The 72,089-nt window shown below is 29.6% G+C and overlaps 1 protein-coding gene and 1 long non-coding RNA gene across 3 annotated transcripts; both read right to left on the bottom strand.

The window, feature by feature from the left end:
* Positions 1-13,737: 13,737 nt before the first annotated feature.
* Positions 13,738-27,097, bottom strand: LOC129959315 (symplekin-like; the record flags this gene model as incomplete). The annotated part of the gene is made up of 2 exons (XM_056072134.1): positions 13,738-20,883; positions 25,696-27,097. Coding segments are annotated over 2 exons (4,893 nt in total), but the record flags the coding sequence as incomplete, so codon positions are not given.
* Positions 27,098-27,101: 4 nt separating this feature from the next.
* Positions 27,102-59,334, bottom strand: LOC129958477 (uncharacterized). Of its 2 annotated transcripts, XR_008783225.1 has the most exons (5): positions 59,249-59,314; positions 53,783-53,889; positions 52,993-53,117; positions 49,902-50,007; positions 27,102-27,446 (listed from the first exon to the last, which is right to left on the bottom strand). It is a non-coding gene; the product is annotated as an uncharacterized LOC129958477 (long non-coding RNA). The 2 variants fall into 2 exon arrangements; XR_008783226.1 differs by lacking the exons at positions 52,993-53,117; positions 53,783-53,889 and having other exon boundaries at positions 59,249-59,334.
* Between the last annotated feature and the right edge of the window lie 12,755 nt (positions 59,335-72,089).

Raw genomic sequence — 72,089 nt, 5'->3', positions numbered from 1 at the left:
GACATTCCAATCCACTGCAGGTTTTAAAATAATGGTATAGAAATCTTTTAAACACTAAAATATGTTACATTAACAAAAAAATAAGCTTTTAGAAATGACGTTTCAGATTCATTGATGTAATAATATTAAATAATTTTTTGAATCCTTATTGAGTTTTATAATAAATTAAACTGGTCGACTAAATTTCTGCCTTTTGTGTTGTTTGGCCCATTTCTAAAAAATTCCTGTCTGTAAGATGGAAGGGAAATGTAGATTCCTTTACATTTAAGTTACTATTTGGCAACATAAATTAATGATACTACAAACATTCAAAATTTGGGCGTGAGAATCCCTTTTCAGCCTGAACTTCTAAGATACTGCAATTTGAAAAACTTTAAATACAAAACTTGTTTGTCTTAATGAGGCGCTGGTTTGGTTAATTGAATTTATTTTTCTATCTGCCGGCGTCCTGGCATAGGGGTAGCGCGTCTTTCCCGTGACCTAGGTGTACTGGGTTCGAGTCCAGGTTCGGGCATGGTTGTTCTTCATCTGTTCTATCTGTGAGATGTGAATGTGCCCCCCTGTAAAAAGGGGTTGTGCAAGCGAATGTGATGCGTGAGTAGCTAAGACGTACTCTTGGCCCTAGTTGGCGCTACTAAAACAAGAGACGTTCCCTTGGTTTAAAATCGATGACTTCGTCAGCGAGCTTGTCCATGGCAAGTGCCATTATAAACAACAACAATTTTTCTGACATATTAAGAAAATTATATTGAAATTAAAAGTTCAATCTTTCCCCACCTTATCCACCCCCTTTGAGCTAGTTGGCCCGTTTACGAACCCTTCTGAGATTTTTACCTTTCTAATAACATATTTCAAGCCAGTTAAAATCTAAATGAAATTACTCTAATTATAATGTTCATAAGATAACATGGAAAAATCGTTATATACATATATAGTATAATTTATGAGCTAAAGGTGGTTTTGGGTTCTAGGAACCTTGATCGGAGAACTGAAGAAATTTTTCTGAAGTCTTGTCATGAGAACCATTGCAATAGGTAGTCTTCCTATTGGAATTTATTTTTAAAAAATTGGGTCTGACTAATTTGGACCCAGAAAAATAAATAAATGTCTTTCCCAGCACTTAACTGCTATGAATAATAGTACGGAATAGAATCAATTTTTCGAAATAGAATAAATAAAATTTCTATGAATTAGAATAATTGATTCTGTTGCAAATTCCAATGATGTATTTGCATCCATCCAAGACAATTTTACAAGCAAACAATTACTCTCCATCTGTAAAGGAACGCGAGTTACTTTTCGGCCATAAAAGCTCCCGCGTTAATACAAACTGTCTAGAGTTCGAATGAATAAAGCTATTATGTGAAGAATTTTCGGTAGAATGATTGATTCTGCAACAAATTCCAATGATTGATTTGTATTTATCTGAGGCAATTTTACAAGCAAACAATTACTCTCCACCTGTAACGGAATGCGAGTTACTTTTCGGCCATAAAGGCTCCCGCTTTAATACAAACTGTCTAGAGTTCGAGCGAATAAAGTTAAGCTATTATGTGAAGAATTTTCGGTAGAAATTCTGTCTGTGTTTCGCTGCTTACATCAGTGTATGGCTCCTCATAAATTCCACTTTCCATTGTTGATAGGACAATGCTCGCAATCTTCATACTCCTCAAGTGCCTTTACCAGTGTCACAATTTCCAAGATGCTGGCAAATTAACGCCGACTTTTTTCAATTGTTTGGAGCTTAATTTATTGCACATCGTTCTTTCCCTGTTTTCTTTTTCTTTTTTATCATCTCGGCTTGTCTGTTGCATGTTGGGAAGAAAATAAAAGGAAAGTAGGAAGGAGACGAATGTGAGGAAATAACAGTTCTTTTCATGTGTATCGCCTAACTCTTAGAAACATTTGTCTTGAAATGTGATAACTTACTGAAGGAAAAAAGAAAAAAAAATCTCTTAATTTTACGCTTATTTTATGGTCGGGACATATGAACCCTTACTGGGGTTCTTCAAAGTCATTCTAAAATAAAGAGAGCATTAAAAACTCGAATCCTCCACAATCAAGAGGTATTAAATGATAAAGAAAACACTTCTTTGCATGTACTGTTTTTATTCGAGTGTCAAAACGAGATATTTGTCCCTTTTATTGTTTAACTTTCGTGAATAAATGTATTCGTGTTTTATTTAAAGTTGAAAAGTTACGTTTAACAGAAGATTAAAACATGAGACCATATTTGTATGGGATAAAAGGAGAAATCTAAATTTTTCTTCAGTAGGATTTGATAATAGTAACCAAAGAACTATATATGAATTACCCTAAATTGCACAAGACAACAAATTTCGATGAAACTTGTTCTCTAAAATTAAGATTGTAATTTATTGCTAATATTGGTTTTCTACATAAAGAATATAATATAAAAAATTTTGAAATTGGCTTTAATTTCTGATATATAATTTGATGTTGACAAATGCATGTACTTGTTTACTCCATGTTATCGAGTCGGTTCGGCTATATTTAATGAATTATCTTAAAGTCAATATTGAAAATTACCCAACAGTAGTCTGCCAGCATTACAGAAGAGTAGCTTTCCAGACATCTTTTCTCTGTTTTTGTTATGTCATGATGAAAACGCTCATCAGGTTCCCAGTTCGCTTGGCCACAATTCTGAAAGGAAAGCTCAAATATTGCCGGAAATATATTTTTAGAGGCATGGAGCAATTAGGCTTTCTGTAAGTAAATAAATATCCATCGCTAATTTCTTGTGGTCATTTGACTTCACATTTCCTGACACACACGAAAAACATTCCATATTTTTTTGTGTTGCTGGAGAATACTATCGAAATTTGCATTCTTAAAGAAGCTATGCATAGCAAATTGCATCGAGATCCTTAAGTCTTGAACAGATATAGGTGTCTAACAAGGTTATTCAATTCTTCTGGAATAGAATGTGTGTTACATTATCATTATATTCATCACTAGATGTAGAAGACTGTAGAGCATGACATCATCATTTTTGATCTTCTGGATCAATGAGAAATTGTTTTCAGTTTATGCAATAGGAAATTCTTAATCATGGGGAATTGGTTGATGATGTATTTGGGTCCACTTTATTCCCTCGTGATTCCTTCACGAAGAGGTTCGTCCATGCAGAAATAGCAATCATTTCCGTGATTACTTTGTTCCCTCCAAATCAGAGAAATAGTATTACCATGTTTGTTTATTTCTTATTTTTTGCACCGCAGCCATATGAGAAGTTTTATTGAAAGAGAATTACAGCATATAGCACCCAGAACTGCTATAGATCTCAAAGTCTGCTTCCGAAATAAGGGTGATATGGCTTTTTCACTAAAAGATGGGATATTTTGGGCTTCACACACCAATTCTTCAAACATTTATCATCAGATTAAAGCACATAAGAAGAATAACAGTTCTAAAAAATATAATATAATGATGAGTGAAAAGCAAAATCAATTATTTCCTACCCAAAGCGTCGTTTACAACAGTTTTTTAAAGATCTACGGTAAGAGAACGTGCCGACAGCCAGACTATTGAGTAAATACTTCTAATTGTTAATTTTTACTAGATGGTATTAATAAAGTTTTTTATAATTAATATTCAAAAGCATATTTCTAATTCTTACTTTTTTAGATTTTAGATACATGTTTGCTTATTTCACACATATTCAATATATGAGACATATTTTTAATATATATCCTTTTATAAAACTTGCCATATAGTTTATAAATTATTAAACTTTGTAAACTGTATAAATTTACATATTCCCATATTTTCACAAATATTTTAAGGAAATTTATGAAGTCGAGTACTTTCGTACACCTTAAAAAGAACAAATCATCGATTTTTACTATCAATTTGTGCCCTAAAATTAGTAAGGAACGATTTTTTTTCATATTTAAGAAAATTTTTTAGCTGAGCATTGTTATTAATTGGATGCTCTAAGAACAAATAAAACATATTTATTATATAGAATAATATGATCTAATGCTCAGTAAAATACGACAGCTCTAGCTTTTGTTTCTCACTAATAAAATTTAATTATACTGTAAGAAATGCTGCTTTTTTGCCACATATATAATAAATTACAGCTCATTCTGAAATGCAAAAGAATCATATAACCATACCAAGTCAGACTTAAATGAACAATGAATAACAAAGTATGCATTTACATCGAATTCTTTCACGAATATCAAAATAAAACCAGAAATATCAATGCATTCATACAAAAGCACGGTAGTTAAGCACCTACTATAATAGTTAATCTTCCGGTATAGTTGTTCTCATATAGCGAGTGATGAGAATGGTAAAATTTTGTACCAACCTTATCTTTTAGTGCTGTATGAAGCCCTTTAAGTCTGCGGATAAAAAATAAAAAGTATAAGACATTTTAAATAGGAAATATGATTTTTTAAACTTTGTTCCAGCCTTACCTTTTAGTGCTGTATGAGTCCTTTCAAATACGGAGACAAAGAATATAAGAATTTTAAATAGGAAATATGATTTGTAATACTTTATTCCAACCTTACATTTTAGTGCTGCATGAGCACATTGAAGAATGCAGACTAACAGTATAAGACATTTTAAATAGGAAATAGGATTTGTTTTTCATAAATTTAAAAATTAGTGTGGATATTCTAAATTGCTTTTAACAATATGTCAGCCTATTAGGACCCGCCATACGAACTGGGAGAATTAAGGTGACTTGACCTCCAGGTAGATTTTTCAAAATGTGAGACAATTAATAATTTATCTATTTGTATGATTGCCTTTGCACGGTTACATTAACAACCTTTTGACTTGATTGTTGATGTAATTGCTAGTGTGTTAGTCCTTTATAATCTCTGTTTGACCTCTGGTTATATGATGTATTATAAAAGATTTCGATTTGACTCTGAAAAGCCATAGTGATGGTGAATATCTTGGATGTTCCAAAATAAAAGTTTGATTTTTCATTCTTATGTAGGCTTGAACTTTACAATTGATGATGAATTGATATCTAGATTTTCAGCATACTGCGAGCCTTTAATTTGATAAACGATGGTTGCAATATCTAAATTCTAAGTGATTTACTTCTTAGGTTAGATAGAAAGAATCAAATTGGAGAGTGAGGACTTAGGCCTATATATTTAGGAAAACTTTACCAAAAAAAAGCTTCATGAAATAAAACTGATACACGCACTTTTTATTGTATACTTCAACTTCGATGCTCGTAGCTTCTTAAAGTACGGTATGTTGTTGAAATCAATTTTTTGGTACGATGGATTTATTGCCAATATGGCAACCCAGAAAATCAAGCTGTATGGTTACACTAACAGTTCTTTGACTTGATTGTTGATGCAATTGCTCCTATGTTAGTAGTTTAGTCTCAGATAAGAATAATTATTTTAAAATTATCTTACTTATTTAATGAATAAAATTTCTATTCTGGTTATTTAATCTCTTTAATTTCTATTTATAAATAATCAATCTAGGCTCAAATCTCTCTTGCATAGTCTTCCAAGGAAGAATTAACTTTAGATGATTTCATAAAATAGTATACTTCCTTTTTTCTTAAATGTAATCATTGTAACTAATTACATTTCTCATTTTTAAATACTTAATATTTTATTACTTAGTAATGACAAATTATCTGAGGAAAATTAGAAAAAAATTCAAAAAGGGTCAAACCTCCGTAGTGTCCCTTAAATATTTTAAATGAATCCATTAAAAAAATTTTAAAAATTTGAAGGTAAATCCAATTTTTATTAAATATACAACTTTAGAAGAAAACTTTTAACTTAGTTTAAATAAAAACCTTAATTTTCATATTGAATGAATTGGGAGACTTTCCCAAAAATAATGTATGGGTATATAATTTTAAATTTCAAAGTTCCTCACTATTAATTATGAAAAGAATTAGCAAATCTTTTCTTAATTAATTAATAGACTAAATAATTTCAATTTACAGAGTAACCTTTAGAAAGATCTAAACCAAAAGGTGAAAAAAGTTTTTGAAACATTCATAGTAAAACCTTTACTACCAAATATTAATTGTTTTTAAATATTTTTCAAATGTCAAACTCATATATACTTGTTGAAAGTAAGTACTATGCTATTCTTTTATATACTAACTTTTATATACTTTTATATTCTATTTATATACTAATTTCAGATATTTTTCTTGCTAGCATACAGACCTACAGTGGGTTAAATTTTGGTGGAATCGGTGGCCCCTTGGATCTATTTTCAATTAGAATTTCCATAAATACCAGTAAATTGCCTTGTTTTTTCAGAAATTTGTGTCAAAGAAATAGTATATGTGCCCATATTATGAAAACTACAGTTTTCTACCACAAATAAAAAAATATATATATAATTATTAAATAATACTTTATTTAAAAATAACTGTTTTTTCATTAATCCCTTTGTTTGCTTATTAATACCTAATTTGATGCAAATTCGAAGATCATATGTATTGCCAAAAGATTCAATCTTTACAACACTTTGTGATTTAGAACGCCATCTGTTATTTACAATGTGAACTAATGCTGTATTAAAAAAATATATCGACTTAAATTTAAAATGAAACGTGATATTTCAGCCTTTAGCATAACTATGTTTACTTTCACAGCTGAAATTAAATCTTAATTATTTTTTGTTACGAGAAATTGTGCCAGAATTTATTTGATAAGAATTTTCATTATAAAATTAATTTATTTATTCTCTGTTTATTACATTCACAATATTAACAGCGTTGACAAGATTAAGAAAGATTTCAACTTATCGCTCCCGATTATAAAAATTTGGCAAATTAAGATCATTAATATTTATAAAAACATTTATATTTAAGTTAATTTCAAAAAAACATTTCGTACAGGTTCAAACTGATATATTAAGTAATCTCAAATGATGTTGATGAAAATATTATTTTAGAAAAGTATCAGGTTAAATGTTTCAATTATCTTTCAACACAATAATATTTGTAATTTTAGTGCATGAAAAGGCATCTGTTTGTTTAGAAATGTGAAGTGTTTCAAATTTAAAAAAAATATATATAGGATATTTATTTTGAAATTGCTCGAATTTAATAGCTTTAGAAATCTAAAAAAATTGTTAAATCAAGGAATGAAAAAACTGATATATATATATATATATATATATATATATATATACTACACATCTCTTCATTGCCTTTAACATCCATAAATGTTTTCGCTTTTAACTTCCGTAAAAGAAAAGAAAAAAAATGAAAAACGAGATTGCAATTAAAGATTATTCAGTTCAGCATTATTAAGCTTATTTTTCACTTAATCTATATTTCGATTACTGCATCCATCCCAAATAGCGTATGATGAATTTTCTTCGATTCCTTTCTATATTATCTCAAATAATGTAGATGATTGTTATTGTCGAAAAGGTTACATAGCAATTCTTCATAAAGCTCCCACAATCGTTAAAACTTATAAAGAAAATAACGAGCCCATGAAAAATAATTTAACAAGGAAATATGATATAAGGAGGAGGGAGAGAGAGAACGCTACATAGAAAAATCGACTAACAGCTCAAATGCTCAAACTAAGCTTTCTAGAGTTTTAGTATTAAAAAGTTATTTTTATTTGTTGAAGAAGGTCTGTTTTGGATCATTTTGCTATAGTAGTGCCTTGTTTCTAAAAAGTCTAACATGATTTGTTCGTTTGACCTTTCATCAAATATTTGGTGCTGCAAATCTAATTAATCTGACAGTGAATTTCAGATGTATTATATCCTAGTAGTCAGAAGAAATGAAAAACATCCTAGGCATTTGATATCTGGAAGGGAATCAAATGCCTAGAATCAAGCCGTCCATGCTAACATCCTTTCTAATTGACAATTATAGATAATAAAAAAACTTTTTAAATTTAAATTAAATTAAATTCTCTTTAAAAGTTTATTTTATGACCATTGGGGCCTTTCTTGATCCCTTAACTACTGTACCCATGCGTCATACAGGCATCGAGTTATCCTCCTCAAACTTAATAAGCTGAAATTAGATCTTTTAACGCGATAATTAGAGATACTTTAGATCTTAAACGCGATAATTAGAGATACAAAAAGACGCTATAATTAGAGATACAAAATAAACTACAAACACCTCAAGTATTCTATGGATGCTCAGTTGAATCAGTAGAACAGCTCATTGCAAAATGGGGCGCGTTATCTAATTAGATAATAAAAAATCAAAACAGTTAAGGGGTTAATTCTTTTTAAGTTTCCTTTCGCCCGAAGGCAGAGTGAAGAGTCTTGTCTTCATGCCCAAATATTCTCGATACGAGTACATGGAATATCCATTGTGTATAACGTGATGTACGTGGTCTGCTAAAGAATAAACGATCTACCTCTTGCGGGAAATGGAAACTAAGAGACAGGAGTGCCGGCTCAAGTGTTGTGCTCATAATCTGGTCATGATTCAGAAATATGAGATCCTCTACAAAATAGACCTTATGTAACTTCTAAATGGGAAGTTAATGTAACAAAACTCCTTCTGTTCCAAAAACTATTATGGGCCTTCTTTCTTATTCAAAAACGTTTATATATATATATATATAATCTAAGCATTGAGAATTCCATTTGGAAAGTTTCAAATTTTATCACTGTAACCGTAACTGTTAGAGTTTAACTGTTGTTCATATGATTCTTGAGCGCATACCTCAAAATACCTTGAACCAAAATTTTATCCCTTTCTTGTAAATTCTATTATAGTTATGGTCTCGTATATCGAGATAGTTTTTTTTATATATATAATCAACCTGTATATAGACAGAGAATCAGGGAAAAGTATAGCACAATGAAAAGAACGGTGCCATGTACGCTTCGAAAGAGTATAAGTTATATGTCTTATCAAAATTTGAAGTTTGAAAATATTTTGCTGAGGAAGCCTTTAAAACCAAGTTACACAAATTACTTAATTAAAATTTGTATCAACCATAAATACTAGCAAACCAACTATTTAATGGCGACTAGTTCCAAATAAAATAAAAACCAATAATTTAATATTATCAGAAGGTAGCATTAAAAATAATTTTATTATTTGTGATGTATTTCCTCCTTCCAGTGCAGAAAATAGATGCGTTGTAAAAAAAACTTAAAATTCAGGTAACAATAAAAGCTCTAAAAGAGCTAAAATTTACTGTTTAAACATTTTTAGTTTGTATTCAGTTTTCAGTTAACGCTAGAGCTTAATGATTATTAAATAAGTATTATATAACAATTAAACATATACTAATTGATATATGCAATACTAATTGATTTTATACGCAATATACCAATTGATATAAGCAATAATTAAATTATATTAGTCGATATTTTAAGCAATAATTTAATTTAATTTTATGCTGTTATGAGCGCTTTTTAATTCAATTTTTAAATGCATTTGAATTTGAAATCCCATCAGAATAAATTATTAACATATCCCTTCAATCGTCTTGTCCCTTCGTCGAACAGCCACAATGATAAAAGGGTTAAACGGACGGGGAAAGGGATATTTTTAAATCTATAAAATGAAACTAAATCATTCAAAGACGCTAAAATTCGATACAAAATCACACATAATCCATTAACACCTCAAGTATTCTATAGATTCTTAACTGAATCAGTAAGAAGAATATTCCCAAAATGTTAAGTGTAATCTTATAAGATAATAAAAAAGCAAAACAATTAAAAGGTTAAATCACGCGAAATGCAGCAACTTGTATGCACTAATATACGCATCTTATTATTTTTAGGCGAAATTAACACTTTAACACACCTCGAAATATAAAAAAAAAAGAAAATCATAATCTCATCTTAAATAAAAAGCAGAGAAATTCTATAATTTATCTATATATTATTATTTTGTCAAACATAAACGTGCAAAAGTAAAAATAACCAAATAGAAAAACGTAAAATATAAAAATAATAGCTTCAAAAGGTCAAATGATCAGTATGAAAATATTTTCTTCTCGTCTAAGTGTACACTTTTGAAGCTCAGCCATTTAAGAAATGGCCTTTAAAAAAACAATTGTTCTTTTTTTTTATTATTTATAATCATTTTATTTAATATTTAAAAGTCATGTAAATCAAACACAGACTCTGTATTATTGGGGGAAAAAAAAAAAGGAACGGACAGCAACCGTTAGAGACAAAACTTAAGCTTTTATAACGTGGAGATAATAAAAAAGCTATACATTTTTTGATGGTTTTTCATAAAAATATCTGTGTTGTTTCCTCGACCGTAGGAAATAAATGTAAATCAAACTTTAACAAAGGGGGGTTCTTCGCGCGACTTTTTGCCATTTTTATAAGAATGATTTCAAATAAATCTAAGAAACATACATAAAAACGTTTATATTCACTGGCTGGAACTAGATAAATTCCGTATTTATTTCTTATTCAGAGAGAGATAATATTAACTTTTAAAATCATTTTGTAATTTACGAGTCGATATCAATATTTCGGTAAATATAATTTTCAAACTTTACAAAACTAAACTTATTTCTAATGGGTAGAAATATCCAGTTCATATTCAATACACAAATTGAAGGGAAAAAAAAAGGAGTCTAAAGTAGTAATGATTTCTAAGATTTTTTTTATTGCTTAAAATTTATCTGCTTTTTAAAAATACAGATGTTTGTCTAACAAGAAGCAGAACACATGCAGAAATTAGTCTTCAAAATTATATTCTTCGTTTAAATTCTCAATGAAATGACGGAATAAAATAATTTTAAAGATTCCACAATTTTTGAATAATAATAATAATAAAGCTGAAGGTATTTTCCATATTACCAGATACAGTTGCTCTTAAACTAGAAATCTAAATGTAAATCAAAATTAGGTGCCCTTTCTTAGGAGGTCCAAAGCTAGAAAATAATTAGTTAAACGATTAACTCATCAAAAGAGGATAGAGCTATCATACCTAATCTAAAATGCCATTATCCTACAGAAGAAAACCCTCATTTACAGAGATTCTAATGAAAAGATTTATTTTTTGAAGATTATTTATCTTATTTTTGCCATACATTGAATAATAAGAATGTTAGAAGTGATTTCATTTTAAATTCCAAATCCATAGAATAATAGTAATTGATACGATAATGTTTTTGAATCGATATATGTTACAAACAAATATCGGCTGATTTTCCAGCCTGTTTGAAGGATTCACTAATTACTTTAGAAAATAGTGTTAATTATTTAACGCTAAAAATCTAGGCAACATTAAATGTTCGTTTTTAAAAACTTAAAATTATTTTATTTGCAATCACACAGAATGAATCGAATCAGTAGAGGTAAAAAAAAAAAAAGTCACAACATAAATCAAATGCGATAAAATCCATCATATCCTACTTATCTACAAAAGACTATTTTTCTGAATTATCGTTAAAAATTTGTTAAGTTACAATAAACAAGAGATAACTTGCATATGTACATTTAAAATATTGCCTAAAATTCTTTTCAGGTTGCTACAGGTACAAAAATGTTTCACACACAGTTCTTCAATCATAAAACACTCATTTACCTCAAAATTAATATACAAATATGTTGTTTTAACTTCACAAAATCAATAAAGGACCACTGAAAAATATCAACGCATAAATCAAATGCGATAAAATTCATCATATCCTACTTATCTACAAAAGACTATTTTTCTGAATTATCGTTAACAATTTGTTAAGTCACAATAAACAACAGATAACTTGCATATGTGCATTTAAAATATTTGCCTAAAATCTTTTCAGATTGTTACAGGTGCAAAAATGTTTTTAAATGTTTCTCACACAATTCTATAATCATGAAACACTCATCTACTCCAAAATGAATGTATAAGTATGTTGTTTTAACTACACTAAATCAATAAAGGGTCACTGCACAAATAATACTTAACAAAGGTTCTCATGAAAGGCTCATATTCTGGATATCAGTTTATACTACAACTGTGTGGTTTATGAAAGCTGGTAGCCACATTAGCCCATATAAATGCATGCTTCAGACAAATTAAGACACCCGCTGCTAATAATAAAAGGCGTTATTCGTGAAGATTATAAAACAACTAGCTGCCTTTGGCGATCAGTTCGTTCGCCCAGTTTATCGACTTTTTAGGTTGTTAAATGATTCATTTGATACGACTGAAAAACATGAATACAATCAGTATACTGCAAATTAAAAACGTATATATATTACGAAATAAAAACGGGAGTGAAAATCCTGCTACTGAGTTACTGACTGGTAAAAGCACACAATTGAATGCTTTGATGTATAGTTTGAATTCCTTCTCAGCATTTAAAAACATTTTTTCAGATATGATATTAAATTGAATTAAAAATATTATTTCTTTTAAAGAGGAAATTGCGCAGAAATGAAATTGATACCATTAAAAAGATAATTTTTTAAGATAAAACAAAGATCATATTTTGTAAGACAATTGTTTCAGAAAATATGAATATCAGTATTCATAGGGAAGTCATAACGATATGGCTAGACTTAAAATTAATGTTCTATCGCCAAAATTGAAAATTTTTGAGGCGATTTGTAACCAATTTTTTTTCAGTCTCTTAAAGCAACTTGTTACCATTTCTGATACCCATCCAGAATAACAGCCTTTAGGCGAGTTTTTTGGACGAGTTTCACGATTTTGATGGGTTTGTCGAGAAATCGTTAATGGATCTGAAACTTTACCATGATTACTTAAATCGAGATGGTTAAGCCTATTTTTTGAGTTCGATTAAACTTTTTGTTTAATAGAGAAGTCTATTTCTTTGTCTCATTTATATCTTCTTCCCTCTGACTGAATGTACTTTCTGGTGAGATGGCGAAACATCTCTAGAATATTTCTAATATTTTGCAGCTCAATTAATTAGCTGAGCGAAGCGTTGGATTTAATGCACCTGTAAAAATATTCAATGAATGAGGCAGTCTAAAATTCATATTTTTTTGTTGTTGTTGATATTTGAATGTAGCCATTCTACAGAAGTAATAAGCGAGATTTCTGTGCCACGTACGTTTGCGTTTTATATTTATAGATGAGATGAAAAAATGTAGCTATCTTCATTTGAAAAACAAAAACAACTTGTATTACTTTGGGCATTTACACATTATACAATCAAAAACTACATAGACTAATTCTTAGTAATTTTGGCTGAAATGCACTAATATTGGATTTATTTTCAAACTAAATATATCTTAAGACTTGAAAACTGCAATTCGTTATTTAATAAAATTCATATTAATATGAAATGCTAATCAAGAGTGATTAACAAGATGGAAATATTCCACCAGAATAAAATTCCTTTCAGAATTCTGAAAACTTGCATAAAAGTACAATCTAAGTACACAAAGAATAACAGAAATATTACTTTACATTTTGTAAAATGTAATGAAGTATTAACGTCTTTCAGTAAATTATTATGCATACATATACATGTGTACAAATGTAGATGTGTTTCTGTCCGGTTTTAAAATTATTAAAAAAAAATAAATAGCCAAATACATTTAATGGCATAATGATTTATTAAAAACTTCCGATTTTATACATAATTACAAAAAAATTATGAAATTCGAATTCCAATGTAAATAAAAAAAATTACAAGTGCATGTAATTTATACATATGAAATTATATACAAACTAAAACATATAAATGTTGAAGTGATTTTTTTTAAAAACATCAATATATACAATAATGAGACAAATGATGAAATTCATGAATAAATAAATAAATAAAACATGCAATTTCTAATAACATATGAAACCATTCAATACTAAAAAAAAATTCTAATCATGTTGAGCCATTACATAATGATTATTCCTCCACTAAAAGCAATGTCTCTGAAAATGCAAAGATAGAATAGATTCAACTGAAAGAATATTAGTAATATATGGAAATTTAATAACAAAATGTCTCAAAGCTTCGACGTAAATTTCTAGGAACTTTTACAATGCTTGTGTCCTACATATGCTTCGAAAGTGGCATGTCATTCACCCATATGTTGCTGTTGGTCCACTGAACCAAGATATTCGTGTCAAAATGACACACTTGCTTCACCCACATGTTTGACGAAAATACGGCTACATGCAACAAATGTCAAGTTCATTTTATTATTCTTCATATTTAAATAGAATGTCCTGCTTTTAATTCTTATTGTGTTTTTTTTAATTCGTGTCCTTTAACATTATAAGACGAGGAAGGAATACGAGTTATCATTAAAAATATTTGGATGAAAAATGCCACCCAAATATTTTTAAATTCTTAAAAGTGATTGGCTCTTTCTTGCACTGAGCACTTCTTTCCTGTTAGTATTTAACGTTTCTCTTTTTTATATTTCTACATTGCATCAGATTTTCGAATTTGTATGAATCATAAAATGTTGAAGTCACCTTTTATTTTCATTATCACAGCTTATGAGATTTTATCTTGATACCCTTGCTTTTATATTTTAATAAATGTGTGTGTGTGTTTTTTTTAAAAATATATTCTACTTTTACGATTTGACTGGTGCAGTACGGATAAATGTGGTTATTGCACCAGTGAACCATACACAACCAACCGGCAACATATTTGAGGAAACTGCTTTACATATCTTGTAACAGAATTTCACACTACATGATGAACCAACTGAAACAGTATTGCACAACGACTGTATAGTGGCAACCCAGTAGTGCAATAAACTGACTGCTGAAATGTTATACCAAGCTATTTTTCCAATGTAACTTTCTGCCTACGGAGTAGAAACATGACATTTTTTTTTTTTTTTTGTATATTAGATAAGTAGAAATATTTCTAATCGAATAAAAATAAAATTTATGTAAATAATAAAATAAATTTCAGAATTTGGAAATATAAATCAAAAGAGAATATTCATATTTTACTTTAATTTTTCGTATTTTGACAAATTGTCAAAATAAGCCTGTACAATCAAACAGAAATTATTTGAAATTTGAATAAAACATTTCTTGTCTTGATTAGAACATCAAAAGTAGGTCCATTCAGAGCTGCGGAATAGGATTGCAAAATTTGCAGCAAAGGCTTAATACACACAACAACATGCAAGAGAGGCTAAAATACTAAGTGGATGATGGTTACATTGTATGAACTCTTTCTTGCATATTTCCAGGAAATCATATTAATATTACACCAATCAACAAAGTTTCTTTGTAGCAATATGTTTAAAAGCTAATTACAATATTATGGCTACTTTAAAAGTTACATTATTAAATTAGTTTACAATGTACAATGCAGCAAACAAGATAACCATATGAAATAAAAATTAATAAAATTTCATCATTTGACTCAATTTTTAAAAAAATTAAGTTTGCAAAGTAAAGCCAATAAGTTTTACTTATTGCAATTAATAAAACAATTAAAATATTACAAAAGAGAAAATAAATATTATGATCATTAATAAACATGACATTTAGCAATTTTTTTTTTTTTACTAAAACCCATATGTTTATCAAATTATAATACAGATGAGACATTGCACAGATTCTTTCCCTCATTCAATTTTGAATGTGATTAAGACAAAATTTCTTTTCTTCATAAAAATACGATATTTTGATGAATTCCTAATTTAGTTCATTAAATAAACTTGATGGAACAACTAAAAGCATTCATGTACAATTTTAAGTAAAACATCCAACCACTTTTTTTACTAGACTCAGCATTAACATTTTCTCTCAATCAAGAAAGAGAGGAAACTTTTTCCCCCTTTTATTTGGTAGCAGGTAATCTCAAGTCTTACTTTTTTAATAAACAATTTTAGCTTTATTCCAATTGAGAAATATTTCTCCAGTTTCACAATTTTTCCACTAGACATGGATAAAAATTCAAAAATTAAAAACAGATGAATATGGTTTTATACACATTTTATGACAACACTGCATTAATACATCTTATCACATAAAGTATTAATATTTCTACATGTTTCAATTCAACTAATGACACAGTGTACATTTAAAAGAGAAAAACAGTGCAAATCTACAATACACAGCAATACTACATCAAATATTTCCCATAAAAAAAAGATAAACATCAAATAACAAATAAGCAGTTGTTTCACAGCCGTATTTGCTTTTTGTGATGCTTGAAATACAATTTAAAGTCATGTGATAAAATCTAGAGGCATATTCTAACACAGATGCATGAATATTCAATATTTTATAAAGCATTATATTCAACTCTCTTACAGCATCAAATGAATAGAATATTAAAAAAACTACATGAAATATAAAATTAACCAAGGCCTTTTAATTATGCCAAGTGAATGTTATATATAGTGGGAAAAAACTCAGAATCAAATTGTAAATTAAAACTCAGTTTAATGCAGTTGTTTGAAATGCTTCAAATTTGTTTTTGAAAAGTATTGTTTCCCATAAAAATTTTTAAAAAGGACAAATTGACTCATTTTCTGTAATTTGCCATTGTAGTTTAGGAAACTGCATAATACATACGAGCTCAAATAGTTATCAAATCAAAAACAATTATATTGAAAAGAACAGCTTTAAATATGGAATGAATTTTATGTTTCTGAATAGTTAAAAAGTTAAAAGTGGAAAATTATTACTACAACAAAATTTCGGATATCTTAATGGTAAGTACCAAAGGTAGGAAAAAACTAGAAGGGAAAAAAAATTGATTCAAATTAAGAGAGGTATAACACATATTCATAAGAGAAACATAGTATTCAAATTAAGAGATGTATAGAGATATAACTAATTACATCACACAGACACAAAAGAACAACTTCGCTAAATTGAGCATTATTTGTAAATTATCACCCTACAAATACTATCCATTAAAAACCTTCAAAATATTTTCTGCTTATCAAAATTAATGCATTTTTGATTTTAACTAATAATGGTCACTTTCTGAAAATGATGCATATTGAATGAATTAATAACTTTAAATAACAAACTGAAATTTTTGCACCAGTTATTCCATTTAAAAGAGGAAAAAATTAAGTCTCAAACATGGCTTATAATACAAAGAAAATAATTTTTAACAGGACAATGTAGTAAAAAAGGAAATCCATTTATTTCAGATTTGAAAATGCAAGTTTTTCAAGAGAACAGGACAGAAAACATGACTTTTCTATAAATGGTAGAAATCTTAATAAGACACAAAACAACAATAATAACAACAAAAAATACCCTAAAAATAGAGAATTCTACTCAAGAGAATAAATTAAAACATGAAAATGCGAGAGGTAAGTAGTAGATAAAGAAAATACTCAGTTTAATGAATTTTGTATGACGAGATATTAATCTCTTAATCAATACTTATATAACTTCATATCTGCCAAGTTTCAAATTAAATATAAGCATTATGACTTCACTATATTACAGATAATGGAATATATTTACAGAACATTTTGAATTCATGAGAATTAACTATATGTGCTCCTCTCCAGGTGGCATAATTTCCTCTCCAGGTGGCATAAGCTCCTCACCAGGTGGCATAAGCTCCTCTTCAGGAGACATAATTTCTCCAGGTGACAAAATCTCTCCAGGCGACAAAAGTTCCTCTCCAGGTGGCACAGGCTCATCTAGATGTGGCATAAGTTCCTCTCCAGGTGGCATAGGCTCACCTGGTGATTCATCATCGTCAGAATTCTTATCTGAAATGGAATCTGACTCATCTTTTAGACCCATTTCAATTCTGAAACCTTCAAGAACTGCTCGCACTTCTTTGGTAACATGACTTTTCTGGTGATCAGTGAAAGATCGCACAAAGTGACATAGCGGATCACGTAAATCAGGGCAAGAATCAAGAGCTTCTTGTAATTGTGGACCAGGTAATTGCAAAAGTACTTGAAATGATTGTGGTTTAGTACGTTGGCAGCATTTAATGAAACCTTCCCATATTCTCCTTTCATTCCAAACTTGCTTTAAAATAAGACGCTGCAAGATATTAGTCACGAAACCTAAAAGATGTGGATGATTTGTAAGAGACTGTATAACTGTCCTCATAAACAATATAGGAAGCGGATTTATCTCCATTAGCTCTTGCAGAACCATGGCAAGAACAACTTGAGTGTATACTTGCTTTTCTTCCAAACACAATGAAGTAGCTTTAATTACTATTTTTAAATTACATTTCTCTGGTTCAATTTTATGCAGGGCGACCAAAAGTTCAGAAGGGGTGACAGGACTAGGAAAACTACTTCCCAAAAGGCGATGGAAAACTTCCTTCACAACAGTTGGATTCAATTTTATTAGTTCAGGTAATGCTGCTATAACTTCCGCTTTTGTAAGTCCATTAATGATTGGAATGAGAAAACGCACATCAGGTACTCGTTTCCGATATAAATCACGAACACGAGAAACAAGTTCAGCAGAAGGAGGAGCCTTATCAGTTAGAATATGAATTATTCTTGTTACTATTGTCTCTGCCCCTTTTGGACATTTCTCAACAAAACGAAGAAGCTCTGGAGATTCCATACTCATTCCTTTAAATGGAGTTTCCAAGGCTCGAAGAATCGTTCGTTTAATATCAGCTGAAGTCTCTACATAAACAGTTCCAAGATCATGAATTAACTTATGATTCATAGGGAGTACAGCTAAATATAATTGTAAGCATAATTTTGTTAATTCTTCAGACCATGCACGAGGGGGTTGAGTAAAATATATGAATTGTGAGGGTGATGGAGCGTCATGAAGCAAAAACTTTAAACTCCTTAATGCAAAAGCTTCAATGAATGATCTCATGCTCCCATTTTCGTAGACTTCAACAGCTGCAGATACAGCTTTGGAGCGAATATGAACTTTTTCATGAAGAGTGAGATCACATATTACTCCTAAAAACAATAGTTTTTTTGTTGGTCTTCTAATAGTCATGTTTTTAGCTAGCTGAATCCCAATTTCTGTAACTGCTTCATCGATACATATTTTCTTAAGACATTCCGCCATACCTGAAGTAATAAAAGGAGGTTCGACAAAAAATCGACTAAATGCAAGTCGATTTGGATCGTCGGTTTTCAATATTCCACCTACAAGTTTATCTATTGTCTCTTCATAAAACTCGACGGGTCTTTCCGTAGAACTTTCAAATCCTTTATAAGAAGAATACTCTTGATAAATCCAACTGAAAGCTAATTCTAAGCGACTACGAGGGTTTTCTAAAATATGATTCTTCAAATCCGTAGCGAAATCACCTCTGAACTGAGTAGCTAAAGAAGTCAGAATTTTTGTTCGCATACACGCAGTACCTCTCTTTGCAATGGCTTTTTCAGCATTTAAAATTCGATTGAAAGCTGCGCGACTTAACCTGTCAGATTCTTCGTCTGTAAATGGCTTAGCCACAGATGCGAAGTCCAACTTTTTTGAATATTTATTACTTTTGGTAGGAGGTCCACCACTAGGCATCAAAACAAGACCCTGCTTCTTAGGCCTGGGATCTACAGTCTGACCAACAACTGTTTGAATTTGTTTAGATGCAAATTCATCATCGTCATCGCTCAAATCCAATTTTGCATTATGAGCTTGCATTTTCATTTCTTCTGCACCTTTGCCAAGACCAGCAATGGTCAGCTGTGTAGCTAAAAGGCGTGATAAATGCTTAACTTGCGGTTCAGTACCAGCAGCAGCAATAGGAGTATAGGTTGACCGAAAGTGAGTAGGAAGATGAGGTGTCAGACTTAACATACTTACAAGAACCAAATCGGCAACATTTATGGGTGTAAGTTTTGGCACTAAATCTTGAGCAGTTATATCAATTGCCGTATCTTTAGCTTTGTTTTTCATAGATCCAGATCTAGATGAAGAACCAGATGCTTTTGTATTAAAGAATTCATCGCCAAGTTTAGATCTTTTAACCCAATCTCGATCAAAATCTCTCGAAAAAGCACGTTTCTTAGTATTCTCGACAGAAGGAAAACATTTATTGATTTGTTGTGGTGATGCGCCCAAATCAGATAACATAATTGAAATACGAGAGTGAAATTCTACAGCTCCAGGATGTTTCACTAGAATAAATAACTGCAATTTTAAACTTTTGCGCACACTACTTACTTGAGACTGACTCAGAGTAGGTGGTAAATTTGCATGCAACGATTCAAATGCTTGCAAAACTTTTGGAAAAAATTCAAACCTTTTTCTTGTAATGGTAGTTAAAACTTGCATGCAAGTCATTAAGTTAAAACTTGAAACATGCGAAGCGCAATGAAGATCTACAATACGTTGAAAAATGACCTTTGCTTCTTCTTCCATTTTCCGAGGTCTAAAAATGTTGAGTATGACAGGAATCTTATCTAACGATAATTCATCTTGGGAATATTGGTCTCTGAAAGTTTGAATGATAACTATGCGTTCCATGAATTTCACAACCAAAGCGCGAATTCCTTCATTGTCAGATTCAAGTAGAGCAAATATATTACGTTTCAGTTGAGCCATGCATGCCCATGTTGCTTCCATAACTTCGTCAACACTTTTGGCTGAACAAAACCATTTAATGGTAAGGATGTATAATTTAGCTGTTGTTTGGATAACTTTTTTCTTAACAAATATCGTGGTATCATCTAGCAAAATTTTCATGTTCCCCACTATTTTAGGAAGAATTTGAATATCAAATTTACAAGCATCTTCAATGAATTTCAGAACAAATATACGAATTTCAGGACTTTTATCATGCTGAAAACTAACAACCTCATCTAAAAAATTATCAAGAAGTTTGGGTTCTTTTTGTATAATTAATTTCTGTACAAGTTGCAAAGTTTTTAGTTTACTTTGCACATCTACATCTAACGATGCATTTCTTAAAAGTTTGGCAATTCTTTCGGTAGTCACTGTTTCTTCCACTGTCTCCTCTTCCTCAAAAAATTGAGCAGCCGTACTGAGGCGAATATCTATCACCTTCTTTCTTGGTTTATGACTAGTATCATCACCTGAAAAATAGAATTTAGTCTTATCATCACCTGAAAAATAGTCTCATCATCACTAAAAAATAGAATTTAGTCTTATCATCACCTGAAAAATAGAATTTAGAGATTTCAACTTTCAATCAAAATACTGATTAACTTTATCATAAACAGTGCTAAATAACAACTTCCATTTCAACCATAACCATTAAAAAAACATCGATAGCAATTAAGTTCAACTTCATTCATAAGCTTTCTTCATAATTCAAGCGATTGTCAATAAGTAACATGGACATTAAATCGCTAAAAGAGATTTAGAAATGCCATTAGAAAAAGATTTAGAGTTCTAAACAGATTGCTTTACAGTCTTAATTCAATTGTTACTGATATCTGAAAAGAATACATTTTAATCAAGCATCTTAACAACAAGATGACTCAAAACTCTGCCTTAAATTATTATATCTAATAAAAATTATGGAATCTAAAACGAATGACACCAACAGTTTGACAGCATAATGCTGTTTAAACAAAAATAGAAATTTTATGACACAAAAAGATTTACTTTCTTTAACCCTTTAAAGGGCCATTTTTTTCTAGTCATATTATGTTAAAATATTTTCAGACTTAAAATTAGAATAAAAAAAGTGATTAGGGGAAAGGGACTTATTAGACAAATTTAATTGGATTAATTAATTTGGTTAATTAATAATTAAGTAACAAACCAAGACACATCACATCATTTTGATTGAGATAAAGAACTGAAGCATCTAAATTTCTGTCTTTCTAAAAAAATTTGTCAGAAATGCCAATCTACAAAATTTCATACAAAGATTGATAAATTTGGTGGGAAGCATACTTCCCACGGCCCTAGAAAGGGTTAAACTGCAAATAAACTGTGAAATTCTTAACATTTTATAGTCAAGGGTGTTAGCAAGCTAACAGCAGTTTGTTAAATCTTCTTGGCCATAAAGTGGACATTCGATTAAAAAAATTCAAAATCAACTTTCAAACTGAAAATATAGATAATAAGTATTTTTTTTTTTAATCTAAATCTCTGAACTTCCAAAAATCTGATGGCCAAAGCATAGTTAAACGATGTATAGCTTACGTTTAGTTTAATGGCTTTATGTCAATGAATATGATAAAACTTTAAACACTTCATAATCTTCATACTTTTCTATTAGCAATTAAACTACTAAAATAAAATTTTACATAAAATATTAAGAATTTTATTGGATTAAATCCCTCATAATGTGATTTTATTTATAAGACAAGGTCTATGTTTTTCTTTTATTATTAATGTTGTAACCATGTATATAAATGGACGAACTTCCTACCTGGATACAAATAGTTATGAAGCGTTAAAATTGATGTACTTTTCTTTATACAATTAAACTTCATATAATCAACAAAAACAGAATTTTAATATAACACTGCATATAAATTTTGTACACATTGTCGTTATAAATAATGAATGTAAGTGCCCTTTTGTATCATGGAAAGGCAACCCTGATCAACATATTATTTCACAAAATGTTTGTTTCATTAAATATCAAGTAGAAATTTAGTCTAGGAATAGCAACAGGGTATTTTTTACTTAGATTTTTTCATTGTTTATAGGATTTAAACAATTATTTGCTACTTATCTAATGAGAATGAAGTCCAAAAAAGTAAGTTTGAATACATACACATTTGTATTAAATTTTACTTTTTCCATTTTTTTTTTTTTTTTGAATTTATACAACAAAACAATCAAAGTTTAATTATTTTTACTAAAAAAACATTAGTATGACAGATTTTTATTGATTTTTGATTATAGCTTTAACACTTGCGCTGACAATAATAACATTTCGCTAAAAAATAACAAAACTAGATTCTTTGCATTAAATTTTGATGCAATCATTTGCAAGATCATTCAACACAAAACTCAAGTTAAAAATATTTTATCATGAATTAAGTGAAATCATGCTTTAAATACACATTCATTTGACAGTAAATCCCATGTAATCATAAACGGAAATTAAAACATTTTTAGTTTTCATAAACCCTTTCAGGGTTGCCAGTATTTCTGCTGTTTGAATTTCCCTGCCTTTCCCCTGACATTTCCAGGTTTTTTTTAAAAAATGTCCCGGACATTTTTCGGATGTTTCTAATATCCTGAGAACGATGTCGCTTTACTTCATTATTTTTAAATGTTGCACAATATGTTCTAATCTTTTAACTAAAATTAATGAAAATAAAATTTAATTCTTAGGGAAAAAAAAGCATCATTTTCACTTATTGAATTTCAGATAAGCTTCAGTTAAGTAAAACACTAGAAGGTAACATGGTCATCTAGAGAGACTTTTAGCCAACCAGTCAACATTTAAAAATATCTCAATCATATCTCAAAAGTGTTTGTCAAATTTATTCAAGAAAAATGCAGTACAAAAATATATGCATATTGGTGGAAGGCTTAATAATGAAATTATTGGTTTCCTTCCAGTGGGGTCTCCCCATATCCATACTGTTCCTCAACACTCCAATCAGAACCGAACAGTAATTTTACTAATGAAAAAATATTCATTTACAACTACAAAATGAAATCTCTGCATCAAAAATCTTTTAATGAAATCAAAAATGCATTGACTTTCAGCTCACCAATTATAATTTTTTTAAAAAATCCACTGGCTCCATGCTCAACCAGTAAAATAGAAAAAAATGGAAAATTGGTCCTTATCGATTTTTTTCTTTATTGCATAAGAAAAATGTTTTAGAGGTATAAATTTCAAAAAAAGATAGTATGAACTGTGGAAATATAAGTTTTTGTGGCAAACAGTTTCATACACAACAAACCGTATAAGAAAAATTCTGTCTTTGTCTTAAAAAAAAATTTTTTTTTTGAAAAAATTACAACAAACATGTTTACCTATAATGTATCAAACAAATTAATTTCTCATATTTAATATTATGTTTAAATTATAGGGCATTTTGTTGAATGTATGGGGGATTTTAAACGAACACAAAATTTTAAAAAAATGTTAAAAGAAAATTTTAGCAGTAATGTGCATTTCATGACTTTCACCGCATCCATTCATATCAAGAATTTAATAATCCGTGTTCATAATGTTTAAAAATAAACAAAGAAAATGTTTTAAGGAAATAATAGGAATAATGTCCGTTACTTCATAATTCAACAAAAAGATCTCCGAGAAGAAGGAAAAAATAATTATTGTAAAATACTTTTTTTTAAATAAATTGTTTTGGAATTATAATAATGGATCAATATTTTATAACCAGTTTAGAATATTAATACCAAAAGTACATGCTTCCGCTTTCGTGCACGTGGTATAATCGATTTGGCGTTCGAGGGAAGAAAGGAGGAGTATAGCTCCATATGACTTTTTAAATCAAAGAGACCCATTAAAGTTTAAAATCATAACAGTAACAGGAGCTGAGCTTTAGTTAGGCTGCCTTTTTCCATAACATACAAAACTATTTTCGTTAATTATGCAGATAACTTGCAGTTTTGACAAAAGAAGAAAACAAAACTTCCGGCGAAAATATTATGTATTTATACATATATGCAATAAATTGGATATGGTGATTAATCTTTCTCTTCTATAGTCTGTTTTAGACTTTTACTGAAAGTTTGATTTTCTTTAGTTGCCAATGATGTTTCATTCCAGTTATGAAAAATTACCAGGAAATTATCATGTTCGATAAAAATTACCGATTTATAAAAAAAATTTCCATAATATATAATAATTTTCCCCTGATTTTTCCCGAGCTCCCGGAATTCTCGATCGGCTGGCCACCCTGCCTTTCCACTATACAGTAATATCTTGACTTACATGAAATGCAAATTTCAAAATCGAAACAAAAAAAAAAAAATCTATTTTAAAGATAAGACCGAAACAGGGACATACACTGATATTGTTAAGCAGCTGACAACCCTTCTAGACAATTACATCTGGAAGTTAATGGTGATGATATCTACGGAATACTAGTTATTACCACTGCTACTTTTGTAGTAACTTAATACTTCGATGCAGCGCGATAAGTTGGATGAATTAAAAATTCTCTAATGTTTTACTTTGCATATGAATCATGCAAGCATTAGTTTATTAGTAGAGACAAGTGCGATTGGATCCTCTAAGTAAAGAGTTAGATTATTGAAATGCGTGAGCAAATTGCTACAATAAAAGGAGGCACTTCAGACACGCATCCGTCAGAAAACAAATTATAACTAGAAGAATGACAGATGGTCAAAGCTTACTTTAAAAAAAGGCAAGAAATTTTTAAATCAGTACACTCTAATGGAGATATACATTCTACTCATAAAGCAAAAGATTAAAAACATTAGTTTCCTACAGAGAAATTACACATTAAAAAGAAAAGAAGGGCGACACTGAGTCATCAAACGAGCTCATTATATATTAAAGAGCAATTGACAACGAAATAATTCTACTTTGTGAGTTATTTTATTAATTTATTTTTTAATTTAATATTTTTTGTATGAATATATATGAAAACTAGATTCTTTATGGTACTTGCCCCCAATAAACTAAAATTTGCATGCCGAGTTAGATACTGATTTGAGAATTTTCTATTGGACCCATTAATCATGACACTTCGGGGTATTATAGAATTAAATTATTACAAAAGTAGCAATGACAAATAACTAACTATATCTACAAAAGAAAGAAGCACTTTATCTGGATTACTATCTCAATCATTAATGATAAATGTATGATACGAATTTTATCAACTCTTCAATAAGCAAATATTTAGGAAACTTGAAGCAAATTTAAATAAACAAAAATTCCAAAATTTGGGAAAATAATATTTTCAACTAACTTTCTGCTCTTTTTTTCAGAAAATATTGCAGATCCAGTGCATAATCTGCACTTGTTCTAGATCGAGATGTTGAAGGTTTATATTTTCTTTCATCTTCAGATATTGAAGGCTTATTTCTTTCATCCTGGGATGGCGAAGGCTGAAATCTTCTTTCATCCTGAGATGGCGAAGGCTGAAATCTTCTTTCATCCTTAGATGGCGAAGGCCGAAATCTTCTTTCATCCTGAGATGGCGAAGGCTGAAATCTTCTTTCATCCTTAGATGGCGAAGGACGAAATCTTCTTTCATCCTTAGATGGCGAAGGACGAAATCTTCTTTCATCCTTAGATGGCGAAGGCCGAAATCTTCTTTCATCCTTAGATGGCGAAGACCGAAATCTTCTTTCATCCTTAGATGGCGAAGACTGAAATCTTCTTTCATCCTTAGATGGCGAAGACTGAAATCTTCTTTCATCCTTAGATGGCGAAGACTGAAATCTTCTTTCATCCTTAGATGGCGAAGACTGAAATCTTCTTTCATCCTTAGATGGCGAAGACTGAAATCTTCTTTCACCCTTAGATGGCGAAGACTGAAATCTTCTTTCATCCTTAGATGGCGAAGACTGAAATCTTCTTTCATCCTTAGATGGCGAAGACTGAAATCTTCTTTCATCCTTAGATGGCGCAGACTGAAATCTTCTTTCATCCTTAGATGGCGTAGAGTGAAATCTTCTTTCATCCTTAGATGGCGAAGACTGAAATCTTCTTTCATCCTTAGATGGCGTAGAGTGAAATCTTTCATCCTTAGATGGCGTAGAGTGAAATCTTCTTTCATCCTTAGATGGCGAAGACTGAAATCTTCTTTCATCCTGAGATGACGAAGACTGAAATCTTCTTTCATCTTCAGATGTTGAAGGCTGAAATCTTCTTTCATCTTGAAATGTTGAAGGGTGATATCTTCTTTCATCTTGAGATGTTGAAGGGTGATATCTTCTTTCCTCAAAAGATGCTGGAAGGTGATGTTTTTCCTCTAAAGAAGCTGGAAGGTGATGTCTTATTTCCTCTGAAGATGCTGGAAGGTGATGTTTTTCCTCTAAAGAAGCTGGAAGGTGATGTCTTATTTCCTCTGAAGATGCTGGAAGGTGATGTTTTTCCTCTAAAGAAGCTGGAAGGTGATGTCTTATTTCCTCTGAAGATGCTGGAAAGTGATGTTTTTCCTCTAAAGAAGCTGGAAGGTGATGTCTTATTTCCTCTGAAGATGCTGGAAAGTGATGTTTTTCCTCTAAAGAAGCTGGAAGGTGATGTCTTATTTCCTCTGAAGATGCTGGAAAGTGATGTTTTTCCTCTAAAGAAGCTGGAAGGTGATGTCTTATTTCCTCTGAAGATGCTGGAAAGTGATGTTTTTCCTCTAAAGAAGCTGGAAGGTGATGTCTTATTTCCTCTGAAGATGCTGGAAAGTGATGTTTTTCCTCTAAAGAAGCTGGAAGGTGATGTCTTATTTCCTCTGAAGATGCTGGAAGGTGATGTCTTCTTTCATCTGGAGACGTTGAAGGGTGATATCTCCTTTCATCTGAAGGCTGATGCTTTCTTTTATCTTGAGATGTTGAAAGCTGATATCTCCTTTCATCTTGAGATGTAGAAAGCTGATATCTTCTTTCATCCTGAGATGTTGAAGGCTGATATCTTCTTTCATCCTGAGATATTGAAGGCTGATATCTTCTATCATCTTGATTCTTCCAAGCAGATGAAGAAGGATGTCCAGACATTTTTAATCTATGAGAAAGATTTAAACATTTAATATAATGTGATTTATTTTTTTCTGATTCAGAAAAATGCATAATAGTTCTAACTTGAAATGTATTTTTTCACTAAACTTGAAAGCAAAATATGACGAATATGTAATTAAAGATAAATATATAACAAGATACGTATGCATATAGGTTAGAATTGCTAATTTATATGCTTTGCATAGATATAGAAACAGAAGAACTATTCAATATTATATAAAAGTATATTACAAGAGAAATGCACCCCCCCCCGGCATTTACATAAATACTTACAATTTATTAATAAATTTCCTTATCGTATTAAACTGTTATGTAGCTGAGATGTCTCTCAAAAAATCAATTATAATTATGAACTAAAGTTGAAATCTTTTTAAAAAATGAAATTTATCACGGGGGGGGGGGCAAACAAAAACAGAGTGAAAAGTTTTACCTAAAACTATACATTATTTTTGGTCAGAAAAAAAAAATCTAGACATAGAAGAGACATTTTGCATTTTTAAATTCGCTTTAATCCATCCTGGGAAGGCATAATTTATTTACAAGAAGGCACGGACAAGGCACGTCCGCTCTCTGCGCGGCACAAAAGCAAAAGAGGGAAGAAGAGAAATTAATTATCCCTCGTCTTATATAAAATGAGATAATGATAGGGAAAATATTTCTTTACAGTGCTAATATATTATTAAGATTCTGATAGGGATTCCTGACGCATGTCAATCACAAGCAAGTTAAACGCAGGGATCTGATTAAAAAAGAATGTGCTTATTGGACATTTTTCTAGCCCTTCACGCGGAACGTGTGAAAGTGTCGTCTTTTAGCCAATTCAGCAATTTTACAAAACTTCTCTTGAATTAATTAAGTAGAAAAAGTGGAATCGGATCATGAAATAAGAGAATAAAATTACTATGGGCTAAATTAAGAGTTTAAAATATCATTACATTAGGCTGTAGGCTGTACGTGCAGTATTGCGGCACTGGGTGTTCTCTACATTACAGTGCGGAACGTACTGAGAAAAATGGTGCATTTTTACCCTTACAAAATTAGTTACAATCAGCAGTTGCTGCCTATCCACAGGGAGAAGCGACTGACCTTTGCATTGACATTGTTTATTGGGGAAGTCTGGTAACTCGGCAGATTTGAAAGATAGTATCACTCTACATGTGAGAATCATCTCAGTTGACCAATTACGATCCGTAGAATGCAGATTTTACATCTTGAAGACAGGAAACGTATTGAGCAATTTCCCTTACATCGATAAGATCCTTGTGACTGAATGTTTCATACGTTCTAATAAAACGTGTTACAAATGTGTATTTTGTGTCTTTTCAGCATATATTCTGTTGTCACGCGCCATCTATCGATATTTCTGGAACTAGTTTTTTTTTTCACGTAATCCGTTTCCCCATGTCTTGAATAGTATCACTTTACCGACCGGTAGCGGTTCGAACATACTATGCCATTTCACCGTCCGCTCAGCTGAATTTTTGAAAACGACAGCTGAATTTTTTTCAGGGCATGCTGAATTGGTGGAAAACGTAGTCACCACAGATCGGTCAAAAGTCGATTAATCGACGACCGGTCGGTAAGCGCTGGGGAGCAAACGTCGAATAATCGACGACCGGTTGGTAAGCGCTGAGAACAAAACGTCGATTAATCGACGGCCGGTTGGTAAGCGCTGAGAACAAAACGTCGATTAATCGACGGCCGGTTGGTAAGCGCTGAGAACAAAACGTCGATTAATCGACGGCCGGTCGGTAAAGTGGTATGTTCAACAATTTTGATGTCTTTACACTGAGTAGTTCGCAGTATAGAGAGCTCAGATTAGGGTTTTTTTTTTTTAATTCTGATCACCTTCTATATATATATATATAACCATCTTTTAAAAACACCATTGACAATGTGACAATGAGGAGGCCAGAAGTTCCAATAGAGATTTAAAGCCAGCGTACTCTTTAAAATACTTTTGTAGAAATGAATGTAATTTATAACACTGGGGTCATTCATAGATAATTAGATTACTTTCCTTATACCCTAGTGGGCAATTCCTAAGGACGGATCCCAAAAAGAATAGCGTATGAAGAAAATAAGCGCGAATGGATGAAAAATGAAATAAAATAACCCCAGAATGCTAGGACATTACAATAATGATAACTTATTTTGCTCTGAAATTCAGAAGGGTTTGAAAAGTGCCCAAGGAACAAAATGATTCATTTTGAGCTCAGAAACTGTGAGTTAAACAAATATCAGGCAAGTCCGAATTTGAGCAGAAAGAGGAGTGTATCGTAACTGTGCGGAAACACCATACTATTCGAGTTTCGATTACTTGGTCATTAAGAAAATACTTGGCGACTGTTATTTTTCAATTACTGAAAGTTCTTTTAGAACTTCATTCATCTAAAAATTCCACTGTTGGAGAAATTCTCTCAGCTGACTGTTTCTTTAAGCTCTGAAGCACTGTTTGCAGACACAGATTCTTTACTTAATCACGCATGGAAGCGCCAAGTCGAGATTTATTTATAAAATTTGCCAAAACAAGTAATAGATTTGAAGAATTTTAAATTTAATATTTTTCTGATGTTTCCTTTTTTATGGCTAATGATTACCTTAACTGCCATATTGCTTAAAGAAAAAGCTGATTGCAACTTTTTGCAAAATAAGACTTTTTTTTTCAACAGGTCCCAACCACGTTGACCATTTAGAATCAGACAAAATTAATCATGATTGGTGTGCTAAGAAGCACACCAATTATGATTAACTTTGACATTTGCAACATAAAAATAATATATTTTACAGTACTATTTTAACTAAAGTTGATTAAATCAACGGATTTAAAATATTAAACATCAGCTTACAAGTAGACCTCCGTATTTAGAAACAAATTAACAGCCATTTTAGCAAAACTCGCAGAATAACTTTTCTGTGCGACACTAGAAATGAGAAGAACACTCTGTAAACTAGTTTGCCTTTTCTAAGAATCAGTTCATTTGTAATCTAAAATCATGCAGATCGTGGCTATGTGCCAGACATTCAGATCAAACAGCGTCTGTCTACAAACAGGAATGCATACAGGATACCGGTATTTTTTTTTATGAGTTAAGTAGCGTTCATATGAGGCCAACTGCTGCTTTACAACAGAAGGCCATGTCTACCTCAGAAAGATCACGTGACCCCCAATGGCACACATTTGTCCGACGGGACAATTATTATGCACAACTAGGCCTCCTGCGAATGCATCTTTACGTAGTTTCTTTTTATTTTATGGCAATTTATGGGTTCGGAAATGATTTAATATCAAATAACTATTAACTTATAATTAAAATATAATCTTTTAGCATTTCTGTTTGTTTTTCTTCTCTGAATATTGCTGTTTGATAGATGATTTAAGAAGCTCCTTTTTTTTTCTTCGTCCATATCAAATAAAAGTTATATTGAGAATTATTTTTTAAATTGATGAATGAATAAATAGTGAATTAAGTGAATGAATATTCACACTGAATTCCGTTTATTCCTTTTATCAGTAGGAAAGGTATTATCAATTGTTGCATGCTTTCCATGCTTTATTTATTTATTGCCAATTTGCATAGGATTTTTTATTACTACTTTCGTTATTGAATCTCAGACCATAAAATCTTGAGATTCATTAAGGCCCATTTTAGACCAGCACAAATCTTCTAGTAGAAAGGTAAGAACTAAATAATCCCCCCCCCGTATGTTTAAGAAGCTGCTCCATCCTCCCTCTCCCCAATTGTCTTTGTTCGTTGCTGGGCCGCTGGAAGAAGGGAGAGGTCAATATGGATTAATACTGAGACGGGTTTTTATAAGGCTCTGGAAAGACGAGGAATGTTCTGAAATGAGCGGAAGATCGTATAAAGAACTAGATAAAGGGAGAAAACATGCAATATCAAGTTGCTTTAAAAAATCATTTCAGGGCAAATTTCTACAGAATGTTTTAAAAGAAAAATAAAACTCTTCAAACTGAAGAAAATTTTCCAGGTTTTTCCCTGTAAAATTGCAAAGTTCATTGACTTTTCCAGGTAGATAGACATCATAAGAACAGTTCAGACAAGAGACCATTCATGAAAAGGAAGGAATTTTGCTTCTTACAATTAGAGACTTTGCTCAGTTCAAGCTAGTTTGGCAACTGCAATTTCACAATTAAAATAAAAATAACTACTTCATTTTCAAGATTACACTAAAAGTATTAAGTTCAACTTCATTCCAATTTTTCTCTGTTTGTTTAGTGTAAAGAAGTGCCCAACTGCCCTGTTTTAAAAATTGATTTGCCACAAACGGATAACAGGCTTGGGGGAAATGGTTATAGGAGTACTCCAGTTACCCTTGAATTTTTAAATTATATATTTTGTATTCCTCGATTTTCAAATCATCTCTGTTGAACTAATAACGTCCACGGAAAATGGCATAGTTACAAAGTGGCAGGGCTGATTAAATGCTTGGGATTCAAGGTCTTAATATATGCTCCCAATTATAAAAGCACATAGGGAAAATTGTTGTATTTTGGACAATATACCTTCGATTGCTAACCATTATCTTAGTATGGGCTACCATTCTACAGAAAGCAGTTTTAAACCTCCTCAAGCAATATTTATTAGTACTTAGTAGAAATATGTTTAGCACTTAGGTTTTGTTAATGAGGGCATTTATGGAATCGTTTTAGCTATATAGAAAGCAAAAATTTTAAATTACATATGTATTTATTTTATATTTACACACATCCAAGAATTATTTGAGGATTTCCACTTTAATCCAATTTTTGGAGCATAATTTGATACGTAGATATAGATTTGTTTGTAAGTTCGAGCATAACATGTAAAGATTACCAAGCGTTAGAGCTGTAAACTACTACCTCTTGTACCTTGAATCAAAAACCCATCCTGTACCATGGATCTCTGATTCAGGATACATGATGCTACTCATCATAATCTTTTTCAGATTATAATAACAAACCAAGTAAAAAAAGGAGCGAAACATGAAAATACTGGTCCTGAAGCTATAAAATAAGCATGGTGAAGGAAAAACGAAAATTTCAATTAGAGAGCCGTGCAAAGTGTTTAATGTTAAATTCACAGTAACAATTAGGCTTTTGAGGGCTTTTAAGAAGTCAGCATTTTCGGAAAAAGAAGAGCTATATTTAGAGCAATACATAAACAAAATGGCAAAGATGAAATATGGATTGACGAAGAAAGGAGTTCAGAGTCTGGCTAATATGTTTGCAAAAGCCAATAATAAAATCTGATCTATCAAGTGGAATAAAGCAAGAACAGCAGGAGAAGAATAAATGAGATTACTTAAGACAAAGCACGTTGCATTATTATCAAAGAGAGAGCCAGAAAAGACAGTCTGACAAGAACAGCAACTTTGAACTTTACCAGTGTAGAAGCTTCTTTATAGTAGGTTGAGATTGGTTCCTTTTCTTCTTCATTGCATTAGGAATTCAGAGATAATTATGACAGTAGTACAGCTAATATTATGTTCAAAAGTACAAAACCATCTTGCATCAAAAGCGACTTTGCATGCAATTACAATTTTTCTTTTTTAGGTAACCTTCCACATTATATTATTCATAGATGGCGAAAACTAAAATTGTACAGATGCTTTAAAAAAAAAGATATCTATAACGAAATTAAGAATGTAAATAGTTATTTTCTGCGTCATATAATAGAAAAAGTGGTCCAACATACAACTATCTTTACATATTGTTCCTTATATCTTATCCTTGAAAAATGGAGCCCCACCCTAGAAATTTGCCTGGAGGACTTATATTGTATATTCACACTTCTAATCTAAAAACTCTTTTGGAAGATGGAAAAGAGAGAATGAAATCGGAAAAAGGCTTTTAAAAAAATAAAAGAGGCCTCAAGATAATATCTGAACCTAAACTAAACGCTAGAAAAAGGAATACTATAAAAACAGACTCAAATTCAAGAATTATGGGTGGTTATAACTTCAGCATGCATGATGAAAAATCATGTTAAGCATTTTAAAGCTATAGTGGCATTTATTAAAAAAAATTACAAGCATCACTAAGCAGGGTAAAGCATGGGAATGATCATAGACAGGGGGATTATAGGAGCTCTTCATCGAGCTACCTTATTTAAAGATTAGAAATTGTTATAAAATAATAAAATAATTTAAAAATTAGCCAAATTTATTTCCCAAATTCCTAAATTAACAAAAATTAAGACTGAGAAGAAATAATAACAAATTATAAATGTCTGTATTAAAAACGGAATACTGAGTTACAACAACAGAATTCGAAATGTAAAACTATGCATCATATGTTTCATAATTTGGAATATACCCCTAGTAATGTAGCAAATAATGGTGAACCCAATCATTTTTAACTTTTTGCAAGTTTTTATTTGCTTAGTGTAAGCAAAATAATCTTTTCCAGACAGAAGAATTATTCATACATTTATATTCTGATTTTTCTTCCTCATTAAGAAATATCGCTCAACATAAATAATATAAATTTGATAAAATTAAATTTATGAAACTAAAATTAAAGACTTTTGTTAATATTAATGTGTTCAAGCATTTAATATTTATAAACTAAGCTCTATCAATTCCATTTTTGCATTAAAAGTTTAAATTTACTTAATTAACTTGTGATTCCCATCCCATAGTTGAGGGCAAACCTCAAAATCCAAATAATAGCATTAAAGATAGTGATAGCAATATCAGAACAACTAGGCATTGGTTTTGTAAGGATTGCTATATCCTGAGAAAATTGTTCAAATTGTTAGTTAAATATTAACAGTTAGTTGTATTTTTATGAGAAAGACATGTTAGAAGAGGCCAGTAAGAGAAGGCATCTTTTTTTTTTCTAATGATTTTGAAATAGTTAAAATTATCCCACCTTTTAAGTAATTAAACAAAAATGGGATGCATAAGATTCCTGCTTTACTTTTATTACAAAAGCTTTTAAATTATTTCTTATGATTAGTAAATTAACTTTTCTAAATAGAATCGTGTTTAATAATTTTAGGATTTGCTTGTTCATTATCATATTATTGCTAGTTCATTATTTGCTAGCTATTATTCTAGCATCATTATTTGCTAGTTCACTGTCCATATATTAACACATTCACTGCCATGGAGGTCATTGGTGACAGTATAGCTCATATAAATTACTTTGCAACAAAGAGGCAATCAACAAGTTAATCATTGAAAATTAAACATTGTGTTCTAGTTACAGTACAATATTTTTGAGTACTAAAAATAATCTTTTCAAGCAATACTTAAATGTTTTCCTGTTTCATTTACATTTGCTGGTGATTTTGGAAAATAGTTTGAGTAGTTAACTTTAGTTTTCAATAAATAAAATGCTTGCAAAATCATAACAAGAAGTTACTGTATTTCATGCTGTTTCGCACACAAACATACAAATTCAAAAACTTAGGAGCAAGCCCACAGATAGTTGAAAAGGAATAATAAAAAATTAAAAAGCTGCCTTATTTTAAATCAGTTTAGAGCATTTGAAACTCGTTTCTATCTACTAGTAGATACAGGTCAAGGAAGATAATGGAATAAAGGTATCAAAAAATTAATATTTCTAACCACAAAAGTAGTATTTACCTATTTTTGAATAACAGAACATACCACTGAAAAATTCTTAGAAGGTATCCAAAAATATAGAGAATTTGATTACAAATTTATAAATTAGATTTCCACGAAACCCCACTAAAACAAATTGTAAGTTTCTCGAAGTTTCATTTACTAATACTAAGGGTTAAGTCCACAGAATATTTTAATATACTTCAATGATATGTAAAAGAAAATTTATTGCTAGAAGAAACATTGAAACACAGAATCAAATTGTGATGTAAAACCAGTCCTCACTTGCCCTACTTAATTATAAATTTTTTTGGTGGTTAGATCATAATTGAAAACACACATTGCACACTTATGTATCAACAGATGGGGACAATATAGAATTATGAAGAAATATTAGAGAAAACTATTAAGAGTCATTAATATTATTTTCATATCATGAAAAATACACACAAAAAAAGGATGGGGAGGACTTGATTTTTGAATTATAATTAATTAAACTCATTAGCTGTCACAAATCGGGTATTTTATATTAAGTATTGAAATTTTCAATGGAACTATAAAATTTTAAAGAGAAATACTAGTTTTTAACAATTACATAAACATAAAATTTTAACTCATACTCTAATTCTAATCAAAAATGTGATACAGAATGTGCAGGTACTTAAATTACAAAACTCAGAATTTTTGAGTAACATCAAGAGAAGCAAAATAGTGCTATAATAAACAAAGCCTATTCAGTGAGAAAATACATACGAAATAATCATTCCAAAAAATTCAAACTTACTGAAATAAAAGAAAATTATTTAATTAAGGAAATTTTCAATGAAACTGAACATTTGGATCAAAAGTTATACTGCAAATAAAAGCAGTGTATTGCAGAGATGCGCTCCTTCGTTGAGATCATAGCTTTATCTGGCCAAAAAATGCAGCTAATAATACAATTTTGACATAAATTGTTTTATGTCATTAAAAATCATCCCTTAATGATCTGAAAACCAATTTATAGATATTTTTCTAAGTTTGCATTTTTGGAAAATGTATTGTATGCATATTTTTATTTATTAAACATGATAACATAACACCATGTCCATTACACATTTTGGAGCTTTTGATAACCACTAACAAGTCTCCGAATTCGTTCACGGAATAATTAAACAATAAATATATATTAGTAAAGAAAATTTCAACAATGGATGCTAACATATTGAATAAAACACTAGATAAAAACAATGGCCTTGTCCTCCAAACCCTTGAGGTGAAATCACTAGCATGGTTTATGGGTCATTATATTAATAACACAAATGAAATGTGATTTTTCAATTACTTTGGCAGTTTATAAACATGATGCAACATAAAAGTAAGAAAACATATAGAAGCATACTAAATTTTCCTTCCTCTCACCCCACTCTTCTCCCCAGAATTTATTTAGAAGCTTGAAGGAATAATTAATAATATTCCCACCGTCTTTTTCCATAAAAGAAACAATAAACAAGTTCACTCTATTTTTCAAAAAAGAAACAATAAACAAGTTCACTCTATTTTTCAAAAAAGAAACAATAAATTAGGTAACATGCATGCAGTATCGTAAGTTCAAATAGAATATAGCTTTCTTATACAGCTAAAAAGTTCGAAGTGAAGAACACAAAATTCAAATTGAAATGCACGCAATGAATCTTTCATAATAAAGACCTGCACAAATTCAATTAACTCATTAATAATTAAATAAAAGCTTTTAATCTATTTAAAAAAACACAGTAGTCCCAAACACAAATTTCAGGACAACTTAAGGGAGACGGAAAAGTTAGCCGACAAAAACAAAACCAATATATAACGATCTTTTAGAACTAGAATGATGTACACAATAAATATTTAAGTATTAAAATCATATCATGCATTTTCAACACCAAATTAGCTCATTCCTTTTCACATCATTTTTTGTTGTGATACTAAACTTCCATACAAAATTCTTACTTTCAATGGGCTAACGTAGCTACTGCGTTTCTCATCTTGAAGCTAACAAATACATGCGATGACCTTTTATTATATATATATTACCTAGTGCCCACTTAAATGTACGATGTTAAGCAGGAGAAACTTGTTTGCTTTTCAATCGTGTGGGTGGTGGTGTATCGTTATCACCACATTTAGTTAACGTTTAAGGTGAAGAGTCGCTATCTTCCAAACTTTCAATCATGAACTGATAGTTAAAGGCTCCTATCTAAAATTTCAGTTACGACTGATTTAATTTCAAAACAATTTTTTCAAAGTGTAACTTTTTAATTTTAAATATCATCTCAGACCAGCTTTTATCATCTATCTGGATCAAATACGGGGATATACAATGAATTTGCATACATCTAAAAAAATGATTTGTTCACTTCATTTTAGATTTAAAGCAAATATGTCTTTAATTTGACAAGATTACTTCAGATACCCAGATGATTTTTATCATGAAGCTTCCATTCACTATCGAATTCTGATAACTGCAATCTAGAAGCTTTAAGCTGCTAGCACACTACAGAAATTTCCTCGAGCCATCAAAAGCGAGCAACTCTTCATATGACATGACCTTAAGTGCAAGAGGCCTATGTTCAATCTAACAATCCCAAAACTAAAGGCTCATAAGGGCACTTTTTATTAATTCTTAGGCGATCTTTCATTTTATTTTATTTTTTTATTTATTTTCGTTTGCATTTTCGCAAGTCTTTTATTTCCACTTCTGGAGTCGGTTTATAATTTTGATTTTTCATTTCAGATCAGGCCTCTCATCCATCAGAAATATTTAACTATTTGTAAATTCTCAGTTAGAAATTGAATTGAGGTTTAATTGAGTTATTCTAAATCGAGACGCATTTTGATTTCGTACAAAAGAAGTTATTAAATTAAATATTTTAATCAGCAAATAAATTTTCTTGCTTAGATGAAAAATATTGCAAAAAGTATTCACAAGGACTTTTTTTCTTTGCTCTCTTAGTAAATTGATTACTTAATACAAGATTCTAAAATGTAATTGAACTTGCAGATTAAGAAATGCTTTCTCAATTTTATCAACTAAATGATGAAAAAGAATATGATAAATTCCTCATACAAAGAAAAAAAAAGTATTTTATGGCACTAATGCTTGATTTAAAGAACACTAAAACAATGCAGAATATAAAATTCTTCTTTGTAAAAGGATATCCTTTTTTTAAATGTATATTAATCCCATGAAATTTCTTAATATTATATGTCATGCTACATCATTATTTGTTTTTGAGCAATTATATGTTGGGTAGTAAGTATGAAAAAATAAAAATCCATTCATTGTACAAGAGATTCATCATCAGTGACAATTTTTTTAATATGTGTGGTATGGTACTTTACGAAAATCGTTGTTTTGTCTCATTTTGTGTAGCAGTATGCTGAATGGTGACTGCTATATTCAGCTATTTTTGAATAGCATGTATCCGCATTAACGGATGGATTGTCTTTCGCAAAACTTTCACTGTGTGATACAAATTGAATGTCTCACCTCCTCACCACGCTTAAGCTGAAGGCCGATGGTTGAAAGCGGAATTTCATGACAAGCGGATTGGCTTAAACGGAAGTGGAGATCACAACACCTTTTGACTTTTATTTATGGGGAAGTTCACATTCTTCTGAACATGCGTCCCTTGCAGATATATATCTTTGCAAACGAATTCAGGAAACCTTTCTCAATGTCATAATTGACAGAGTGGATCGCGAGCATGCAAGTATTGTTAGAAGAATACAGGTGTCGAAGGCACTCATTTTGCGCAAGTTTGGCAAATACTTCAATTAATATGTTATTTGAACCATTTTTTAAAAATTTAATGAGAGTAAATAATGCATTATTTTCTCATTCTATCTTTAAAATAACTTATTGTTAAATATGCATTATCGATGAAAGATTAATGAATTATAAAAAGTTGCAGACTGTACATTTAAATCTGAAATTGTGTATTTATAGACTTTTGGGGATTCTATGTGAATACTGATTGCATATCAATGAATTCAATTTTAAATGTACAAATATGTTTTAAAAGCATTACATAGTTTTAGATGTAAGAATTATTTGTGTTTTAAGGATTAGTTTGCCATGATCATTAATTTTTGTATATGTATTATAAGAGTAAATATATATATATTCTAAATACAAGATGTGAAGAGAAGAGCCAAGTCAATTACAATCTTATTTTTGTATCTTCATATTTTCGCATTTACTTTTTGTTAAATATCCACAGTCGAATTCCAAAGATAATTTTAGCCTATTTCCATTTCTAAAATTGTAAACAAAAACATCTATTTAGGAATACACTATACTGAGTTTCAGCCAGATAGCTGCTGAATCTTTAATAATTTTTCTAATTAGTTGCCAGTAACTAGATCATTCTGAAAGGAAAATTTTCATTTGTGTATTTTTATATTTATGTAAATTTTTCTACTATATATATGAGGTGTGAATTTGATATAGTTGGATTTTTACTTCTTTTTACAGCCCAGATTGAATCTTTCACTTCAAGTGTTTAATAAATGATTAGTTATTTTTGATCTTTTGAATTCTTTATTTCTTATCACCAAAATCACTGAAATCTGCTTCATTAAATACATCAAAAGGTTAAAAGCATAGTAGGAATGTCCACATGGCGATATCATAATTAAAGGAATCTTGAGTAAAGGGGCGTCTATATTCAACCTCTAACTATTGAATAGTCTCTTCTAATATGGAGTTAATGAATTTCAAAATTTAGCCTTTCTATAGCTAAAATTATGCTACCTGGTACACAGACAAAGTTCTCTTGCTGGAGAGGGATTGTTGAGACATTGTCATAAAAGAAAAAGGTCTTATATGTACAGAAGATGAAGCAGTCAACTTAACGAAAGCTAAGGAATTCAACTTACAATACAATAGAGCCTACATTACATGAATTGAGTCTTAATATCGAAATATTATCAAAGGAATTTCAAATACAACAGAAGTAAGAAAGAAACTGAAGTTATTTTCAACAGGAATTCTAAAGCTAGAGTAATGTCTTTCAAGCAAGAATTCCTCTCTGCTATTATTGAACCAAATGAAAACATTGGACTTAACCAATTAAAAGCAATGGATGCAAGTAAGCTTTCGAGCTTATTTACTCGCTTAGAAAAGCTGGTCATTCACTCAAGGACTTAGATTAGTTCTTTCAATTGCTAAGACTTTTTACCATCTGAATACGAAATTATTGTCCAGAATATTTGCAGTTGGCATTGCAGTCATTTTAAATTTCTTAAAATCAAAGAAGAAATATGGGCGAGAAAAGAAACACTTTGATAACATGCAACTAACCAGGTGACAATTTCTATGATGACTAAAAATAAGTCGGAACCAGAAATAAGTGCAATTTCCCTATCTACAAAATCTTTTAATAAAAGAAAAATCTTATAAAACTCTTCTCTAAGTCATACAAGCTCGGATATGAAAATACACTTCTTATTAGAAGCCCTATTTTATGGTGAAGGAGCAGATAATTAACTTTAACTCAATGGCCATAACTACGAAAAGGTACTTTTCGCAGAATTTGAAACGGTTATTAACGAAACATTGGTGGGAGCAGAGTACAGTATCACCACTTTAATATAAACCAAAAGTACTGTACATCTTAAATTTAATAATAGAAAAAATAAAAATTAGTATTAGTGTTTATACTATTATCGAATTAAGAACAAATTTATTGTCTGGAATACGTTTTAACAGAAAAGGAGTACATTTTAAAGGTGCTAAAAGGAAAACTAGTGTGTTTCCAAATAATAATGAATTACTGTTTACAGCTAAATTATTAAATGGCTTGCATTATGTTTTTCCTGAATATCCTAATAAATCTAAAAGAAACAATGAAGATTCTAAGAAAGTAAATATTCAGAAGTATGTTTCATTTCCTGCTCAGAACGTTAATACTTGACTTAGAAAATTGCTTCATATAGATTATATCAAATCCTTAGGGAAATTACCTACATTTATATTGATATTTGTAAACCCTGTAAGAAAAGCAAAAAAAGAAGAGCATTAGTTTTAAGCCCCTTAAGAAACTTTGTTCTAATACACCTTTGGAATTAAATCACATGGATCTCTGTGGCTAGTTCCCTAAAACTTCAATGCATGGGCACAAATATTACTTAACTGAAATAGATTATTAAAGGCGTTGAGTATTTGCTTACCCATTAAAATCCAAACCCAATGTATTTAACACTTTTAGTAGATTTCAAAAAATGCGTTGGAAAGTTTTTGGATGGAAAGATTAGACGTATTCGCACTGATAATAGTTTGGAATTTATACAGGAGCAGTTTTTGCATACTATTTGTTTATTTTATCATCAAAATTATGTTTGTTTTTCATATGTTTATGCTACCATCACTTTTTTGTGATGAGTTGGGTATAAAGAAGGTGAAACAGTTTGGATATACACATATCAACAGAACGGAGTAATCGAAAAATTAAATTACACTGATGCTGATGGAATAAATATTTTGTTGAAATGAGTGATTTCAGTCAAAGTTTTTGGTCTGAAACTGTCGTATTTTTTATACATCTGGAATAAAATTTGCCATTGTAATCAAAGTAAAACTCCATTTAGTTATATGAGGGGAAAACAACCTACATTAGAACACCTTAAACCTTTCGGTTGTAAGGCTTTCGCTCATATCCCTAAACAACTGAAAAAGAAATTAGATCCGAGATCAAACCAAGGATATTATTTGGATAGGCTCTGATAACTTAAGTACATAGAATGTAAATACGAGGAACTCGGAATATAGAAACAATAAATGTAAGATTTGGTGAATCACAACTAATAAAAGTAAATTCAAACCATTATGAATTTGATCGAATAGAAGTTGTCCTGGAATCGCATTATATAACAAACTTCGTCTTACACGGATGATAACGAAATCGATCCTGCCGAAAGCGATAGTAAACCTGCACCCTCTAGTAAAAAAGTGGTAAACTGGAGATAAGAAAGTCCATTTCCTAGAGCTGATGGTAAAAGAAGATAGACATTTACTTAAAATAGTGAAAATAATAACAGTATGTCATCAGAATGACAATATGAGAATATTGTTATTTCAGAAAGCTATAAACATCTTAGCATAAAATGCATGGTTAAAAGCCACAGAAGGAAAAATTAGAAACGATGAAAAATAGAAACATCCGAGAAAAAAAGAATTACCCGATAATTTGTGAACTTCAGGAAACTATTACTTTATTCTACAAAACAAAATGATAAAAGTAAAATTTAAATTTTAAAGCTCATTTTGTTGAGAAAGGCCTGAAACAAAGAAAAGGTGGAACTTTTGATGAGGTTTATAATCTCATATTAAACTTTGGTGTAATCAGAATTTTCATTGCTTTATTAGTTTGCCTTAGTAAATGGTTACATTTTCAATGTGATGCTACATGTGTCTATCTTTATGCTCCTCTTAAAGAGAAATTACACATAAACACCCCTTTGGTTTCTAGCCAACTTTGCCATTGGCAACTTTGGCATCACTTTAAAAAGGCATTAACAGTTTTCATCAAAGTAGTAGAGAATGGTATCTTAAAATTCCTAGAATATTAGTGGAGTTAGAATTTAAAAAGGTTGGTTGATGAAATCGTGCTTATGGATATTACAAAATTTTGTACCTTTGGCATTATATGTTGATGAAATCATTTTATTTAAAAAAACTAAAAGTTGGATTGATAATGTTGTGAACTTTTTAAAACAGAAATTTGATTTAAAATATTCAATCAAACTAAGAAGCTGATTGGTGTGAGTTTGTATAAGAAAATAGAAATGACATCAGTCACAGTATACAGATAAACTTTGGGAAATTTCCTATTTCAACATCACCTCTTTCCAAAGATATATTTTTCTTGGAAAAGTAAATTTTTCCTTAAATAATCGCAAATAGGAAAAAGTGTCAAAAATTCCATATTTAAGTTTTGATGGCATTTTGCAATTGCAGGAAGAACTAGAGCAGATATTTCTTATACAATATTTTCTCTCAATTTCAAAAAAATCCAGATATTACACGGTGGGTGATTTATTAAAACTTTTAGAATGCATCAGTTATATAAACTTTCTGAACTAAACTTTAAATATTTAAGATTTGCATCTGATTACATATTCTGATGCAGATTTCACAAATAATCATGATGATCAAATATTCATGAATGGATAAATTGTATTTATTGACCAAGCTCTATTGTATTAAAACCAAAATTGGCTTGTATAAGTTCAATAGAATCTGAATTCGTAGCCTTAACAGAAACAACTAAAGAATTAATATAATTATAGTATATTTTAACAGAATGAGAAAAATTAACTTTATATCAATGAATTGCATCTACATATTGAAGATAATTGAGCAGCTATAGATTTTGCAAAATCTCAAATTAAAAATTCTAGAACCAAATATATTGATATTAAATATATACAAAGTAAACTTAATTCAGATTATATCTTTATAAAATCACTAAGAAAACTTGAATTATACAAATTTACAGATGACATACTTTTAAAAAAATCTAAAATTTAAGTGTATATATACAGAATCTTGGAAATTCTATGTGCATAGAGGAGAGTTGGGCGAAATGAGACAGCTGCATTTATGTCTAAATATATTATAAGAACTTATTTTTAATTTTTTTCAACAGATGGAGCAGTTATAGCTTACTGCTTGATTCTAAATATTACACCAGCTCCAAATTATTTGTCTTTAAAAACAGAAAATTTTATTTTCACAAATCAAAAATACAAATTTTTTCAATCATATAATTTGTGAAATAAAAATATTATAAATGTATAATAAACTAAAAGCTATAGTATTTGTACATTAAAATTAAGCTTAAAAGTAACATTATGTGATAAGCATTTTAAAAGAATTATCTTCAATGGAATGAATGGGACAAGTCCCATTATAAATAATATAATATACGCTAAAAATTCAAGTTTTATATTTTTCTTATTGTGCTGTTTGTTAGAGTATTGTAATGCATTAACAAGTTAATTTATTTAAAAATGTAAATTAATATATATTATTGTTACATATTTTTTTACATAATATAAGATAATAATGTATTAAAAAAGTAGAATTTCCTTTAAACAAAACAGAATGTATAAAATGAAATTCCACTCTTTTTCAAAAACTTAAGTCTTTGTTCACTCTTAACTAAATGTTTGTAAACATATTAGTTTTTAAATTTTTTGTGAATATCAGCATCATACGAAGTATGAATACATACTATAAATCACATATAATAAAGTAACATAATAAACACTGAATTACGAAAAATGTTAATAAATAACTTTTGTCATTTTAAATTATAAAAGATTATAACCAATATTGTTTCTTTAAAAACAAAAACAAAAAAGAAAAGAAAAAAAGAAAAAGAAAATGCCATGAATATGGAAGAAAAAGCACCTAGCAAGATTAAATATATCAAATAATAACATATTGCAAGTAGTGGAAATGGTTGTAAAGTATTCGAGATGTAGCAGCATCAATGAAAATTTCAAAATCAGCTTTCTCAACATGTATAAAAGTATAAATCATTGAAAAAGCATTGAACCTTTTAAAGCAAATCTAAATGTGCAGAAAAATTGCTGCTGCAAATTAATAGGATACTTTAAATTTTAAGATATCTTCCTGGTTCTAGTTTTATAAATTATGGGTTTACCAGCAAGCTATTTTGGAATTTGGCATATTATAGAAATGCATTGAAATTAAATTTACCTAATTCATGGATAACAAATAAACCTACTGGAAAGGACTTGTTTTATGGATCATCATCCTAAACTTACTCACAAATCTCCTGAAGCTACTAGCATAGGCAGGGCATCAAGTTTCAACAAGTCTAATGCAGATACTTTTCTAAATAACCTCGAAAGTCTTTAAGATCGGTATAAGTCCACACCTGATTGTATTTACAATTGTGATGAGATGGGTGTTAAAAGTGTTCACAAACCACCAAAAGTAGTGGCTACACGAGGGAACAAGCAAGTAGGACAGGCCACTTCAGGCGAACGTAGGGAACTAGTAACTGTATTGTTCATTATTAGTGCAATTGGAAATGCTATCATTCTTGCATTTATTTTCCTACGAGTATATTTCAAAGATGTACATTTGAAAGGAGCCCCTATTGGTAGCATTGGCTTTGCTAATCGTAGCGGTTGGATGAGTTCTGATGTATTTCAACAAATACTGCATCATATTATCAGCTATACGAATAGCTGAAAAGAAAATCAAATGTTGCTTGTTCTCGAAAATCATGTTACTGTCGAAGTAATTAGCAAAGCTAGGGAAAAAAGTTTATCCATATTAACTTTATCTCCTCATTGTAGTCATAAACTCCACCCGTTTGATGTTCAGTATTTTCAGCATTCAAATTTAAGTATAATGGAGTTTGTAATGACCGGTTAATAAGTAATCCAGGAGAAATTATAAACCATACTGCCAAGCTTGTTGGAAATGCATATCAATCATCTGTTACACCAAAAAATATAACAGCAGAATTCAGACAGTTTAGCACATATCCATTTAACAGCGAGCCTTTCACAGAAAAAGAATTTTTAACAACATATGCAACAGACTGCCCTATCTCTGATAATGAAGGCATAAGCTACTCAGTAGGATGCATATCAACATCAATTGAGTTGGTTGGCAGTAGTACTAGATAATACAATTCTTCACAATATATATTATCATTTTCTCAATATATCTCATTCATCTGAGTCCTGCTGATATACGCCCATATTCAAAAGCATCATCACGAAAATTGACAAAGAAAAAGGCAAGATCAAAGACCATTACTGACACACCAGAAAAAAAAATGAAATTGAAGAATAGCAGCTAACAAAAAGCAAAAAATATTAAGTAAAACGAAAAAAAAAAAAAAAAACTCATGTTATAAAAAGCAGAAAGTAATGAATGAATCTGTTGATGAGTTCATTGATAGAAAAATTTCTCTGCACAACTCAACTGATGAAGAATTTTGATTTGCATACTCATGTTGATGTTGAAATTGCAAAAGAAATTAACTGATTGATAGGAGATCCAAAAAATAGGAGTGAATGATTTTGTGCTTGTTAATTTTTTGACGAATAAGACAATTGTTAATTACATTGGCAGAGTTGAAGATAGACAGATGTATGCAGTCTTATGATATTCAATTTATGAGAAAGGATGAAAAAGAAAGATTGCACTTCTCACAGGAAAATGACTTCAGTATGGTAGAGAAAATTGAAAATGGAACTTCCCCAAACAGAAATAATTGGTGGTATTAGCTGAGCCCAGCACTACTTTTCTTTCAGTTTTGACTTCATTTATCAGAATACAATATTCATTAATTTTAATTTTTTTCAAGTCTTGTCCTATTCCTCCCTCACAAGAGGGAAATGTGGGCCAAAAATGTCACATTTTTTAAATATGCAAATAAAAGCCAGTTATTCATATTTTGCTGTTTTTGTATTTTTTTCTTTTTTTTTTTTCTTTTTTTAAGAATAACTTAAAGAGCATACTATTAGATATTTATAAATTGCATTCTTAGTAAATTTGGACTAGTGAAGTAAAAAATATTTTGTGAAATTGTCCACTCCTCTCTCAACTCTCCCCTACTGATTACATATTAATATGCTCAATTGTATAAGTACCAATATAGTTGAAATACTTTGCATATATTAAGATGCAAAAATTGTCTGTTTGAAAAATTAGCTAACTTGATTTTTAATTTTTTTTTATCTGTATAATGAGAGTAAATATAATATATACTAAATGCAAAGTGAAGAGAAATGCTATTGTTAAATAAAACTTTATTTTTGTATCTTCACAATTTTGTATTTACTCTTTATTAAACACCCAAAGTTGAATTTCAAAAATTTTGGCTGGAATTTCCAAACAGGATTTACAATTTTAAATAAACAAAAGCACCCAGCTAATGATATGTTATTTTGAAGAAGAGGCAAATAGCTGCTGAATCTTCATTAATTTCTAATTGGCTGCCTGTAACGAGATCGTTCGAAAAAAAGGATTAAAACAAATTTGCATTTGTGCATTCTTATATTTAAGTACATTTTTTGATTTGATATGTTTTGGCTCTTATGATTTTAGACTGTTCCGGTCGATTTTGTTTTATTTTAAACTAGCCACCTCTGAAGACCAGCTAACTCGCAGTAAATGTTGATTATTTTAATTTTATAAAATCGTATCTAAACGATTTATCTATCTATAATTCCATCAATTTTTCAGACATTAAAGTAGTGTGTGTTTTAAACGTCTTACTTCTACATATGAATCTTATTAATGGTAACCAGTACTATAAAATCATAATGCTTCTAAAAACGTAAATAAATAGTTGCTCTATCTTCTAAATTTCACGGATCGTATTTTCACTTTTTTATTCGCTTTGCAAATTACAGATATTAAACAGAATCCTTCTTCCTGAGCTTTCACAATAGTAGAAATTCCCGAGTTAAAATATTTGATAAAACAATGAAAACGTCTTGAATATTGTTGGAAATTACACAAAAACATAGTTTCAAAAAAAAACTGCCTAAATTAAGGGAAAATTCGTACGATTATTAAATTAATATCATTAATAAGACAAGATTTTAAATTTTAGAAGAGTATAAAATTTCTTTTTGTATCTATAATAATTCGGAAGCTATCACCGGAAAACATCAAACTGCATTAATTTTAATTGATTAAAATTCAAACTAAATTTTTTTAAAAAATCTCTTTGAGGAGCAAAGTCCCACACTCCAAGATAATATCAGCCGAATTTGGTAACTGTAGGTCAAACAGTCTCCCCTATAGAAAGCCAACACACACAGGGATACCTTTATCTATATTATTAGCAGAAATTTCAAATAAATGTTTAATTACTTTTAATCTTTTAAATGCCTTGTTTCTTATGACCATAATCACTATTACTCTGTTTCATCAAATGCATCAATTAAAACAGGTTCCCATTTAAAAAGTATAGCCAACTATTTTTATCTGAAAGTAATTAAAAGACACAAACTGAATAAATTTAAATTAAGTAATGAAACATAAAAAGCACTGACAAATTCATAAGATATTAGGAAACTTTCAGCTGTGCATACTAGCCTAGAATCAATAATGCTATAAAATCTTTGCTCAAGTTTAGCTTTGAAAAACACTTCGCAATTTTATGAACATTTTATATAGTGAATAATAGCAAGTTGAATCTATTATATTAATTTCATATCTACATAAGGAAAATTGACATGCCAATTATCTTGTTCCCAACAGAAATCTTAACTACAGCATAGATATTCTTCGAATTTTTCTTACAAACATTGTGAAGCATTAGGATGGCTTTAGTGAAGTTTTTGTGACAATTAATTAAATATTGAATTCTTTATTCAATTGGAAACTATGTTTCTTTGCACATGCGAAAGGCTTAGAACATGATAGAAGTCAAGAATTGTCCAATAAGCAAAATTTGAAATAGCCAAGGCATGGAGGAAAGAAATATTTAAATAATTTTTATTTTCCCAAATCGACATCAAAATATTTTTGTCGAAAATTATTTTCAGACTACTTGTTATTCGACGCTTCACTACTTGCGTTTGTAGAGATTGAACTAAATGTTTTTGAAGAATCGAATGGAGATTGAATTCACTATTGAAAATGGCTGTCTTTTTATTCCCTATTTAAGTGCCACTCACAAGGTTTATGTAAATCTTGTACCATTCTTTGAAAATTTTTAATACATATATAGAGGAAATAGCGTTTTCTGTGGCTTTTTAAAAAATGTTTGAGACAGTCTCATTTTTGAAAGAAATTCTACAAGGCAGATCGTTTGAATTTAAAAAGATGCAGATATTGAAAAAGTACTGAGTTATGGTTCCATCAAGTGTTGAGGCACCATGCAGACACAATATTAGTGCGTTTGTGGCATTTTTTTTTTTTTTTGAAAAATAGAATGAAGAGATTAAAAATAATGTCAGACCCTGGACACTACATCCCTACTACCCTGGACACAAGATTTAATGTAATCTTTGCTACAAATATTTATTAAGCTATAAATAGTACAAAACATCAAAATAATTCCATTCATGTCCAATAAGCAGAGAACAATTTCTATCAACAGTTAAAGGATGCACATATTGCCAATATACTGAATAAAACACTGATATCCAATAAAGATCACAAAGAAAAAAAAAATAAAATAAGTATGTATTATCTTCTAACAAGCAAAAATGCAAAAAGAAATTATAATTGGTGTGGAATTCAAGATATATATTTTTCTGAGAATTAACTGGATAAAAACAAAAGAAATCAATCAAGGAATTATTATTGTATATCCACAAATCATGTAAAAGGACGCATCAGTTATAGTAAAGTTGTATAAGGTATCTTGAATCTGACAATTTTCATTTTATAAGTACAAAAGTAATCTTCATACCTTAACTTATTTGATTTATGAAAAGTTCTATATTAAAAATACAACAGAATTATTAAGCATGAGCTTTGTAATTTGGAATTCTTGTGTAAAATTATTTGGATATTCTATTATTCTTAAAACTTTTGTATTTTATAAATTAAGACAATAAAATATGAGCATTAAGCTCCTCACTTTCCAGATCTGTTAACAAATGTGCAGTAAAAAAAATAAAAAATTAATGTAAGGATATGATGCATAAATAGAGTAACAATTGTTCAGGCCAAGGTAAACAAAATAAATAACAACCATAACTTTTTACTATGAAGTGGAAATCTTGTCTTTTGTAATATTATATAATAAAATAACACAACAAAATTTTACATTTTACATCATGAAATTTCAAATTAAGAATTATATTTAGCAAACTCAAACCAACAACTTACTTGGCACAAAATTGGAACTCCTACTTTATAGGATTTATATTGCTTTCTTCTCCTTTTTCAAAGAGTTCTTTGGGGTTATTTTTCTTACATTATTTCATGAGCAAACCTATAATAAAATAGAAATTAAATGCTGTGGTAATACATTATATACATTAATTATGGGTGCAATAATACATCAATTTTAAATTCACATGTAAAAACTTGAGACAATGCAATGAATTCAAACTATGCATTTTAAAGATGGCATACTCACTTGAAACCCAATTTTAAAATTTTGTGCAACATAAATAATGTACATAATTTTTTAAACTACACTAAAGTCCCCCACTGTAATGTAAAATATGCATTAAAAACAAGTTGAAAATGCTCAAAATCAAATAAAAATAAATTTTTCAAATAAAAGTAAAGCTTTAAATTTTCATGCATAACCTTCGGATAAATTAAGTCAAATAATTACTTATTATTATGATGCAAAAAATTACATCGAACATGCTAAAAAAGTCGGAACAAAAGAAAAACTGATTCGAAGAAATTGGTAACCTAAATATCGAAAATGAAACCAATAACAGGTAGTTTCAAAGCATATTCAAATGAATTCACAAAGGTCTGAGGTGAAACCAAGGAACATTTAAGATAATTTCCAAAATTTTCCAATACATTATATATTATATATATATATATACACAAAAGTAATAAAAATAAAGTTGATAGGAAAATCAAATTAAACCAAATAGAAAAAGAATCCAGCCTGAAGACTTTTTCAAGGGTCACCCTCAGGCAGGAATTCAAAAAAAAGGGATTTTTTTCTGTGAAGGAATGCAGACTAGACAGTCTAAAAATGATTCCTCGATGATATTTTGGTTTTAGTTTGAATAAGAAATAATTTTTAGTTGCGATTCCGAAACTATTTCCTTTCGTTTTCAAAATATTTACTTTAGATTGGTTACTTTATATATATATATATATATATATATATATATATATAATCACAGGTGTTATTTAACACAATTTTTAAGACAATATAATAAGCTGATAAGAAGAACGATTTACATAAATTTGCCAATTTCATTTGAAAACATCTTTCTCTCATTGATAATTAACAAAACTTTGTTTGCTACTTGTTCTCCCCCCCCCCAGTTGGAATCTAATTTAACAATGGAATTTTTCAAAAAGTTAAGGCAGTAAAAATACAGTTTAGCAAATGGCACTGAAATGATATTGTGTAAAGATCCTATTCCTTCATCTGATATTCAATTTATATTTATTCTTTTGATAAAATTTCTGTTTCTAGACTTAAAGTACCCAGTTAAAAATACTTTCTGTATGCAAAGATTCACAGTATTTCAATCTTCTGCTTCTTCTGGTTTTCTTGTTAAAAAATACACTGAGATTATGGTTTGCCAGCTATATATAAATTCAATTCATAAAATACTTCACAATTTTTATTAAATCATTGGCAGTCAAAACATTTTATGTGCCACACCATGGAATTTTAAAAATAAAAGAAGACTGCTGTTTATTTTATTTATTTACTTAATTATTTTCAGCTTTGTATGATTTTCAGGAAGGAATTAATTTTGATTCTAAATATGTAAAGACAAATGGTTGCAGGACTTAACACATTAAAAACAAGAGGAAAATGAGACATGTTCACAAACATTATTTAATCAAACTGATTATTTTTCAGTCAAAAGGCACATATGGTTTTTTCCCCCATATCCTTTTGTAAAATCCAATCACCTGAAAATATACAGATAATCCTGCTGTAAAGTTACCATAATAAGGATGGTCATACAATTTAAAGGAAATTTCATATATATTACATAAACTATAACTATTCTTGCTAAAGCACTAACATAAAAAAAAATTGATGAAATTTCAATTTTCAATACTCTTCAGTGATTACACTAATTAATTTGTAATTTCAAATTTAAAAAATGAATAAAAACACACATTACTATATTGTTTTTATAACTTTTTTTAATAACATCAATAATTTTACTAAACAATGCTACAAGCTTTATTATCAGTACAGGTTTTCTCCTAAGGAGCCATATAAAACTATCTCTTCATATTTTGACATAGAAAATTAAATAATTTCACTCTTATTAATTTTTATGCACATAAATTTCAATGTAAGGTAGAAGAAAACATCTCTAATAAATACATGCATCTAATTGCAACATGTTTTTCTATCTAATGAAACATATATAATTTGTATCAAATCTTGTAAACTTGAGTGAAGAAACTACTAAAATTATTATTAAATGAAGTAATATTAATTACATAAAATTAAGCCCACATGAATAGATAAAATCTAGAAAATTTAGTACAACAGCACACATCAAATGAAAAATAAATAAGACGGTAAATGTTTGTTCAAAGATGTGTTCAGTTCGCCTAAGGTTGAAAATTGATACATTTCATAAAATGGAATTTTTTTTAAACATTCACTACACATATTTATGCCATTCTGCAGAATCATCAAATAAGAAGTGACTGAAATTACAAATGAATCACAGATATAAAACTATAATAAAATATACAATAATAAAATTATTGTAGTGAGGGGAGTACATTTTGAATAGATTTCAAGAGCAGCTTCTATCTAATCATCCTTAAAAATTGGATACATTTATCTAATCTGATAAAATTAGCTATACGATTTTACCTTTTTAATCTCATTATGATTAAGTAAAAAAAAGTATTTAGAAAATGCAAATGATTTTTTTTCAATTATGGATCACCTTAAAGCAACATTTTTTTTTTTTTTTTTAAGTTTTATGATAAAATGCTTATTAAAACAGAATATCAAGAAGAAAATGCCTTTTAATAACTAAATTTTAATGATAAATTTTGAAAATATTTAAAAATAATGGTAAAAGATAAATTTAAAAACATAAAAAAACAAGAATTTGACAGTCATCAGATATTCAAATAGCACTAAATATTCCAAACAAAAGCTTCTGAAATATAAATGTTCTAAAAATAAACTTGTAAAAAAAAAAAAAAAAAAAAAAAAAAACTTCCAAATCCTAAAATTAAAAAAAAAAAAAATGCATAAACATAAAGAATAAAGAAATATCCATACCTCCTTTTTGATTTACAAGTGCCAATTTTAAAAAAAGAAATGATTTTGCCGACATTTTTGTTCAAGCTTAACAAAGGAATAAAAACATCATCAAAATATAAGAAGCACTATATGTCAATTTGACACTGAAAAAGAAAAAATAAAGTTTGAAATTTCAAATCAAATTTTGTACACGATAGCTATTATCAATTTTCAAAAATGCTCCAAACATTATATTTTCAATCTTTTAACTATCATTAACGAAATAAGAACTTGATCAATAAGTTAAGAACTCATAGAGATATTCAACATAAAAATTTAAACTTCAACAAACATTCCGTTAAAACAATAACATAAAAGATGTAGCAGTGATAGGAAATTAATTGGCATTCAGAATGTTGCTTTTTAGAGATTAGGTGATAAGTTCTATACACATAACCAACAATTAAAAAAACCATTCTTTACAAAATAGCATTTCAAAGTAAAAACAACTGCAATGATTATTCTTATATCTCAACAATTCATAAAATTAGGGAGTTATATTAAGTAATGCAAGAATTAACTTCATTTTTTTTTTTTTTTATTTAGACTGAAATTTCTTAAAAATAAGAATATTTGAAGTGCGTCATATATAATTTAATGCTCAAATGAAAAATCAACATTTAATTAAGTAAATATTATAATGAACAGTGATAATTTACATTGTATTTCAAATTTATAACATAAAAGCTGAAAATACTGATAAAAGATACAACCCAGAAGCTTATATTAATATATTATTTGGAAGAAATATACAATTTTTAGGACTTACCAGAGCATGATTTTACAAAATCTTCGGCTTCTTACAAAATTTCAGAGCTTTCAATCCATACCTTTCAAAATACCTTGAAACTGGCTTTAATTCATGAAATATTATCCCTGGATACATATAAGTTAAAGTATAAAGTAGTGTAACAAAATATGCAGATATTTATAAAATTTATGAAATAATTCATAACATTTCAAAAGATCAGACATTATAGGATATTAAAAATTATTTTTATGCAGTCCCCATTCATAAAGAATTCTAGCAAGCAAATACTATTCACTTCTACGAATTCTAATATTGAGAGCATAATGAATGGTTTCAGTTAGTATTTTTACTTCTAGGACCTGTTTTCAAATATATGTACAATGCTAAAATAGCATACATTTCCTAATTAATACATGGGAAATATTTTACACATTGGTAGATTTTACAAACGGGGATCTGCGAGAATTTAAATTTTATATTTCAAAAGATTTCTGCATATTTTAATCATTTTGATAAAATTCTGCACTATTTTTAAATATTTGTAAAAGTTAACATATCCAAGGTTAATATTTAAGAAATGTAAGCCAATTTCTAGGTATTTTAGTTTCCCTATATATAAAAACTAAAAAAAAAAAGTATTTTTCTTAATCACCTTACAAATTTAGTATATCATATTATATCTTGAACATTTACTCAACAAAATTAGGCTATTTTATTAAAATTTCAATATTAAGATGAAAACAATAGATGTACAGAGTATAGATGACATAACAGACATAGATAGTACACAGAGATAGATGACAGACAGAGAGAGAATAAATAGATGTACTTTCAAAGGAACATACATAAAAAAATATTAGATATTAAATTAGCATATAAAATAATGCAACAAATAATAATCATCACCAGTCTTAATGTAATATACTTGAGAAACCAGAGTATATATAAAATAATCCTAGCCTATCGATATAATTTTAACAACATATTGACTAATCACATCCTTAGCCACTACATCGAACTGCCAACATAAGATTGCAAATCTCTTTACAGTACAACTATAATCCTAAATAATATTACAAAATGGTTTGCATTTTATTAGTATTTCAGAAATTAAACATATTTATAAAAACTCATACAATTTTACTGAGAAATATATATTTCATTACATCAAGAAGTTAAGAGCATAAAAAAGGTAATCATTAACTGCTGTGATAAATATTTTTGTATAGGCAGTATGAGCAGTCTCATAGACAGGTTTAAGAAAATGTTTATGCACTTTATGAAATATTAGGAATAAATTATAAATATTTAAGCTTATTTTAATTTAAATCATTTTTTAAAAAACATAATTTAATTTTAATAATATTTACTTAATCCATAGATGTTAAGTAAAGTTCCCAATCATACAAAATTAACTCCTTCATTTTTAGGAACAAAAGCTGTCTATTATTAGGAGCAAACTGTCTATTAATTTTATTCAACATCTATGGATTAAGTAAATATAAACCTAATCATGCCATATTTTTATAAGATTCTTTGGATTAAAACATTCTTCTTTACAAAGGTGAAACATAAGTTGAAATAGAGTCAAAATATTATTATTATTAGAACAGTAGAGACACATTGATTCCTTACATTCCATACATTTGCAAATTGTTTTTCACTTCTTAACACAGAGGCATAGATTACATGTTCTTTTTTTCTAATTTTCACTTTAATTTGAAAAATTACTTTCCTCACTTCCATTTTGGTCAAAGATTCATCTAATGGAGTTCTCATGATAAAAATGAGGAATTTATCTAACATTTAAGATAGGATCTAATCAGTTGCTTACTAGCCTTTTATATTTGGAGTTTTAGGATAAGAATGAAACAATAAAAATGAATAAATAGCATATATATCAAATATTCAGAAAGATATCATTATAGACTAGCGTTGTGTTTAGTGAATAAATTGAACAATTTTTGTCAAATATATCTACACTGCTTGTTGTTAAATTATTTACTTCTATTAATCTAATTCTTCTGTACAAGCATTGTTTTTGCTAGTATGATATTCAACAAAAATATTTCTTTTCTTAGAATCATATGAAGTAAAATATTTCTTTTCTTAGAATCATATGAACAAGATTCTTTAGTAAAACATTAATATATATTTTGTTTTATTTACTTGTAATTCTTTTGGGATCTTTTTCCTTTCCAAAAATACCTACAAATATAAAACCTATATCTTCTAGATGATTCATCCCAAATTCAATTGATCAAAGTTAATTGTCTGCAGTTGTGTTTCTGTTAATATGTTTCAATCAATCCAAATGAAGCTTGTATGAATGTATACTTTTTTTTTCCCCCTTCATTTAGCCCACTTTCATATCTTCCATCAAAATCTTTTCTACAGTCAATGCAAGCAAAGTAAAGAAAATTTGTTTCTTGTAACAAAATAACACATAATTTACTAAGACTTTTTGGCATAAGCATTTTACATTTGCAGCATCCGTTAACATCTCGTTAAAAGATGCACGTTCCTTTGTGGAATACGTACACTGACGACTTTTTACAGAAGAACATTTTTAAAGCTGCAATACTTTCTTTATACTTTCTTATTTTGAAGTTATTAAATTCAAAGCAATTCCATAGAAATTTCACTTTAAAAAAAAAAACACCGAAATACCTCGTGTCCTATACCATCCATAAAATGCCTTGATTTGTAATTTATTAGCATCCAACAGTTAATGCCTGTTTTAATCAGAATATAATATTCTGCATTTGTATATTTTTACAATAAACTATTTTATGATTAATTTGATCACATTTTTATCAAAAAGTTAAATCCAAATATCTTTGGATCCTGATATAGATACCTCTTCAAAAAGAAACATCAAAAAATAATAAACCTGAAAGACAGAAACTAGAAATGTGACCTTGACTGACGGGTTTTCAAAAGTAATGTGAAGTAAAGTGATCATTTCCCATTTTTAAGAATAGAAATGATGATTAAAAAATATTTCGTCTCTCAGACCCACACAGCAGTTGAAGGTTAATAAAAAGAAAAGATATTCATCATCAATTCCTTAAATATTTTTAAAATACAAGACTAGCTTATGTACAATGCACACAGTTCTTAAATAACATCAAAAGAAGTCAATACTGTTTTTAAAATGCTGAAAAACAAATAAACAAAAAACTGTTCTCATATGAATAAGATTTGTTATAGAATAAGCAAATGTTCTACATTTTCTGTAACAACTAAAAATATTGCAAGTTTTGTATTTACCACTTATTATACACTTTGTAATATTTTGCAGCAGGCACTTAAATATACAAATAAAAAAGTGTTATATGATTGTTTCTATGTTGCATTCTGTCACTATCACATAAAGAGAAAAAAATCAATCAGTCATTATCCTTTAAAAAAAAAAGGATGTAATATATTACAAAAAAAATTCTGTTGAAATTCTTTATAACAGTTTTTTTCTTGGCATTACATTCTGTTGTGCTTTACGTAAACTGCTTGCAAGTTCATCTATTCTTGCTTTCAGCATAGCATCAGTATGCAAAGAATACTCAAGCCATATAAAGATTACATATATTCCAACTTGATATTAATACTACATATTTCACAGAATCAATGCTTGTATTTTTTATTCTTTTATTAAAAAGTCAACACTTCACCAACAAAATATCACACTTTACAGACTCGTAAGAATGGGATAGCAATAGACAAAATATGCACAACCTTTTAACTACATTTAACCAATATATATTCTGTTATTAGAATTCTGAATTCTTAAAAATTGCAGAATTTAAGTTTCATCTTGTACAACAGTTAAGTTTTAGAAGGAATTAAAAAGAAATATTTTAAAATTTAAATTGCAATTTTTAAAATACTCTCGGATACATCTCATTGTTGCAAGTAATAATGGCACAAAGTGATGAATTTTTAATAAATTCTGAGACAGCAAAAATCAAGATGCAAGAAAGCAATCCTCGCATATCACAAAATTTATTTAGAAATATATTAAATAAAATATTTTCTTAATTAATATTTTATATGTATGTTTTTTGTTTTTTTTTTTCATATTATTGAATACTTGAGGATGCAAAAAAAAAAAAAAAAAATCATTTAAAAATGCATTTATAAAAATTTATCCAACTACAAAATAAATAAATAAACTTATAAGAGGATAAAAATTTATGTGCTGCAATACTTTAGGATTTTGGTAAGTTATCACAGTAGTTTGAAATTATCAAATTTGTTCCAATTTTTCAGAGGTACAAGCATTTTTCATGAGGATTACACTTCAACATTGAACTCTCAGTAATAGGTGCTTGCATATTAATCGTAAATAATAACTGGTAATTACAGTCAAATTCTAATAAGTCTAAGAACTTATTAGAATGCAATCTTTAGCAAGTAATTACTAGTACGATTAATATATAAATCAGACGTTAAAAAAAATATTTTACATTTAATTTTTATATATGAACAGCAGAAAATGCTGAAAAAGAAAAAAGGTTATGAAAAAGATACTATACACCAATTGTGAAATATTGACTCCTAAAATTCAGAACTGATTTGTTGAAAAAAAAGTAAAACTATTGTGTAAGTTCTTTAAGAAATAATTTACTACAAAGTATCCATCACAGCTGAATATAATAAAACATAAAAAATATTCCTTACAAAATCGCACATTCAATTAGGTAAAAAGATTATTATTGCAATTTTAACAATGAGATTTTGCATATTTTCAAAGAATATCATTGTAAATGTTTATTTTTTAAGTGGCATTATTGTCAATTGCTTCTGATACTAATAATTGCTTTTTAATACTAATAAAGAGAACTAAATACTATTTAATTTTGGAACATATTTCTTAAGCCACAGGTAACATATGATTGTTAAAAAATAATAATGATAATAATAAAAGATTAAAATTTTATCTTGATGTAGAACTCATTGCCAAACAAAAGCATAATAATATATATATATATACACATATATATATATAACAGATCCATTAAACATTATTCCTATGGCAAAATTCGGCTTTTTTTTTTTTTTCGAAAAACACAACTCCCAAGAAGAAATAATGATTGTCCCATAATAATTTTAATAAGTAGATTCTGCGATGATTTTTTTAAATCAAACGCGCGCGCTAATAGTTAAAAGGGACAAAAAAAAATTAAAAATACAAATAGGTACGATTTACCGGCAATCAATGATAAAGCGTAAGTGTAAAATAAAGCGACTTTATTTTTTTATTTTATTTTATTTATTTATTTTTGCTACAGCTTTCATATAAACGATTTATAAATTAATGTACGTTTAATTATACAAAAAGAAATTTTCGTTATTAATGTATAACGGTACAAAAATTATAAATTCATCAGTAAATTAACAGAAAATTTTTAAGGCAAACTTATAAATAATATTTTAAGAAAGGTTTAACCAATCTGATTGATAGAAAAATAAAATTTAAAATACCTTTGACAGGATTACATATAGCTGCACTTAAAAACAAGAAAAACTCATCGCACCGCCTGTACTGACGCTTCCCCACAAATCTCTCAAGCATATGCTGCCACAACTGAAGAAAATTGTCGGCAATGGTTAGAAAATATATTCCATCTAAGCTGTACAAGTGTCACTCTCGAACATTTTCTAGAGGATATATTTATTAAACTGAATTATAGCAGTTGTAACGAAATTATTTTCTAAATGCCTTTGATGGGTTAATATATAGAATGATTCAAATACTTACAGTAGCTTTAAAAATCAATAATTTATTAACGAATAAAAACAAACAGATGTCACGCGCTCAAAAGAGATGAAGCTGGGAGCGAGGTAGGGTATAGATGCTCCTTGCGCAAAATTTAGGTGACGCCGTAGAAACAAGACATTAATGTGTTTATCCCACTTTCTAAAAAGAAATATCAAGAGGGGTTGAAAAATAATGTCATGCTCTGAGCACTATTTATTCTTTTTAAACTATTAATAACAAACTGGGCAAGAAAAAAAATCGTACGTTCTGAGTGTTATTTACACTCGCTAGGCTACAGGTGTCTCACGAAACCAGAATTTACTGGATGTAAATTTAGTTAGCACTTTTAAAGGCAATAATAATTTCAATATTAAGAAAAAGATGAAACGGGTTTTTCTATATAAAAAAAGGGTTGCCCGTGAAAGGTTTTTCTATATAAAAAAAGGGTTGCCCGTGAAAATTCTTGATCGTTTTCTTAATAATTTCGGCATATTCTTATTTGTAATAAAAGTCGAATTAAAAATTATTTGAAACTAAAATTATAAAAATCAAATCCATTTATTTATTAAAATATATTTATTTTTGCAAATATATTTACTTTCTCTCAGTTTCTAATGTTATCACTTTTTTTATTTTTAATAAATTAAGGGCAGTTTCGACATTTTTTTAAAAATCAGAATTTTTTTTAAATAAAAATCAAGATATCTAAAAATGTATCTCGGTTGTCAACTCCCTTCAAATAAAACACATAAAAATTAAATAATATCACATTATTAAATACGTAATTTACAATTGTGTCATAACAACGTTGATAAACATAGAATTCTATTTATTTTTCACAATATTATTCACCGACGTTCAATATAGAATTTTTAAAATTGTTTTCACAATATTGTACTGTAAAATACAATAGTTCGTCTTTTAATGAAAATTTTATCCAGTTGATTTTCTTGAATGAATTCTTAAATTAAATGAATTATTCAGTTAAAACTAATACTTTTGCGTCAGAATTCTATAATTTCATTATTTTTAAAAAATTCGTTGCTTTTTTAAAAATATTTTTTGCAATAATGTGAATACGATATTCGGTATTCCTCCACATTCACAATATTGTGCAATATTACCATATACTCTACAATATTGTAGTACTACATGCATCCATATTTCATAAAGTAGGTAAACAGTCAATAAAATTTCCGGAGGAGAGGAGAAAATTCTTATTTTCTTTTCGTATGCAAGAGATTTACTGAGTTTGATTCTTCTAGTAAAATAATCTATTTAATGTTCAAAGTATACTGGATGATATCGAATTCCAGAGCAACTTTAAAAATTAATAATCTATAAACTGTTTGGCATTAAAAAAAACAATGGGCATCATGCATACAGAAAGTAGGGAAATGAAATCAGATATTTTTTTATTGGGAACCAAATTTTTTTTTTAATAATTTTGAATTTAAATCCTTAAATCATTCTATTATTGTCTTAAACACACACTACACAGAATAAGATAATGAAAAGAATTATTGTAAATCATATTGTGAATATTTAATGCTCCGTCCTTCATTCAGGAACACAGATATCAGTTACTTTTTACAGCATTAATGACTATTTTTGATGTATGAGGAAATACGGACAAGGGCATCCAAAAGTTCTTTACTAATGTTAAAATTATGAGGAACACTGGCATTAACTACTCTAGCCATAAACATACTAGAAACAAAAAATTTGGAAAAAAATGTGCATTAAACAATTTTTTAATGAATGCATGATAGAAATTTTTTCAAATTCAATACAAACATGATTTACAACAAAAAAATATACTATTGGCAGAAAACTTCATTCCTGCAGAAAACAGTACTTCATAGTTTTATGTGGAAAAATGTCGCGGAAACATTACAAAAATGAGTTCTAATGCACAATGTATCCACTCCTAGCTATAATGCATTCATTAAGGTTGCGGGCTATCAGATGAATGGAAATGGAGTTGTCACAAGCTGATGTTGCTAGACGTCTTAATGTGTCTCGTAATGTGATCAAACGACTATAAGATTAGTTTCAATTAAAGGATTCTGTGTCCAAAAGACATGTTTCAGGTCAACCGCGAGCTACATCACCTCCAGGAGAAGGGCATTTAGCTCTTTCGGCCCGAAGGAGAAGAAGCTTTATTATGATTCAGCACATGGCAGATCATTCTGCGGCAACAGACACAAGAATCTCCACTACTACAGTTCGAAGATGTCTTCAGAATACAGGTCTGTATGCAAGACAACCAGTTCTGTGTCTTTCCTTGAAGCCAGGACACAGAGCTGAACGTTTACGTTGGGCGAGCGATCACATATCCTGGACCAGTCAGCAATGGACTTCTGTGCTTTTCACAGATGAGTCCAGGTTCATGGTGTAAATTGAGAATGATTCAGGCCATCGTTATATAATCTGGAGGGAGTAACACACTAGATACAGCCAATCCAATATTATTGAAAGACACAGTTACAGGTGATGGAAAAATGGTTTGGGAAAGGATCTCTCTCGGTGATAGCACTGACTTGCATGTGTTCCATGGGGGGAAGTTCCATCAATGTGAGATATCGAGACGAGATCCTTAATTAATATATCCGCCTATTGCTATTGGTTGCAATTTTCTTCTGATGAACGAACAATACGCTCCTATGCCGATTTCGACTTATTAAGGACTATCTTGAGGGTCAAGGCATACAGCGAATGGAATGATTAGCTCGATGCCTAGACCTGAATTAGGTAGATCATCTTTGGGACTAACTTGAGAGACAGATTGCTGCTTTAAGTCCTCCTTCAAAGTCGTTAGATGAGCTAAAACAAGGGTTATTCCGTGTCTAGTCTTCGTTTCCCATTTCGGTGAACGATAACTTAATTCTCAGGATGGAAAGTAGATGCCGCCAATGCATTGCAGTTAGGGGTGGTCACATTACTTATTAGAACTCCTCTTTGTAATGTTTCCGTGTCATTTTTCCCACATAAAACTGTTATGTACTGTTTTCTGCAAGAATGAAGTTCGCTGCCAATAATATATTTTTTGTTGTAAAACATGTTTCTGTTGAATTTAGGAAAACTTCTATGTTGCATTCATTAAAAAACTGTTTAGTGCATATTTCATTCGAATTTCTTGTTTCTATGTTCATTCATTTTCAAATTAATCACAAAATACAGGTTCTACTCTAATTTTTGGAGGCCGGTGTATATAAAAACTAAAAAATGCTAAATGATTTCGAAAAAGCAATAATACTTTTACTGTCCCATGTATATAAAAGTTATTCTTTTTGAACGATTATCATAATCAAAACTCGCATTTCAAGGTATCGCTGGTTTAGTAGATAAGCCGCTTTCAGCAACAGTCTGTTTGAATCTCAACTTCTCAACATAAGTGGAAAATATAAGTGCAAAGAATTTAGTGTAAGAAAATAATTAAGAGATATGGTAAAAATTTGAAAATTTTTTCATACTCAAATTGGTAATTAGAATTCATTTTTGAAATCTTTAAAGTATTGGGAAGTAATTTGTTGAATACCAGGAAAATTGTATTTTATAGTCGTCAACATAAACAATGGAACACCTCTGTAACTGTTATTTATTATCATGTTAGTTACGGAATCAAATTTAATTGAATTTATGAATAATTAAGTTGGGAAAATATTGCAATAGTCATGAAGTATATAATGCAATAGTCATGAAGTAATATACATGTTTATCAAGGATACATTAACAAATTACAAAACTCCAGTACTTTAGAAAGGGTATGAAAAATCGATTATTCTATAGCCTATTCTATAAATTCTATAACCAAAACATATAAAAGTCAAATTAAATAAAAGTGTATAATAAACTATTTTAAAGGAGATTCTCAACTGACTAACGAAGGCTAAAAATGCTATGCTATTCATCTTTTAACATTTTTTTTTCTTATCAAAAACCATGGTAACAGCAACACTCAAGTGAAAAGTATATATATTTTAAAAAACCGATTTCTTTTTTCCTTTGGAGTTTCTTATTCTAAACAGCTAAAATGATTCAATTTTATTATTTATCATCATAAGATAACCTTGGATTCAGTTCTAATATTTTCTCTGTCAAATTTATTTTACATTTTCACTCGAAATATATCCCCCAGCGATTTTACATCTTTTAAAAAATTCTAGTTTATTTTTCACATGTGGCAGGATGGTTAAAAATACACTGAGCTTTACAAATAAACTGATTGATAACTTTTTAAACATGTGAAAGAACTCGAAAATTGATTGAAATTGCATTCAAACCCTCTATTTAAGGATATTTGATATAAATAATGCATCAGAGCAAAAATTTCTGATGAAATAAAACTGTTTTAAATTCTTCTTAAATAACATGCTTATGCTTTAGATGAAACAAACAGATAAATTGTTTAAAAACTTTTTGCAAAGGAAAAAAGCAAATGATTAAGTATTCACAAGAGTCGTCGACGTAGAGGTGTAGTTTCAAACTAGTGTATAAACCTGGGTTTACCAGGAACAATTAGCAATTAAAGTAGAAGTTTCCAAGCTTTTAAACATCGCAATCCACTTCAACCTTGGCCTTGATGATTTTTCTTTTTGGAGAACAGCACACATATTTCCAAAAGAGGTTTTATGGGCCCGAAAGGAACTTTAGTTTAACAAAGAAGTCAGAAACTCACCGTGTTACCCCTTTGCGAAGTAAAATCATTTACAAGTGCTAGTCTCAGGATCCTGAAGTAAACAGTAGTTCAAATTTTTGTGATTTTATATTCGCTTCGGAAACTTCCCTTAGTTAGCGATGAATTTCAGATAGGAATGTTTTCTTTAAACGCAAACACTTCAACATATTTCGCCCTCAATCTTTGATCATGTATCTATCAACGCCGCCATCATCTTCTAACAGAAGCAATCAAACCTCGCTGAACGAGCACCTCGTATAATGAGCAATGCGCATAACGAGCAAAACAAAATGTAAAAAGTGAGGCCCTTGTTGTTGTTGTTTCTAATGGCACTTGCCATGGACAAGCCCGCTGTCGAAGACAGCCGATTTAAGCCTCAAGGGGAACGCCTCTTGTTTAAATAGTAGCGCCATCTAGGGCCAAGAGTACGACTTAGCTACACACACGTCACAACCCTTTTAAGGGGTGGACTTCATTCACGCATTTCTTTCACTCAACCACAGATCGTAATTTAGACCTGAATCAGAGAACAATCACCCCTGATCCAGTACACCCAGTGGTATTACTCTCGACATGGAGGACTTTGTGCCCACGACAGATTTAACGCGCGTCAGCCACCAAGCACGCGGGGAATCTTCGGCCGGCGGGGTTCGAACTCGCAACCTAAGGGACGCGAATCCGACGATCTATCCAACCAGGCTATCCCGGCCTTAAAAGAGGCCCTTAACGAGCGATATTTAGCAGAAGGAGTGGCGAGAGGACATTGTAACCTCACATGCTGGATTGGCTTGTATCAGTCTGTGTTGAACGCCTATTTGAAGAGAATCCTTATATCAACATGGAAGTTTTGGCCGGATAACGCTGTCGAACGCAACTCCGAGGGTTTGAGCAACGAGCTCCGAGGAGAGGATTGCAAACGACTTCAATGAGCTGTAGAAGAATTACCCAGAAATACCGAAAAAGCGTATGGAAATGCGTTCTTTGTCACCTCAAAAAGCTACGGAGAAAATTTGGTCAAGAGACGCAGCAGAGCCTTCTAAACAGGTAAAGGAGATGCTGAAAGTATGGGAAATTTTTTTATCGTATGTTGAGATAAATCATTCTGATAAGGCAGTAGTTATGCACGTTACAAATTAATTGAACGATAATGTTGTGTCTCATTTTCGTTTACATTTTATTTTAAAAGAGTAACCAAAGTCAAATGTCTTTAGACAATTTTCTTGTAAACAAAAGCTGGCATTATAAATAATATATTACATTATTTTAAAATTTTTTTTGAATGTTTTTTCGGAGATTGAAACGCATTGTCTTATTTTACATGGAATCCTATGGAAAAAATTGTTTCACTTAACGCTACGGCACATCTAGCTCCATCTAGCGATTGCGTTTGAATGCTGTAATCATCTATTCTATTCAGAAATGCAATTCAACTCAAATAGCAAGCAGGTATCCGTGAGAGCTTATGTTACCTTCCTTTTCACCCGCCTACTCATATTTAAAGTTGAGAATTATACAACTGAATTAGATTGGCCTCTGTGATGTGGAAATCTGCAATTTTTTTCTAAAATCATTATATAAATATATTGGAAGGTCTTATAAAAATAACATTTTTTTTTCGACAATTTATTTAGCCATCAATGAATTTTTGATTCGAATGATCTACCAGTTAGAAAAGGTAACAGTAGTTTAAAAAAAATTATTATTGCCTTGGTAATTTTTTCTTTAAGTTTTTTTGTTGTTGTTGTTGTTGTCGTGCGACTATTTTAAGCCAAACTTTGCGCAGTAGCTTCTGAGGACAGAAGTCTGACTTCTATCTCAAATGAAGACAGCACACACACACTCGCTTGCACAACCCCTTTTTACAGGGGGGCTCATTCACGCACCTCACAGAGAGAACACAAGGAAGAGAACAACAATGCCGAACCAGAACTCGAACCCGGAACGCCTAGATCCCGGGGAAGACGCGCTACCCCTAGGCCAGGACGCCGGCTTTCTATGAGTATAGAAAGGAATAAAAATAAAAGAACATTTCATAACTGAGAACTTTATTGAAACAGCGCATAAAAACAGTCCAACTTACGCTGCTGATTTTTATTATTTGCTTAGATTCAGTTATATGAGAATTTGTTGATTTCCATATTTTTTTTTTTTTTTTTTTTATCAATCAACAGGTGTAGTTTTCAACTAACTGAAATTATTATTTTAGTTTTTTATGCTATTTTTAAGTTTGTTAAGAAACTAGAGGTTGCAGAATATGAATTTAAATAATATAATAGTCACATTTATTTGTATTTTTATCTTCTAAACTTATTATTTATTATCTTAAACTTATTATCTTCTAAACTCTCTTGAAAATATGTATTAAAGGAATTTATTTGCATTACTTCATTGGTCTAGCTAACTTTTAAGCTAAGCTGCTTGTATTTTTAGTTTTTCTCTTTTCGATGTTATTTATAATAGCAAATAACAGCTTGTAATAGTAGTTTTCAAATTAAGCTCAAAATAATTTATGAGAAATGTAAAAACACGGGAATTTATTTCTGATATATATTGTAAATCATTTTATATTCAATATATTTTCTAAGTACTGATAACAAATTTAATTAGTTTTTTCCAGGGCTGGTTTAAGCCTTCTAGAATATTTTTGGTAATATAAATTTCGGGGTGGCGTATCTCTCCCAACTTTAAAATTATATATCTTTTTATCGATTTTAATCTTTATATAAGTAGCTATAAATAGCAAATTTTGACCATCTGATAGAGCAAAATATTTAATTGGAGATCATTTTTTAAAAAAAGAGTTTGTTTCTGCATATCGTGTACAAAAAAATGCGCTATTAAACTTCAAAAGTAATTTTAAGCAAAATAGTAAAAGCTTTTTTAACGCAATCTAAATATTTAAATACAAAATCGGGCATTTGTTTTCAAATTCTAAAGCACCATAATTTTTTTTAAGAATTACAAAACATAAAACATGCAAATAATTACTAGAATAATGATGTAAAGTTTAAACACTACCTGATTTCAGTTTGAATAAGTTCGATTGCATGACTTCTATAAATACGGAATTATTATCATTATATTTAAAAAAAATACTTTATTACGAATTTATAAAAAAAATATTTATAAGAAAATGCAAAAGGAAATGACTCGGAAGATATCCTAAAAATATTTCGGAGTTTCGAAGATCCCTAAAGTACCTAGACAATAGCCTGTTTTCCCTAATTAATAATCCGGTTCCGGTTTTTCATTCTCAAGTTTATATGCGATCGGTTCATTACGGAAAGCAAATTCATTTAATCAAACACGTTTTTAATTTCTCATATATGAAGTATTCAAAGAGAAACTACTGTAATCATCAAAAAATTTGACCTTGAGATTTTGACGTATCGTTACGTTTCAGACTCCCCCCCCCCCCCCCTCTCCGAGTTCGAAAATCATATTTTTGTAATTGAATCCTCCTATGAATATAACTTAAAAAACCTTTTGAACTAAATGGATGAAATTTAATATATGGACTTAAAAACATTAATAGATTTCTATCACATTTTGAACGATATCCCTTCAGAGAAAGGCTGTATATCCGGCCTGTCCAAATACAAGTGAACACGATAACTGCAAAACGTAAGGAGCTAGATAGGTAAAATTTGGTACACAGGTATAGCACCCAAAATTAACTGAAAGCCCCTAAATTTAAACCACATTTATCAAAGTGCTGACTGTCTGTTGGACTATACTTTCATATGCACGTGAATGCAATAACTGAAAAATGCGACTACTTAAGTAAATGAAATTTGGTATATGATCTTGAGACTACAATTGTAGTTCTATGTCAAATTTTGGCTTCAACTGGTCGGAAAAAAGATTTGAATGCATATTCGATTTTCTGGAAGTTGTGTATTAAGTGAATATCAGAAATTAATCCCCAAAGGTCTCCAGACTCAGTAAAAATATTCGATTCATACTACAGATCAATATTTCGCAACTATTGCTCGCCAATTGCATGCAATTAGTAATACGCAATCACCGTATTTCTTTTACAATGAAACACATAACTCTCATGTGTAGAAATAAAAATATGAGCTCTGAAAAATCTGAAATAAAATATCTAAAAATCTTTTGGTATTCATGGTCTTGTCCAAAGCGAGCAACTTTATGAGGGGGGAGGGGGATAATTAGAGGAGGAGGAGGACCTTTATTAGAGGGTATGCGAGAAAGTTTCGGGAAGACCATTCTCTTTGGTTTTATTAGTCAGAAAACAAAAATAAAAAGGAAAATATGGATGAACTTTTCTTGGAAATCGATATCTAACGGAATTCTATTCTAATAAAAACTGCGTTCTTTAATCAACACCTAACTTTTACTTTTAAGAATTTAAAAACCAAAGTGAATGTTTAAATCCTATTAAAAAAATACACTGTCAGCCTTGTTCTCAATTTTTATTGAAATAGAGTTAGAACTTCCCCATTTTCAGAAAAGTAACACACTGATAAACTCCTACCCGCGCCCCCTCAAATTTACTTAATTAATTAACAGATCCATAACCGAAAAGAGGGTTATTACTTCAAGAAATTAAAGTAGAACATTTGTAGAGTTATGTTACTGTATTGTTCCATAACACATCCTTTAATTATAGCGTAGTTGTCTAATTTTGCGCTTGCACTGAAGATTAAATACCGTTGAAAATTAGCCAAGCGATGCTAATTATTCGCTCCGACAAAATTAATGAAGACATTCGTATTTTTACTGCGAGCCCTGTTGCCATAACAACACGCGATGAATACTTCTGTTTTTCAAAGCTAGAAATCTTTTGTATTAAGATAATATTTCTCAGAGCTCTATTTTTTTAATAAATTTGGTGCGTTGATTAAGATGTTGGAGTTTTAATGAAATTACGACAAAAGAGTCGATACATTTATACAAGCACCTAAATCATTTATTTAATGGCGTCAGAGCGTGGGACGATGGAAAATAAAAATGTCGTCGCCAGATAAATCAAAAACGATTTAATTTTAATTAGATTTCCTTAGATAAAAATGACAAAGTGCAAGTGCAGTAAAATAATCTGTATCATGAAATGGTCGGTATACTGTTTCCTTGCTATAATTTGATTTTTCAGAGAAGGTATTAAATGAACAGAATTAATTATTTCAGTTAAAGAGTGAGTAATCGAATAAATATACTATAAGAATAGTTTCAATTATTTTAAGATTTTTGCGTTTTTGGAATGAAAAAGTTTATCAAAATGCTCTTAATTTGATGGCTGTGGAAATTTTAATGATTAAACTAAAAACTAATTTTCTCTGAATATTAGTAAGGGCATTTTTAATACTTTATGTACATTATTGGAAAATGTATTTCGAGACTATAATTAGTACTTTATTTACTGTTGATTAATAACTAAACATAGACATTTAATTAAACATAACGTTGCATTTGCCTCTTATGGAATAGACAATCAGTTTAAGATGCATTTAATGGCAAGTTTCGATCAATTTTTTGTGGTCGGATTCTATTTTGATAAATACAAAGGTACAGTTTGAATGAATAGTCAACATTTAGAAATATCATGAAAAACTCTTGCTGGTAAAATATTTACTGATGTGATAATTGGGTTTTATAGAAAATTACCGAAATTATTATTACAAACTTTTATTTGTTTCACGTTCATAAAGATAGAATTTTGTAACTGATTTTTCACTCACTGCTCGAAATACTTAATTTTTTTTAAATATTGTGTAGTTGTGTGTTCCCGATAATAATAAAATATTTTAGTATCTTCATGATTTTATTACTAGTTGATCGATTAATTTTGATTAAATTTTGAGCTCATATATTAGGTGTCATTAAAAAGTGAATCCAAGAAAAATTAAATTGAATTGAATCTCATAACATTCTTAAAAATGACTTACGAGATATATAAATGTATGGAGAAAAAATTATAAAAATAAAAAAATTAAGTATTCGTTTTTAGTGTGTTTTAATTAAAAATATGGAGATTAAAACTAAACCGTAAAAGCATTAGTTGCAAAATACAATCCTTTAAAAAAGAAATATATGATGAAAAGAATTAAAATCCCATTTAGAGGAACTTCTATCAGCGGATCATACTTGGAGATTTTTTTCTTTTGATATCAATATTTTTGATTTAAAAAATATTTTTCTCAACGTTTTGATAAAAATGCTTTTTAAATTTTAAGTTTGGACCGTTAATCAACTGCGGGGAACACTAGAAAACTCGACATGAGAAAACAAGCGAAACAGAAGGGGGGGGGGATGGGGAGTGTGTATTTGAAAGCAATTTCAAACTTTTTGACTTAAAATGTGCTCAATTCTGCTTAGAGTTGCAAGGAATTTTTTGGTTAATAATTTGGTATGCATGTTTAAATATTTTACATGTACATTAGTCATATTGTATCATATTTTAAATATTTTCGTAGATTTTATTTTTATTTTATTTATATTCGTAGTATTATGAATTTTACGGACATCCATCCGCCCTAAATCAATCAATTAAATTAAGGATCTACTAATATATGAGATTACTAATGTATATGAAACACGTTCGTACAAATCAGCGTATTTTATAATATGTATTATTGTTAACATACATCAAAACATCACTATTACATGTTCTATGTCAAATTAGCAATCGTGATCTACTGTTTAGTTTAGTTATATTAACGTCCCGTTTTAAATCAACACTAGGGCTATTTTGGGAAGGACCTCGTAATTTTGTACAGCGGTCAGATGACGAGGACTACACCTGAGCTGGCACCCCCCTCTCCACACCACACCACCGGGAGGACGTTTGGCCCGGACGGATTTAACGTGCATCAGATCTGCTTACACGACGGTTCTTCAGTGGAATCGGGTCACGAACTTGAAACCCTCCGATTCTGAAACCGAGACCTTACCATCGCTGCCCATCGGTTACGATGGTTAGGTGGTTTATATATAAAAATGCACCCCATAGGATTATGAAATAATTCAGAAGAAATTTGTACGTTTTTCCGACGCAAGAAGATGAGCACATGTATTGCGATTGTGGTCGGTTTATTGATTATCCCTAGTGACATTTTTTTTTTTTTTTTATTAGATTTTGAATATAGATTTATATAGCGTAGAATCTAGATAACATCGTTTCCAGTAATTAATGTTTTAATTTTTTAAGACTTGTTCGCATAAGCGAATTTGCTTTCTTTGTTGCTTTTTTTTAAAAATTTAGCAATCATTAATTCATAATCACTAGTTTTGAAAATATGAATTAAAATTTTGTTATTTCGAAAATTTTAATTTTCGAATTATGTGCTGTTATTGCTTAAAAAATGGGGGGGGGGAGGGAACAGCTGGAGTGGTCTCTCCCAAACTTTCTCGTATACTCTCTAATAAACTTGTAATTCCAGAGAACATCTTACATGAATGACATTGGCGTACAGTAGTCACGAAATATTAAGCTTTGGCGCGAATTCATCATTTTTACTGGATCTATCGGGTCATCCTTGGCGAGTTATTTGGCAATTCATCTCTTGCATACGGTTAATAGTATCCGAAAAACAAATCTGTGTTTCACACACGTTTTACCCAACCGATTCAAACAAAAATTTTATACAAAACTACACTTGTAGTCGCCAAATCTCATATCAAATTTGATACATTTAAGTTATTGCGGTTTTGAGCTATCGCGTTTACATGTTTCTGAAAATACAGACCGACAGACAGTCAACCCATAGTTGGATTTGACTCAAAGTTTGGCAGGTGTCTACACAATAGATGTCAAATATGTGTACCGAATTTTATCTATCTAGCTTTCTTTGTTTTGTAGTTAACGTGTTCGAACAGCGGACAGACGGACTTAGTCTGAATAGATTTTATTCAATATT

This window comes from Argiope bruennichi, chromosome X1 (genome assembly GCF_947563725.1).
Source record: "Argiope bruennichi chromosome X1, qqArgBrue1.1, whole genome shotgun sequence".
Taxonomy (NCBI): Eukaryota; Metazoa; Arthropoda; class Arachnida; order Araneae; family Araneidae; genus Argiope; species Argiope bruennichi.
The sequence above is the reverse complement of the archived record's forward strand: the minus strand, read 5'-3'. Positions and strand labels throughout refer to the sequence as shown.